This window comes from Oryctolagus cuniculus, chromosome 1, assembly GCF_051225735.1.
Source record: "Oryctolagus cuniculus isolate XC-2025 breed Fujian yellow rabbit chromosome 1, ASM5122573v1, whole genome shotgun sequence".
Taxonomy (NCBI): Eukaryota; Metazoa; Chordata; class Mammalia; order Lagomorpha; family Leporidae; genus Oryctolagus; species Oryctolagus cuniculus.
Genome location: NC_142867.1, coordinates 58,375,654 through 58,447,742, shown reverse-complemented (window position 1 = coordinate 58,447,742; position 72,089 = coordinate 58,375,654). Strand labels below are relative to the sequence as shown.

At 39.6% G+C, this 72,089-nt stretch overlaps 3 protein-coding genes and 3 pseudogenes across 3 annotated transcripts; 4 read left to right on the top strand and 2 right to left on the bottom strand.

Annotated features, from left to right (window-relative positions):
• The first annotated feature begins 20,054 nt into the window (after positions 1 to 20,054).
• On the top strand, positions 20,055 to 21,020 carry LOC100347460 (olfactory receptor 10T2-like). The gene has a single exon (XM_002708604.4). The coding sequence runs from the start codon at positions 20,055 to 20,057 to the stop codon at positions 21,018 to 21,020; it is 966 nt and encodes a 321-aa protein (XP_002708650.3).
• A 1,145-nt stretch (positions 21,021 to 22,165) lies between these two features.
• Positions 22,166 to 22,807, bottom strand: LOC100347714 (ubiquitin-conjugating enzyme E2 T pseudogene; annotated as a pseudogene).
• Positions 22,808 to 49,221: 26,414 nt separating this feature from the next.
• On the bottom strand, positions 49,222 to 50,176 carry LOC100341495 (olfactory receptor 5P76). Its single transcript, XM_008268350.5, has one exon. It carries the CDS (start codon positions 50,164 to 50,166, stop codon positions 49,222 to 49,224), a length of 945 nt encoding a protein of 314 aa, XP_008266572.5. The 5' UTR covers positions 50,167 to 50,176.
• Positions 50,177 to 53,882: 3,706 nt separating this feature from the next.
• Positions 53,883 to 54,611, top strand: LOC100347958 (large ribosomal subunit protein uL15m pseudogene; annotated as a pseudogene).
• A 1,305-nt stretch (positions 54,612 to 55,916) lies between these two features.
• On the top strand, positions 55,917 to 56,716 carry LOC138845970 (histone-binding protein RBBP4 pseudogene; annotated as a pseudogene).
• Positions 56,717 to 65,536: 8,820 nt separating this feature from the next.
• LOC100348206 (olfactory receptor 10T2-like) lies at positions 65,537 to 66,687 on the top strand. Its single transcript, XM_089305433.1, has 2 exons — positions 65,537 to 65,542; positions 65,980 to 66,687. Exons 1-2 carry the CDS (start codon positions 65,537 to 65,539, stop codon positions 66,685 to 66,687), a joined length of 714 nt encoding a protein of 237 aa, XP_089161559.1.
• The last annotated feature ends 5,402 nt before the right edge of the window (positions 66,688 to 72,089 follow it).

Sequence of the window (72,089 nt, the reverse complement as noted above, 5' to 3'; positions counted from 1 at the left end):
GGTCTCCCATGTGAGTGCAGGGCCCCAAGCACTTGGGGCATCCTCCACTGCCCTCCCGGGCCACAGCAGAGAGCTGGACTTGAAGAGGAGCAACCAGGACTAGAACCTGGCACCCAACAGGATACCGGCGCTGCAGGCAGAGGATCAACCAAGTTAGCCACGGCGCTGGCCCCTTAAGATATTATTTTTACCACCTACCTTTAGGAATTGTGGGGTACCATGGCAAATTTTTAAGCTGTAACCTTAGAAGTAAGTCCATAGAGATCCTGATTGATACTTCTGCATGTAAATCCAATTTTCCCAGCACCATTTGTTTAATAAGACATTGTCCTTGCTCCAGGGATTGGTTTTAGTTACTTTGTCAAATATAGGTTGGTTGTAGGTGCTTGGATTGATGTCTGTCTTTTCTATTCTGTTCCATTGGTTTATCCATCTGTTTTTGTACCAGTATCAGGCCATTTTTATTATAACTGCCCCATGGTATTTCTTGAAATCTGGTATTGTGATGTCTCTGCCTGTCTTTTGGATGAATAAGATTGCTTGGGGCTATTTGGGCATCATGTGTTTCCATATAAATTTCAGCACCATTTTTTCTGAGAAGAAAGTTCTTGGGATTTTGGTATTGCATTGAATTTGTAAATTGATTTTGGAAGTATGGACATTTTGATGACATTGATGCTTTCAGTCCTTAACATGGAAGAGTTTTCCATTTTTTGTATCTTTTATTTCTTCTTTAGTGTTTTGTAATTCTCATTGAAGAGATCTTTGACATCCTTGGTTAAATTCATTCCAAGTTATTTGATTTTGTTTGTAGCTATTACGAATGGGATTGGTCTTAGAAGTTCTCTCTCAGCCATGGATTTTTCTGTGTTTACAAAGGCTGTTGATTTTTGTGTGTTGATTTTATATCCTTCTACTTTACCAAGCTCTTCTTTGAGTACCAATAGTCTCTTAGTGCAGTCTTTTGGATCCCCTATATACAGAATTATGTCTTCTGCAAATAGGGATAGTTTGACTTCCTCCTTCCCAATTCGTATCCCTTTGATTTCTTCTTCTTGCCTAATGGCTCTGGCTAGAACTTCCAAGACTATGTTGAATAGCAATGGTGAGAGTGAGTATCCTTCTCTGGTTCCTGATCTAAGTGGGAAAGCATCCAACTTTTCCCATTTCAATAGGATGCTGGCCATGGGTTTGTTAGATGACCTTGATTGTGTTGAGGAATATTCATTCTCTACCCAATTTGCATAGAGTTTTCATCACCAAAGGATATTGTATTTTATCAAATGCTTCCTCTGCATCTGTTGAGATAATCATGTGGTTTTTGTTAATCAGTTGGTTAATGTGATGTATCACATTGATTTATTTGTTAATGTTGATTCATCCCTGCATAACAGTGATAAATCACACTTGGTTTGGGTAAATGATCTTTCTGGTTTATTGGATTTGATTTGCTAGAATTTTGGTGGGGAGTTTTGCATCTATGTTCATCAGGGAAATAGGTCTATAGCTCTCTCTCTCTCTCTCTAGAATCTCATTCAAAATTAGTAATTAAGGTGATACTGGCTTCATAGAAAGAATTTTGGAGGATTCTCTTTTTTAAAAAGATTTATTTATTTATTTGAAAGTAAGAGGTAAACAGAGAAGGAGAAGCAGAGCAAGAGAGAAGTCTTTCATCTGCTGGTTAACTCCTCAATTGTCTGCAAGGCTGGAGCTGCACCAATCCAAAACCAGGAAAAAGGAGCTTCTTCCAAGTCCCATGAAGGTGCAGGGGCCCAGTGACTTTGGCCATCTTCTACTGCTTTCCCAGGCCATAGCACAAAGCTGGATCAGAACTGGAGCAGCCAAGACTCAAACCGGTACCCATATGGGATGCTGGCATTGCAAGCAGCGGCTTTACCTGCAAACCACAGTGCTTGCCTTATCTCCCTTTCAAATGTTTTGAATAGCTTTAGGATATTGGAAGTATTTCTTCTTTAAATGTCTGGTAGAATTCAGCAGAGAAGCCATCTAGTTCTGGGCTTTTCAACTTTTGGATTATAGCGGTTATTCCCCCCATAAACACCCTCCCACCTGCAAACCATCCCATCTCCTACTCCCTCTCCCATCCCATTCATCATTAAGATTTGTTTTAAATTATCTTTATATAAAGAAGATCAACTTAGTATATACTAAGAAAAGATTTCAACAGTTTGCACCCACACAGACACACAAAGTATAAAGTACTGTTTGAATACTCATTTTACAATTAATTTGTTTAGTACAATACATTAAGGATAGAGATCCTACATGGGGAGTAAGTGCACAGTGACTCTCATTGTTTTTTTAACAATTGACACTCTTATTTATGACATCAGTAATTACTGGAGGTCTTGTCATGAGCTGCCAAGGCTATGTAGCCTCTTGAATTCACAAATCGACTTTATTTAGACAAGGCCATAATCAAAGTGGAAGTTCTCTGCTCCTTTCAGAGAAAGGTACCTTAGGAGGGTCTTTATTATTGATTCAATTTCTGTCTTGGTTAAGGGTATGTTTAGGTTTCCTTTGTCTTCTTGGCTCAATTTAGGTAGGTTGTATGTATACAGGAATATATCCATTCCTTTTAGGTTTCCCAGTTTGTTGGCTTACATCTTTTTGTAGTAATTTCTGATGATTCTTTTTTTTTCTTTTTTCTTAAAGATTTTATTTATTAATTTGAGAGGTAGATTTACGGAAAGTGAGATAGAGAGACAGAGAGAAAGGTCTTCCATCCAAAAATGGCCAAATGGCTGGAACAGCCAGAGATGTGCCGATCCATAGCCAGGAGCCAGGAGCTTCTTCCAGTTCTCCCAAGTGACTGCAGGGACCCAAGGACTCGGACCATCTTCTACTGCTTTCCCAGACCACAGCGGAGAACTGGATTGGAAGTAGAGCAGCCAGAACTAGTAATGGCACCGATATGGGATGCCAGCGCTGCAGGCAGAGGATTAACCTACTGTGCAATGGCGCTGGCCCCATGATTCATTTTATTTTTATGGTTCTGTTGTTACATTTCCGTTTTCATTTCTAATTTTATTGATTTGGCTCTTCTCTCTCCTTTTTTTGGTAATGTGGGCCAATGGTTTGTCAATTTTGTTTATTTTTTGAAAAAACTACCTCTTCAATTTGCTGATCTTTTATATTTTTTGTTTCTATTTTGTTTATTTCTTCTCTAATTTTAATTGTTTCTTTTTCTCCTAATATTTTTGCATTTGGTTTAATGTTGTTTTTCTACATCTTTGAAATGCATTGATAGCTCTTTTATTTGGTGCCTTTCCAATTTCTTGATGTAGGCATCAATATCTATAAACTTTCCTCTTAACACTGCTTTTGCTGTGTGTCATAAGTTTTGTTATGTTGTATTGTCATCTTCAATTTTTTCCAGAAATTTTTTGATTTCTCTTTTGATTTCTTCAGTGACCCACAGTTCATTCAGGAGCATGTTGTTCAGTCTCCATGTGCTTTCTTATGTTCTAGAGAATACTGAGTAGCTAATTTCTAGCTTCATTCCTTTGTGGTCTGAAAAGATGCATGGTGTGACTGCAATTTGTTTGAGTTTGCTGAGGCTTGCTTTACAGCCTAACGTGCGTCCAATCCTAATGCAAGTTCCATATACTGGTGAGTAAATGTGTATTCTGTAACTGTAGAATGAAAAATGATGTAGATATCTATTAGGTCTCTTTAGTCTGTAGTGTCATTTAACTCTGTTGTTTCCTTGCTAATTTTCTGTCTGATGGATATGTCCATTGCTGAAAGTGGGGTATTGGATCCCCCATTACTGTTGTATTTAATTCTATGTATCCCTTTAGATCCCTTAACATTTCTTTTAAATAGCCAGGTGCCCTATAATTAGGGCCATATACATTTATAATAGTTGCATCTTCCTGTTGAATTGATCACTTAATCTTACATAGTGCTCTTCTTTGTTTCTTTTGACAGTTTTTGTGTTAAAGTCCATTTTCTCTAATATTAGGATGAGAACATCTGCCTTTTTTTGCTTTCTGTTGACATGGAATATCGTTTTCTATTCCTTCACTTTCAGTCTGCTTGTATCTTTGTTGGTGAGTTGTGTTTCTTATAGGCAATAAATAAATGGAAAATTTTTTAAAATCCATTCAGCTAGGCTGGCGCCGCGGCTCGCTAGGCTAATCCTCCACCTTGCGGCGCCGGCACACCAGATTCTAGTCCTGGTCAGGGCACCGGATTCTGTCCCAGTTGCCCCTCTTCCAGGCCAGCTCTCTGCTGTGGCCAGGGAGTGCAGTGGAGGATGGCCCAAGTACTTGGGTCCTGCACCCCATGGGCGACCAGGAGAAGCACCTGGCTCCTGCCATCGGATCAGCGTGGTGCGCTGGCAGCAGCGCGCCAGCCGTGGTGGCCATTGGAGGGTGAACCAACGGCAAAGGAAGACCTTTTTCTCTGTCTCTCTCTCTCACTGTCCACTCTGCCTGTCAAAAAATAAAAAAAAATAAAAAAAAAAAAAATAAATTAAAAAAAATCCATTCAGCTGGTATCTGTCTTTTAACTGGAGAGTTGAGGCCATTTCCATTCTAGGTGACTATTGAAAGGTAATGATTTGGCCCTGCCATTTTTCCATAAATATTGCTGTTGAATAATTTGGATTTCTTTTGTAGTTTTAGTGAGAGATTGTCTTTCTTCATATTCCTTCATAATGATGGCTGTCTTTCCATGTTTCTGTGTGTAGCACATCTTTAAGCATCTTTTGTAAGGATGTATGAGTTGCAAGAAATTCTTTCAATTTCTGTTTGTATTGGAAGGTCTTTAATTCACATTGATATTCTAGATTACAGTTTTTTCTCGTAAAATTTGAAATGGGGGCCAGCGCTGTGGCATAGCGAATAAAGCCACCACCTGCAGTGCCAGCAGTTTGAGTCCTGGATGCTTCAATTCTGATCCAGCTCTTTGCTGTGGCCTGGGAAAGCAGTAGAAGATGGCCCAAGTCCTTGAGACCCTTCACACACATGGGAGACCCAGAAGAAGCTTCTGATTCCCAGCTGCTGATTGGCATAACTCCAGCCATTGCAGCCAATTGTGGAGTGAACCAGTAGATGGAAGACCCCCTCTCTCTCTCTGCCTCTCCTTGTCTCTCTGTGTAACTGGCTTTCAAGTAAATAAAGCTTAAAAATAAAAACTTGGAATGTATCTCACCATTCTCCCCTAGCTTGTCGGGTTTGTAATGAGAAGTCTGATGTGTGAGTCTAATTGGAGATTCTCTGAAAGTAATCTGGCATTTCTCCCATGTATATTTTAGAATCTTTTCTTAATGTTTTATTGAGCATTCAATTACAATGTGTTCTGCTGAAGATCTTTTCTGGTCATATCTATTAGGAGTCCTGTGTGCTTCTTGTCGTTTAATGCCCCTTTCTTACTCCTATATAAGGAAGTTTTCTGTTATTATTTCACTAAAAAGACCTTCTAATCCTTTGGCTTTCTCCATGATTTAGGAACCCCTAGCACCCATATGTTGAGTGGTTTAAGTATTCTGTAGATTCATGATGGTGTTTTTTAGCTTTCTAATTTCTTCTTCTTGTTTCTTAAATGTCTGTATAATTTCTTACGATTTGTCTTCTAAGTTGGATATTCTTGCTTCTGCTTCACTGATTCTATTGTTAAGGCTTTCCACTGCATTTTCTTTGTTCTATTGAATTCTTTTCTTCCAAGAAAATTTTGCTTTCTCTAAAATTTCAACATCCTCGGAGAAATTTTCTTTCATGTCATGTATGGATTTCATTATTTCATACGTTTGCTTCTGATTACTTCCAAGTAATCCTATGATCAATTTTTTTAATTCCATTTCTGGCATTTCCTCAATCTCTTCATGTTCACAATCTAGTACTGAAGTTTTATATTCTTTTTGGGGCATTGTATTGTGTTCCTTATTATATCTTGAATTGGTGTGTTTATTATTTGGCATTTGTGGATATATTCATTGCTTTATTCTGTTTTTTTGCTGTGGTGGCTTTTATCTTTGGACCATCTTTCTGTGGATTAGAGGAGTGTCTGCTTTTTCAGTGAATACCTAGAGGTGTATGTATGTTGGTTGTGGCCAGGGATCTCTGTTCAGTACTCCACAGTGATGGGAGTGTTAAGGTGACACAAAGGTTGGGCATGGTAAATCTCGTCTTTTTTTTTTTTTTTTTTGACAGGCAGATTTAGACAGAGAGACAGAGAGAAAAGTCTCCTTTTTCATTGGTTCACCCTCCAATTGGCCGCTATAGCTGGCATGCTGCGCCTATCCGAAGCCAGGAGCCAGGTGCTTCCTCCTGGTCTCTCACGTGGGTGCAGGGCCCAAGCACTTGGGCCATCCTCCACTGCACTCCCAGGCCACAGCAGAGAGCTGGCCTGGAAGAGGAGCAACCGGGACAGAATCCAGTGCCCCAACTGGGACTAGAACCCAGGGTGTCGGCACTGCAGGTGGAGGATTAGCCTAGTGAGCCGCTGCACCGGCTCCACATTTTTTTAATCATAGAGGATTTTTTTGCTCTGTTGTAGACTCAGCTTACTTCCTCTTGTCAAAGGACACCAGTGCCTGGATGCTAGCCCCAGTAGATATAATATTCATCTGAACTGCTATGAGGACCATACAAAGGATCTGTACAGTCCTCAGTTTAAGCACAGATCCCATAGCAATGTCCCTCACCAGGGAACTAGGGAGCCCTGAGCCTGTGGACCCTCCCACAGTGACTGCCCAAAGTCCCAGCCACATCCTGAGCCCTCACATGCAGCCTCAGTGATTTCAACACCCCAGCACTCAAGCCTCCTAAAGTCAGAAGCACTCAGGCCCCTTTCAGTTCTCCCCACCAGACTCAGGAGTCTCCACTCAGCTGGTTGCTGGGCGCCGACACGAGCTGGCACAGTTGTTACCTATGTCTAAAATGATTACTTCTCTCTATTGGCTTGTTACAGGACACAATTGCAGGTGATTGGGAGGGAGAAATGTGCCCCCCTTTTTTTCTCCTGTAGTTTGGCAGGCACACTATCCCCCACATGACTCCAAGCCAGATTCCCTCCATGTTCTTCCTGCAAGTTTATCACTAGTGGCTTAGGCTGCTGAGTCTGGTCTCACCTGACTCTGCAAAGGTGGTGTGGTGGCTCTTGCTTGCTGGCCTCTGATTTGTATGTGTCCACACCTTCCACATAGGTCTGCTGTGTCCCTCTAATTTGCCTGGAGGTTTCTCTTCCATTTTTTCCCTAACACTTCCCTGAGACTAAACTCTCTCCACTTTTTTAAAAAATTTATTTAATAAATATAAATTTTAAAAGTACAACTTTTGGATTGTAGTGGTTCTTCCCCCCATAACCACCCATCCACACACAAACCATCCCATCTCCTACTCCCTCGCTCATCCCATTCATCATTAAGATTCGTTTTAAATTATCTTTATATAAAGAAGATCAACTTAGTATATACTAAGAAAAGATTTCAACAGTTTGCACCCACACAGACACACAAAGTATAAAGTACTGTTTGAATACTTGTTTTACTGTTAATTTGCTTAGTACAACACAGTAAGGATAGAGATCCTACATGGGGAGTAAGTGCACAGTGACTCTCATTGTAGATTTAACAATTGACACACTTATTTATCACATCAGTAATCACTCGAGGCTCTTGTCATGAGCTGCCAAGGCTATGGCAGCCTCTTGAGTTCACAAACTCCAGCCTTCTTTAGACAAGGCCATAATCAAATGGAAGTTCTCTCCTCCCTTCAGAGAAAGTTACCTCCTTTTTTAATGGCCTGTTATTTCTGCTGGGATCATACTCACAGAGATCTTTCATTATGGTCATTTTTTTGCCACAGTGTCTTTACTTTCCATGCCTGAGAAACTCTCTTGGGCTTCATAACCATATCTTAATGCCTTAAGAGCTGATTCTGAGGCCAGAGTGCTGCTTAGGGCATTTGCCATTCTATGATTCTGCTGTATATCCCACTTCTCATGTTGGATCGTTCTCTCTTTTTTAATTCTATCACTTAATCCTATCTTTACAATCAATCATGAACTTAAACTGATCACTTTAACTAGTAAGGTGACATTGGTGCCTGCCAACTTAATGGGATTTGGAGTACCATGGCACATTTATAGCTTTACCATTAGGGGTAAGTCCTAGTGAGTGTGTGCCGAACTGTACATCTCCACCCTCTGTTATTCCCACTCTTTTTTAAGGATTTATTTATTTTACTTGAAAGAGTTATACAGAGAGAGGAGAGGCACAGAGAGAAGTCTTCCATCCACTAGTTCACTCCCCAATTGGCCGCAATGGCCAGAGCCAGTCCAAAGCCAGGAGCCAGGAGCTTCTTCTGGGTCTCCCACGAGGGTGCATTGGCCCAAGAGCTTGGGCCATCTCCTACTGCTTTCCCAGACCATAGCAGAGAGCTAGATAGGAAGCGGAGCAGCCGGGACATGAACCAGCACTACAGGCGGTGTCCTTACCCACAAAGACACAGTGCCCACCACTCCCACTTTTATTTTAAACATGGATCAATTTTCAGTTAAATTAAAACACCTAAGAATAACTGTTTGTTAATTAAAGAGTTCAACCAATGGTATTAAGTAGAACAAGAAAATACTAAAAAGAACAAAATAGTCATAGTTTCTCATAGTGTCAGTTTCACTTCTACAGATTTCTCTTTAGGTGCTCAGTTAGTTGTCACAGATCAGGGAGAACATATGATATTTGTCCCTTTGGGACTGGCTTATTTCACTCAGCATGATGTTTTCCAGGTTCCTCTATTTTGTTGCAAGTGACTGCTGTGTAGTATTCTATAGAGTACATATCCCATAATTTCTTTATCCAATCTTCTGTTGATGGGCATTTAGGTTGATTCCATGTCTTAGTTTTTGTGAATTGAACTGCAGTAAACATTGAGGTGCAGACAACTCTTTTGTTTGCCAATTTAATTTCCTTTGGGTAAATTCCGAGGAGTGATAGTTGGGTCGTGTTGTAGGGCTATATTCATGTTTCTGAGGAAATTCCAAACTGTCTTCCATAGTGGATTTACCAGTTTGCATTCCCACCAACAATGGATTAGTGTGCCATTTTCCCCACATCCTCACCAGCATCTGTTGTTAATTGATATCTGTATGTAAGCCATTCTAACCAGAGTCTCTCCACTATTTTAAAGTATCATCTCCTGGACTAGAGCAGTAAACTCCCTCCATACTCTGCCATCTTGATCCTCCCCCATTCATCAATGTTTGATAATTTTCATTGTACAAATATTTCACTTCTTTGGTTATATTTATTCCTAAGTATTTGATTTTTTTGTGGCTATTGTGAATGGGATTTCTTTCTTGATTTCTCTTTCAGTGAGTTCATTATTAGCATATAAAAAGCTATAGTTTTTGTATGTTTATTTTATAACCTGAAACTTTACTGAATTGGTTTATCAATATTTAACAGCTTTTTGATGGAGTATTTGGGTTTTTCCATGTAATTTGCAAACATGTATAACCTGAATTCTCTTTTTCAACATTCATACACTTTATTTCTTTCTGCTCCCTAATTACTCTTGCTAAAATTTCCAGTAGTGTATTGAATAAAAGTGGTGAAAATGAACATCCTTATCTTGTTCCATATCTGAGGGAAAATGCTTTCAGCTTTTACCCATTAAGTATGATATTGACTGTTGGTTTGCCATATACAGCCTTTATATTTTTGAGGAATGTTCTTTCTGTACCTGATTTGTTGTAAGTTTTGAATCACGATGGGTTGTTGAATATTTTCAAATGCTTTCTCTGCATCTATTGAGATGAGTAATTGTTTTTCATTCTATTGTGATGTGATTTATGATGTCATTGATTTGCGAATGTTAAAGCACATATGCATTTCTGGTATAAATCCCACTTTATTGTGATGTATGATGTTTTTGATATGGCTTCTGATTTGATTTGCTACTATTTTCTTGAGAATCTTTGTGTATATGTTCATTATAGATATAGGTCTGTAGATATAGATCTGTAATTTTCCTTTTGTGTTGTGTCTTTCTTTGGTTTGGGTATCAAAATAATGTTGGCCTCATAGAGTTTGGCAAAATTCCATCCTGTTCTATATTTTGGAATAGTTTGAAAAGTATTTGAGTCACTTCCTTTTTGAATGTTTTGTGGAAATCAGTAGTAAACAGAATCTGCCCTTAAGGCATTCTGGTCTGGCTGAAAAGCCTACCAGAGCATTCCAGCCATGGAAAGCCAAGACACTGGCAAGAAATATCCTACAAGAAGGATCTCTGTGGGTGAGACCCTAGTGGAAAGAAGTGGTCATCAGAAAAGGATGTACTTCAATTTCATTGCATTATGGGTCTGTTTAGATTTTGTCTATAACTTCTTTTTTTTTATTTTTTTTTTTATTTTTGACAGGCAGAGTGGACAGTGAGAGAGAGAGACAGAGAGAAAGGTCTTCCTTTGCCGTTGGTTCACCCTCCAATGGCCGCCGCGGCCGGCGCGCTGCGGCCGGCGCACCACGCTGATCCGATGGCAGGAGCCAGGAGCCAGGTGCTTATCCTGGTCTCCCATGGGGTGCAGGGCCCAAGCACCTGGGCCATCCTCCACTGCACTCCCTGGCCACAGCAGAGGGCTGGCCTGGAAGAGGGGCAACCGGGACAGAATCCGGCGCCCCGACCGGGACTAGAACCCGGTGTGCCGGCGCCGCTAGGCGGAGGATTAGCCTATTGAGCCACGGCGCCGGCCTGATTGTCTATATCTTCTTTATTTAAAAAAAGATTTATTTATTTACACAGAGAGAGAGGGTGAAAGAGTGGGAGGGAGAGGGGAGGAGAAGAGGGAGAGGGAGAGAAAGAGAGATAACCAAGTGAGCCACAGAACCACCACCCCCTTTTTTTAAATTTATTTGACATGTAGAGTTATAGACAGTGAGAGAGAGAGAGAGAAAGATCTTCCTTCTGTTGGTTGACTCCCCAAATGGCTTCTATGGTAGGCACTGCACCAATCCAAAGCCAGGAGCCAGGAATCTCCTCCTGGTCTCCCATGTGGGTGCAGGGGCCCAAGCAGTTGGGCCATCCTCCACTACCCTCCCGGGCCACAGCAGAGTGCTGAACTGGAAGAGGATCAACTGGGACTAGAACCCAGTGCCCATATGGGATGCTGGTGCTGCAGATGGAGGATTAACCAAGTGAGCCATGGCGCCTGCCCCTATATCTTCCTTTTTTTAAAAAAAAAATTTATTTATTTACACAAAGAGAGGAGAGGGTGAGGGAGAGGGAGGAGGAAGTGGATAGGGAGAGGGAGAGGGGGAGAGAGAGAAAGATAAAGGTCTTCTATTCCTAATTGGTCGCTACAGCCGGAGATGAGCCAAGCCGAAACCAGGAGCCTCTTCTGAGTCTCCAATGTGGGTTCTGGGGCCCAAAGACTTGGGCCACCTTCTACTGATTTCCCAGCCCATATCAGAGAGCTGGATGGGAAGTAGAACAGCCAGGTCTTGAACCAGGATGCTGGCACTGCAGGCAGTGGCTTTACCCACAATGCCAGACCATCTATATCTTATTGATGCAATCATGGTAGATTATGTTAGCCCATGAATTTATCCATTTCTTTGAGGTTTTCCAGTTTATTAGCATACAGTTCCTCTTAGTAGTTTATATGTTATTTTGTGTTTCAGAGTTGTTGGTTGTAATGTTTCCTTTTTCATCTCTGATGTTATTTTCTTGAGTATATTGTCCTATTTTTCTTGTTAGTCCGGCTAGAGGTTTACCTATTTTATTTATGCTCTCAACAAAAAAATCAACGTTTTATTTTGTTGATCTATCTTAAGAGTTTCAGTGGCATTTATTTCTGTTCTGATCCTTATTTCACTCCTGCTGGATTGGAGTTTGGTTTGTTCTTGTTTTTTTTTTTTTTTTTTTTTTTTTTTTTTTTTTTTTTGAAGTCTTTGAACTAAATCATTAGATCTTTAATTTGAGATATTTCTCTTTTTTAATATAAGCACTTAATGCTATAAACTTCCCTCTTAAAACTGCTTTTACTGTATCCCACAGGTTTTGATATGTTGTGTTTTCATTTTCAGTTACTTCAAGAATTTTTTAATTTCCTTTTTCATTTCTTCAGTGACCCACTGATGTTTCTGCAGCATGATGTTTAATTTATAAGTAGTTATGAGTGTTCTATTGTCCTTGTTGATTTCTAGTATTATTCCTTTATGGTTTGAAAAGAAACATGGTATAATTTCAATCCTTTTAAAGTTGCTGACACTTGATTTGTGGCTTATTATGTGGTCTATCCTAGAAAATGTTTCATGTGTTGATGAGAAGAATGTGTATTGTGTAGCTATTGGGTGAAATGTCCTGTGGATGTCTGTTAGGTCCATTTGCTGAATAATATATTTCAACTCCAGTGTATCTTTATTGATAACTTTTGCCTGGATGATTTGTCCATTGATCTGAGTGGGATGTTGAAGTCACCCACTGTCATTGTATTGGCGTCTCTCTCTCCCTTTTGATCTAATAGTATTTGCTGTATATATCTGGATGGTCTTGTGTTTGGGGTATATAATATGTATAATGTCCTTTATCTCTTTGTACAGCTTGCGATTTAAAATCTGTTTATGTGATATCAGAACAGCTACTGCTGATCATTTTTTGTTTCCATTTGCCTGGAATAACTTTTTCCAACCCTTCACTGTCAGTCTGTGTGTATGTTTGTGAAGTGAGTTTTTGTAGGCAGCATATAGCAGTATCTTGGTTTTTTTTTTTTTTTTTTTTTTTTTTGACAGGCAGAGTGGACAGTGAGAGAGAGAGACAGAGAGAAAGGTCTTCCTTTGCCGTTGGTTCACCCTCCAATGGCCGCCGCGGCCGGCGCGCTGCGGCCAGAGCACCGCGCTGATCCGATGGCAGGAGCCAGGAGCCAGGTGCTTTTCCTGGTCTCCCATGGGGTGCAGAGCCCAAGCACCTGGGCCATCCTCCACTGCACTCCCTGGCCACAGCAGAGGGCTGGCCTGGAAGAGGGGCAACCGGGACAGAATCCAGAGCCCCGAACGGGACTAGAACCCGGGGTGCCAGTGCCACAAGGCGGAGGATTAGCCTAGTGAGCCGCGGCGCCGGCCGTATCTTGGTTTTTTATCTATTCAACCAACCTAAGACTTTTGATTGGACAATTTAGTCTGTTCACATTCAAGGTTCGTATTGATAGTAAGAACCAAGATCTGTCAATTTGTTGATTGGATACTGATTCTACTGATTTTCTATTAGTGAATGTGGTGGTGTCATGTGTTTTCATGTTTACTTCTAATGCAGGATGCCCTTCAGAATTTCTTGTAAGGCTGGTCTGGTGGTCGTGAATTCTCTCAGATTTTACTCATCTGGAAAATACCTTATTTCTCCTTCACTATTAAAGGATAACTTCATTAGATATAATACTCTTGGTTGGAAGTTGTTTTAAGACCTTGAATATATCATTCCACTCTCTTGTGGCATGTAGGTTTTCTGCTGAGAAGTTTGAAGTTAACCTAATTATTTTCCTATATATGTATGTATCTTAACACTTTTTTGTCTCCTTGTCTTTAGTTTTTGACAAATTGACTACATATGCCTTGGGGAAGATCGTTTTTGGATGAGTCTGTTTGGTGTTCTTTGAGCTTCTTATATTGGGATATCCATGTCCTTTTCAAGTCCTGAGAAATTTTCAACTATTATTTCATTTAGCAGGTTCTCAATATACCTGCTATTGTTTCATTTAGAGAGATCTGGACTGGAAGAACAGCAGCAAATTAGACCATGGATAAACTTCCTGTTTCCCCTGACTTGTAAAAAATGAAATATTAGCTGTGTTAATGCAACATTGCTTATAACAAAAACATTGTTTTTAGAGATGTATTTATTTAAGAAAGAGAGGGAGAAGGTGAATCTTCCATTCACTGGTTCATTCCCCAAAATCTAGCAATAGCAAAGGCCAAGCTGAAGTCAGGAGCCAGAAAGTCCAATGGAGTCTGCCACATAGCTGGCAGGAACCCAGGTACATGAGCCATTATGGGCTGCCTCCCAGCACCATTAGCAGGAAGCTGGATCAGAGGCACAAAGGAGCCAGGACACAACCAGGCACTCTGATATGGGATGTTGGCAGCAGCTCAACCTGCTGCACCACGGTGCTGGCCCTGACAATACAGCATTTGAGGTACATTCTCTTGTAACCTATCCTGGATGCAGTGATTCCTAATTATGTAAACAAGGGCCAGCACAATGGCACAGTGGGGAAAGCCGCCACTTGCAGTGCCAGCATCCCATATGGACACAGATTTAAGCCCCATTGTTCCGCTTTCAGTCCAGCTCTCTGTTAACGCACGTGGGAAGGCAGCAGAAAATGGCCCAAGGCCTTGGCCTCTGTACCAACATGGGAGACCAGGATGAGGCTTCTGGCTCCTGGCTTTGGTCTGGCCCCGCCCCAGCCAATATGGCCATTTGAGGAGTGAATCAATGGATCGAAACACTCTCCTTTCTCTCTCTCTCTCTCTCTCTTTCACTCTCTTCTTTTCCTTATAACTCTACCTTTCAAATAAATAAATAAATCTTTAAGAAATAAATAAATGAAATGTGTAAACCACCCTTGCAGGGACCATCGCCATGAGACTGTACCTGACATAACTACAAGATATATTGGTTCTAGTTAGGGTGATAAGGCTGCCAAGCTAGGATGACTTCTCTGCCTGTGTGGTCACTTGAGATCCTATGTAAAAACCCATGGGGGAGGGGAGGCGGCATGGTGGCACACTAGGTTAATCCTCTGCCTACAGCGCCACCATCCCATATGGGTGCTGGGTTCTAGTCCCAGTTGCTCTTCTTCCAGTCCCACTCTCTGCTGTGGCCCAGGAAGGCAGTGGCCCAAGTGCTTGGGGTCCTGCACCCACATGGGAGACCAGGAAGAAGCACCTGGCCCCTGGCTTCGAATCGGCGTAGCTCCGGCCTTAGCGGCCATTTGGGGAGTGAACCAACCGAAGGAAAACCTACCTCTCTCTCTCTCTCTCTCTCTGTAACTCTACCTGTCAAATAAAAAAAAAAAAAAACATGAGGGCCATGCTCACCAAACAAAAATGCCTGGTATAACTGTACTAGCATGGTTAATTTTCCAGTTACTGAGTTCTATATGATTGTACTGCATGCTATTAGTCATTATTTTTTATTTTCTTTGTGTACATTTCAAGTAGTCTTTTTTATGGTTTTAATCAAAGAAATATAGTATGTGTAAATTAATTCCCATATTTTCAATCTTTTTTTTTAGTGTTTCTGTTGTCTCTAATAGCCCCCATTTTGGTGTCTTACTTGGGAATAATTGCTGCTTGTGTTATTTATTTATTTCTTCATTTCACTTTGAGATATTACTTCTTTTTATTGTAATTTATTTTTTTTTTGCATATTTGCAGAGGTTTTATTTTCTTATTTTCTTTAAGTTACACAAGCTTCAGATATTTCATATATACAGATTTAGGAACAAAGTGATATTTCCCACCTTACCCTTCCTGTCTCCCTTGCTCCAACAAGTATTCTTCTTCCCTCACCTATTCCCATTCTTAATTTTTACAAAGATCTACTTCCTTTTACTTAACACTCATAAGGTTAACTCTACACTAAGAAAAGAGTTTAACAAAGGCCGGTGATGCTCTGATCAAAAGCAGGAGCCAGGAGATTCCTCCACGGCTCCCAAGTGGGTACAGGGGCCCAAGGACTTGGGCCATCTTCTACTGCCTTCCCAGGCCATAGCAGAGAGCTGGATCGGAAGAGGAGCAGCCAGGACCAGAACCAGCGCCCATATGCAATGTGGGCATTTCAGGCCGGGCTTTAACCCGCTTCGCAACAGCACCAGCCCATTTATTTGTTTTTAAAGTTAAATTAATTGTTGATTTTTAAAAAAAGAATACCAGAAAGGAGGTCAAAACATACAGATTTCTGATTGCATTTTCTTAATGTATAATTCTCCATAAGTTGGGGCTGGCATTGTAATGCAGCAGGTTAAGGCACATGCGACACCATAGTCCTGTTTAGAGTGATTATCCAAGTCCCAGCTGCTCTGTTTCTGATGCAGCTTCATGCTAATGTGCCTGGGAAACCAGTAGAAGATGGTGCCCATACTTGGGACCCTGCCATGAAGACCCAAATGGAGTTCTGTGCTCCTAGCTTCGACCTGGCATAGCACTTCTGTTGTGGTCATCTTGGAAGGGAACAAATATATGGGATATCTTTGTCTCTCCTTCTCTCTCTTTTAGTCAGTGCCTTTCAAATAAATATGTGTTTTTATGGAGTCCAAATTCATCATTATAAACTACTACCTACTGCTGCACCACAACTGTGCTGATATTCTGGTACCTACTGGAAGTATTCAAAACAAATGCTCCCACAATCCCTCTCAATGACTGTACTTTCTGTCTTGGTTTCACATTTTAGGCAGGCAAGGGGCTGTTTCAGTGAGATTACATTAGTACTGAACTTTGAAATATGGACAAGATTTTGCATGGATTCAGTCAACAAAAGACCTTTTTGATAGAAAAAGAATCAATGTAGAATGTTGACGACTTTGCCATAGAAATTAAGATTATGAGGGCAAATATTGGAGGTGAATTTGGTAGTTCAGATAGTAAGGAACTTGGCAGGAAGATGAAGGGCAATTATGAACCATTTGTGTATATCAAGAATGTCAGTACAGTAACAGCATTTGGTTAAAAATGGCTATTTTTTCAGTAAGGTCCTATACAACAGAGTTTTCTCCCATGAGAAAGCAGTCACAGTGATCATACTGAGTATTTATTTTTTTCCTACCAAACTTATTTACTATCCCCAGGCTATTGCTTCTCATGACACCACAATTCCTTGTCCTGTAAACAGAGTAGAAGGGACCTGTGAGACTTGGAAATCTTTCAGAATTATAAAATAAGTTGTATGATGAAATAAAGGATGCCCAGGGGAATAATCTACATACCAACATAATACTATTAAAAAGTAGACTTTCATTCATTTCTACTGTTACGTGAAATAATATGGGCAAACATACCAGTAAGTCTCTGTCATGTGTCAAGATTTTAAAAGCATTTTTGTGGATATCACATTGAAGCAAAGATCTGAATGCAGAAGACTTCCAGTATCTAAAGCAGAGGTTTCAAGACAATTATCTTCTTGGCCCCAGGACTCCAATTAAAACCTTGATGGGTTTGAACTCTACCTTTAAGGAATGGAGAAGACAGGACCTGCTATGAGACTCTCATTTCAGAGGGAACTCCTCAGACATTAAAAAGGAGAACACTGTCTTAAAACTTAATCCTGGATTACAAGGAGGGGGAAATCACAAGACGAACTGCAAAAAGCCACTCCTGAGTTCTAGGACTGTAAATTCATCCTATAGTTTAATTACCCCATAATTTTAAGAGATTGAAAGGTGGTTCTCCTTCTCCTATTTATTTATGTGTCTGTCTATAATTTATTTATTTATTTTTATTTAGCAAAGTTAGAGGCAGACAGAAGGAGACAGTGCTCCCACCCACTAGCTCAGAGAGAAAAGATACTAATGGAGAGGCTTCACTCCCAAATGCCTGTAATGTCCAGAATTTGGCCAGAGCCAAAGCAGAACTTGGCAAGGTAATCAAGGTCCCCCACATGGGTGGTGGGAACCCAATACTTGACCCATCACAGCTGCCTGCCAGCATCTGCATTAGCAGAAGTTTGAGTGAGGATCCAGAGTCAGGAAACACTAATGGGAAAGCAAGTGTAAATGTCTGCCTTCCTCCTTGTTTTAAAGGTGGAAACATTCGAGGTTTTTTTCAACTTTAAAATGAACACTCTCTATCTTCTGATAATCAAGTACCTGTGAATTCTTATAGCTTGTTAGAAGTTACTGAAGAAACTGGACGTAGGTAAGCTGGAAATTAAGAATGTTGTCAATGTCTTATGGTTGGGAGGGAGGGAAGCCCAAGAACTACATGAGTAAGATCGGAGGGCAGAGATGAGGATGGCAAACTCAAAGAAGAAGCCAGGATTAAAAAGAGGATAAGGCTTGAGCCAAAAAATCAGATGGGTAGCCACAATGTTATAGGCATCTTGTTCTCTGGTAGCTGCCAGATTTGTTGGAAAGAATAGAAATAATGTTCTGATATTTTTTCTTTAGTTACTGTACTTGAATGACATAAGAAAGCAGAGTTTACTATCAACATGTATGAAAACATTATAAAAATCAAGTTCTTAAACAAAATCACTAATGAAGATTATGTAAACTCTACATATCAGGTATCCTGCAGATTTCTCTCCCTGGAGAGACTTGCCAGAGTTCGAGGTTTCTGTAGATGGATATAAATTGTTTAGGTTAACACTCTCCTGACAATTCTGATGTGCCCCTTAATAGAGACCATTTATATAGAGGAAGTATGATTTGATACTACAAAAAATATGGAGTGTCTAAATACAAAAGTGTTAGTTTTTATGCCCCCAGGCTGTAAGTTACCACTACTGGAGTTTTGATAACTTCTGTTACCTTTTTTGTTTATTTGTTTTCTATTTGTATATTTGATAAGCACAAATGAGGAAAGCACCTATGCCTTCATTCACATCGCTAAGCAACATCATTCTTAAAATCTATCTAGACAATAGCTAACCATCTTTGGTGCACGTGGAAGTAAAATAAAAGCAAAATAGATCAACGAACATTTTGGAGAGGAGTTAGTAAATGAACTTAGGTTATAATTGTAGAAGGCTTTCTTGAGAGCTTAAGATTCTTTTTTCCTATAACCATTTCACTAATCTAGTAAAAATCTATTTTTATTAGGTTAGGCCATAAGATCTTGAACAACATCTTAAAACAAGTCTTTGCCCTGTCTCGTATAGGATTCAAGCTTGTTTAAAACAGCAACAGTAGATTACTTTAAAATTTATTGTGCATAGATGTAAAGGTCATTTTGCATTCAGTTATTGCTTATAGCCATTATCCACCCATATTCCCACTAAATAGGGTCTTTGCTATTACTTATTAACTTCTTATTTGGTGAGATATTAAGCCTTTTTCTGTAATGTAAATTTAAATTATAGTATCTCAAAAACAAAAGAGAGGCCAGCGCCGCGGCTCAATAGGCTAATCCTCCACCTGCAGCGCCAGCACACGGGGTTCTAGTCCTGGTCAGGGCGCCGGATTCTGTCCCACTTGCTCCTCTTCCAGTCCAGCTCTCTGCTGTGGCCCAGCAGTGCAGTGGAGGATGGCTCAAGTCCTTGGGCCCTGTGCCCGCATGGGAGACCAGGAGAAGCACCTGGCTCCTGGCTTCTGATCAGCGCTGTGCGCTGGCTACAGTGCACTGGCCGCAGCGGCCACTGGGGGGTGAACCAACAGTGAAGGAAGACCTTTCTCTCTGTCTCTCTCTCACTGTTCACTCTGGCTCTCAAAAAAAAAAAAAAAAAAAAAAAGAGAGAGAGAAAGAAAAAGAAAGAAGAAAAGAAAGGAGGGACGGGGGATGGAAAAAGAGGAAAGGAGGGAGAGAAGGGTAGAAATGGAGGAAGGAGGGAATATCATTATATTCTTAGAATTATATCTACGAACTATATAGATGGTCAAAATTAGTCAAAAATATAAAAATCTGTTAAAATAAAACAGAAACAATGAAAAACTGATGTGAATCTGGGAGAAGAAATAGCTCACACAACCAGGAGGCTTCTTGTCTTGTTTCTCTCTCTCTCTCTCTCTCTCTCTCATTCTGACTTTCAAATAAATTTATAATCTTTAAAGAAAAAACCATAGATAAGAGGGAGAATGACAATTTTATTAATATTTTCGCTCTTCCTTGCAGATCCTGATCGGAGTAGATTCAAGGATTCACCCTATTGCATTTCTACAGAATCTCACAGAATCATTCTGCTCCTCATTCAGGCTCCTGACCTTGACTTCTGCCAGGTGCATTTTCTCCCTTTCCTGAGGCTCCTTCACTAAGAATTGCCCTACACTTGTCCTGGGACCCTGTCCAGGTGACATCAAAGCAGGCTTTTTACAGTTATTTCAGTCTTGCCCTTAAGCACCTGTGCACCTGTGGGAACAGGCCCATGGGCACTGGGAGGATGCACAATCACAGCACAGTGAGCACATTCATTCTGTGGGGATTTTCCAGTTTCCCAGACCTGCAGAGGCTACTTTTTGTGGTGATTTTCTTCTCCCATGTGACCATCCTGGCTGCAAATGTGTCCATCATGTTGGCCATCAAGCTCAGTCACAGCCTTCACACCCCCATGTACTTTTTCCTCTTTGGCCTCTCTCTCTCAGAAACTTGCACTACTATGGTGATCATCCCCCGCGTGTTAGTAGATCTGCTATCAGAGAGCAAGACCATATCTCTTCCTGAGTGTGCCACACAGATGTTTTTCTTCTTTACCTTGGCGGGCAATAACTGCTTCATCTTGGCTGCTATGTCCTATGACCGTTACACAGCCATCCACAGTCCACTGTATTATCCCATCCTGATGACTCATAAGGTGTGTTTTCTACTCATGATGGCCTCTTGTATTGTTGGGATCCTAATTTCTGTGAGCTTCACCACCATTGTATTCAGCTTGTCCTACTGTGATTCCAACATTGTCCAGCATTTCTTCTGTGACATTGCACCTGTGGTTCACCTTGCTTGTGATTACACTTCCTATCATGAAATAGCTATATTTGTGCTCTCTGCCTTTGTATTGTTAGGCAGTTTTGTTTTAATTATGGTTTCCTATGTCTTCATAATTACTGTAATTATGAAGATGCCCTCTACAGAAGGAAGGTATAAGGCCTTCTCGACCTATTCCTCCCACTTCACTGTGGTGTCCATACACTATGGATTTGCTTGCTTTGGCTATCTGAAGCACAAAGGCAGTGACACATTCCGTGAAGACATGCTGATGGCTGTGACATACACGATGCTAACACCACTGCTTAATCCTGTTGTTTATACCCTTAGAAACAAAGAAATGCGAACAGCCCTAAGGAAAGTTCTAGCCAATGGCAATAGATTTTTCCTTCAGGTGGCAAATAAAAGAGATCAGAATATTTAAAAATGTCTAGTTTGATAGATAAAGTAGTAAAGTAGAATACTTCTAGTAAAAAAAATTACCTTTTCTACAAAACATTTAAAGTATTATCTAAATTACCTGATATATTGCCATTTTTCTACTAGATATAATTTTTTTTTTTTTTTGACAGGCAGAGTGGACAGTGAGAGAGAGAGACAGAGAGAAAAGTCTTCCTTTGCCGTTGGTTCACCCTCCAATGGCCGCCGCGGCCAGCGCGCTGTGGCCGGCGCACCGCGCTGATCCGATGGCAGGAGCCAGGAGCCAGGTGCTTTTCCTGGTCTCCCATGGGGTGCAGGGCCCAAGCACTTGGGCCATCCTCCACTGCACTCCCTGGCCACAGCAGAGGGCTGGCCTGGAAGAGGGGCAACCAGGACAGAATCTGGCGCCCCGACCGGGACTAGAACCCGGTGTGCCGGCGCCGCTAGGCGGAGGATTAGCCTAGTGAGCCGCGGCGCCGGCCTACTAGATATAATTTTAAGTATTTTTGTTAAATAAACATACATATACTTTCCAAATGCATCAAACATATTTTGAAATAATAATTGCATAAATGTAGCGGCCTGTAGAGAAGGAAGAGAATTATGCTAACAAGATAAAGAGAGAGGCAAGATGAGCAGGTAGATGGGGAAAAGGAAGTTAGGTAAAGAAAGAAAATTAGTTTACTTTATCAAAAGTTAGGCTGAAAGTTAGAATTAAGAACAAGGAGGTGAACACAATACAAAGAAAATTGAAAGCAATTTAAGAAGCTACTTTGTTCATTGTTTATTTAAACAAACGTAGAAATTAGGCAAAAGGGATGGTTTGGGGGAAAAAACAAACAAATTTGTTTATCCTGACTTGAACATTACACCATGTATATATGTATCAATATATCATGTAGTATACCAGATGTATAATTTTTTCAACATTAAATGATTATTTTTTATGTTTAAAAAGTTTCAAAATATGTATATACAAGAGAAAAAATTCAGAGAATCACTGTAGAGCAGAATACATAAACATACAGGGTCTTTTATAGGATATAAAAACTATGTCACTAAATTAAAAAAAAATCGAGATGTAGGCAAACTAGAACTTGTCAACAAAGAATATATTAACTATAACTAAGATGGACTAGGACAAACCTGCTAAACCACAAAGTGAAATGTCTTTTCTGTGTTTCCTACAAGCATGGTTTCCCTTTTCTGTGTTGAATTGTGTACATCAGAATCATCAACCTCTGGTAGATTATCGAGCACCTCTTCAGTTTTCTGTTTTTGTCCACATGCTGGCTTTCTAAAGGAATATTGGCTTATTTAAATTTTGAGGAAATGTCAGCCTTTAGCAAGTCATCAGGGTTAGGTTCTGACATGAGCAGCTGAATAGAGGTCAATACAGTTGCAATGTTAAGGGATGGTTTCCAGACACATTTTGGTGGCAATTTGAAAACATCTAAACAAATTCTGGGAGCAGAATCAATGTTTGGATGATAGATTGGAGTAAGAAATTAGATCTGAGGAGGATTAAATGGGTACCTCTCAGGAATAATGACTTCCTGCTTGAAAACACACTTCTCATAAGGTGTGTTAGATCCACTTAGTATTCCTAGGAGCAAACAGAGCTCACACATCATCTTTTTCTTGCCAGCACATGATGCCTGGGGGTGGTTCTGTGGCTAACGTGTGCAACTCTCTGTTCAGATATGAAGTTCTCTGTGTGATCCCCAAACAAAAGTAAAACCACACACTAAGAGCTGACTGTAGTGCACTCAGTGTGTCAGCACACAACATGTGCACAACACACTTCATTTGTATAATTTTTATATCAGGTAAAATAATTTTCATAAACATTTAAAATAATTTCAAAAATTGTTTAGATCTATAGAATATAGCATATTGTCTTGTAATACATACACATTGTGGAATGACTAGGTAGAGATATTTAACATGCCACATTTTCTGCTGTACTTATTTTTGTGATGAGAAATCTTAATGTCTACTATCTGAACAGTTTTTGAGGAATGCTACACATCATTAGCTATCATCATCATGTTGTACAATAGACCACTTTAAGCATTTTTTCTATATATTGAATTTTTTTTTTGAGAGGCAGAGTGGATAGTGAGAGAGAGAAAGACAGAGAGAAAGGTCTTCCTTTTTGCCGTTGGTTCACCCTCAAATGGCCGCCACAGCTGGCGAGCTGCGGCCAGCGCATTGCGCTGATCGGAAGGCAGGAGCCAGGTGCTTTCTCCTGGTCTCCCATAGGGTGCAGGGCCCAAGCACTTGGGCCATCCTCCTGAACTCCCTGGTCACAGCAGAGAGCTGGCCTGGAAGAGGAGCAACCGGGACAGAATCTGGCACCCTGACTGGGACTAGAACCTGGTGTGCCAGTGCCGCAAGGCAGAGGATTAGCCTATTGAGCCGCGGTGCCGGCTTATATATTGAATTTTTTTAAGTTTTCTTTTGTTCTTTCTGTAACTTAGAATTAAATATACCTTTGAAGTAAAATTTTTTTGATTAACAGTAATTTATGTGTGTGTAGTAGTACAGTGTGACATTTCAATTTATTAGATAGTATATACTGATCAAATCAAGTTAATTAACATTTCCGCCACTTTGTTACTACTTTATGATTGGTGCTGTGGAAATCATCTCTGCCTTTGCTCAGAAAATATGTAATAGATTATTCTAAACTACAGACACTGCACTATGCTATGTAACACTAGGTTCTTACCTGTCTGATTTTGCTATATTACCTGTTGTCCAACTTCCAAGTTTCCCCTATGCCTCCCAGCCTCCAGCAATTACTATTCTATGTTTAGAATCATATTGTTTTTAGCTTCCACATACAAGGGAGAACATGTAGTATTTGTCTTTCTGTGTCCGGCTTATTTAACTTAACATAATGTCCCATCCATTTTGTCATGTGTCTGTTGCTCATTTATTTGTATGTATTTGTATTTTCACCATTTTAAAACTGCCTGTTCATATCATTTTCCCATTTCTTAAATGGATTGTATTTGTTGAGTTTCATGAGCTTGTTACATATTCTGGATGTTAATTTTTTATTGGGAAAATAATTTGCAACTATTTGCTCCCACTCTGTTGATTCCTCTTCACATGGTTAATGGTTCCCTTTGCTGTGCAAAAGCTTCTTTGCTTGTTGTAATCCCATTTGTCTACTTTATTTTTACTGACTTTGTATTGGCAAGATCTTCCATCTGCTTGTTCGCTTCGCAGTTGGACACAATTCCCAGAGCTGGGCTGATCCCAAGCCAAGAGCCAGGAGTGTCTTCCAGGTCTCCCACGTGGGCACAGGCCCCGAACATTTGGATGATCTTCTACTGCACTCCCAGACCATAAGCAGAGAGCTGGATTGGAAGAGAGAGGAGCAGCCAGGATACAAACCAGTGCCCATTTTGGATCTGGCACCACAGGTGGAGGCTCAACCTACATCACCATAGCACTGGCCCCATAGTAGCCTCTATTGTTTTTAAGATTTATTTATTGGTTTGAAAGGCAGAGTTACAGAGAGGCAGAGGCAGAGGTAGAGAGAGAGAGAGAAGAGAGAGAAAGAGAAAGAGAAATGAAGAGAAGATCTTCCATCCATTGGTTCATCCCCAGAATGGCCACAGTGGCCTGAGCTTCCCCAATCCAAATAAGTAGCCAGGAGCTTATTCTGGGTCTCCCACATGGGTGCAGGGGCCCAAGCATTTGGGCCATCTTCTACTGCTTTCCCAAGCCATGAAGTGAAGCAGCCGGGTCTTCAACCTGCGCCCATATGGGATGACAGCACTGCAGATGACAGCTTTACCCACTATGCCACAGTGCCAGCCACACCATAATAGTCTAATGGAGTCTTTTGATTCCCCTAAATAACGAATCATGTCAGGTCCAGCATTGTGCCATAACAGGTAAAGTCACTAACTGCAATGCCACCATCCCATATGCGTGCTGGTTCACATCCTGGCTTCTCCATTTCTGATCCAGCTCCTTGTTAATTGCCTGGTAAAACCAGTGGAAGATTGTATTTGGACCCCTTCCATCCACGTGGGAGACCTGGATGAAGTTCCTAGCTCCTGATTTAGGCCTGGTTCAGTCCTTGCAGTTGCAACCATTCTGAGTAAACCAGCAGATGCAAGATTTCTCCCTGACTCTCTGTCCCTCAACTTTGATTTTCAAATATATAAATAACACTTTTAAGTTGTTTTTAATGTTTATTTGGTTTTTAACAGATTCAGTATGGTTTGAAGACACAATTCTAAGAACATAGTGATATTTCCTTCCTCCTTCCCTTCCTCCCTCCCCCTTCTTTCTCCCACCCTCATTTTTTCTACCTTTCTGAATTTTCTTAGTTTTTGAGACAACATATTTTCAATACACATTACAGTAAAAAGGTTTAATGCTTCACCAAGTAAGAAGTTTAGCAAGTAGAATTGGAAAAATATCCTAGTTTTGTGGGAATATAGACAATAGCTATAAACAATAATTGAGTGGAAGATGACAGCTTCACCCATATACAGTAAATTTTAAAGTAGTCACAGATCATGAAAACTATAGTAGTGTAACATTCTTAACTGTTGATTTAACAAAAGTATAAAGCAAAGTTTCACAGAACTATATTTTTAGCAATACTGATATACACAGGCATTATTTTCCTTTTTTTCACTTTTTTTTAAATTTTAGCTCCCACATATAAGGGAGAATATGAGGTATTTGTTTTTCTATGTCCAGCTTATGTCATTCAACATGATGTCCTCCAGTTTCATCCATTTTACTGCAAATGGTAGAAATTCATTGTTATTATAGCTAAATGATATTCCATTGTGTAAATATACCACATTTTCTTTAGCACTTTGTCAGGTTTTTTTAGAAAACTTTTATTTAATAAATATAAATTTCAAAAGTACAACTTTTGGATTATTGCAGTTCTTCCCCCCATAACCACCCTCCCACCCACAAACCATCCCATCTCCTACTCCCTCTCCTATCCCATTCTTCATTAAGATTCATTTTTAATTACCTTTATATACAGAAGATAGACTTAGTATATACTAAAGAAAGATTTCAACAGTTTGCACCCACACAGACACACAAAGTATAAAGTACTGTTTGAGTACTAGTTACAGCATTAATTCACATAGTACAACCCATTAAGGACAGAGATCCTGCATGGGGAGTAAGTGTACAGTGACTCCTGTTGTTGATTTAACAATTGACACTCTTGTTTATGGTGTCAGTAATCACGTGAGGTTCTTGTCATGAGTTGCCAAGGCTATGGAAGCCTCTTGAGTTCTGCAACCCCGACCTTATTTAGACAAGGCCATAATCAAAGTGGAAGTGCTCTGCTCCCCTCAGAGAAAGGCACCTCCTTCTTTAATAGCCCGTTCTTTCCACTGGAATCTCACTCACAAAGATCTTTCATTTAGGTCATTTTTTATCACACTGTCTTTAGTCATTCATCTGATGATGAACACCATCATTCATGCCAAATTTTGGCTATTGTGAACAGTGCTACTGTAAACATGGTGGTGCAGGCATCTTTTTGATACAATGTGTGCATATCCTTTGGTTATACACCCAGTAGCCGATTGCTCGATTATATGGCAAGTCTATTTCTAGTTTTTTAAACAAATCTTCACTGTTTTCCACAGTGGCTATACTTATTTATATTACATGAAGTGTATGTTCCCCTTTTTTCATATTCTTGCCAGCATTTGATATTCTCTGTTTTGGGTTTTAGCCATTTTAATGGATGAGGTGATATTTCATTGTGGTTTTGATTTGCATTTCCTTGATGAATAGTGACAGCATTTTTCCTTACATTTGTTGGCATTTGTATTTCTTCTTTTGAGAATTTTCTATTGAAGTCTTTTGCCTATTTCTTAACTGGATTGGTTGTTTTTGTTATTATGTTTTTTGAGTATTTTAAGTTGCTGATATATTCAGGATATTAATCTTTTGACAGATAGGTAGTGGGCAAATAGTTTACTCATTCTGTTGGATGTCTCTTCATTTTATTGATCATTTCCTTTGGTCTGCAAAAGCTTCTGAGTTTGACATAGTCCAGTTTGTTTAGTTTTGTTTTTGTTGCCTATGATCTGAGGGTGTTGTCCAAGAACTCTTCCCCTGTGCCAATGTCTTAGAATGTTTCCCTTACATTTTCTTCCTGCAGATTCATAGTCTCAGATCTTAAATTTAGGTCTGGGCCGGCGCCATGGCTCACTAGGCTAATCCTCAGCCTTGCGGCGCTGGCACACTGGGTTCTAGTCCCAGTCGGGGTGCCGGATTCTGTCCCGGTTGCCCCTGTTCCAGGCCAGCTCTCTGCTGTGGCCAGGGAGTGCAGTGGAGGATGGCCCAAGTGCTTGGGCCCTGCACCCCATGGGAGACCAGGAGAAGCACCTGGCTCCTGCCATCGGATCAACATGGTACGCTGGTCACAGCGCGCCGGCTGCGGCAGCCATTGGAGGGTGAACCAATGGCAAAGGAAGACCTTTCTCTCTGTCTCTCTCTCTCTCTCTCACTGTCCACTCTGCCTGTCAAAAAAAAAATTTAGGTCTGTAATCCATCTTATATTTATTTTGTATATAGTGAGCAGAATGTACCTAATTTCATTCAGTTTTGTCAGGACCATTTGTTGAATAGATAGTCCTTTCTCCACTGCAGGTTTCTGAGGACTTTTGTGAAAAATCAGTTTGCTATTTATATATGGATTAATTTCTGGGCTCTCTCCCCTCTTAATTGATCTATGCATCCATTTTTATGCCAATGCTGAGCTTTTTAAAATATGATAGTTTTGTATCACTTCTGGCTAATATCAAGTGTAAAATACAAGAGTTTTGTAGTATACTTTGAAGTCATGTTATTGTGATACTTCCAGCTTGATTTTTCTTGCTCAGGATTGTTGAGTCTTTTTTATCTCAGAGTCTTTTGTAATTTCATATGGATTTTGGCTTTTTTTCTAATTTTGTAAAGAATGTCATTGGTATTTTGATAGGGATTGCTTGAATCTGTAAATTAGTGTTAGGTGGTATAGACATTTTAATGATATTTATTATTGCAATCAATGAGCCAGGAATACTTCCATTTTTTCTATGTATGTGTCCTTGATGATTTCATTCATCAATTTTTTTTTGCATTTTGAAGTTAATTTTCTAATTCTTTTTTTTTGGAAACCTAATTAACTTTAAAGAAGCACCTAATAATGATAGACCTTTTGTGAGCACTTAGACATAATTATAATACAACTGTTTGAAGACAGAGGTCCTTCATGGGAAGTCAGTGCACAGTGACTCCTGTTGTTAATTTAATAATTAACATTCTTATATATAATGTCAGTGATCACTCAAGGCACTTGATATGAGCTGCCTAGGCTATAGAAGCCTTTTCAGTCCACAAACTTCATCAGTATTTAGAAAAGGCCATAAGCAAAGTGGAAGTTCTCTCCTTCCTTCAGAGAGAGAACATCCTTCTTTGATGACAATTTCTTTCCACTGAGGTTTCACCCACAGAGATCCATCGTGTAGGACATTTTTTTTGCCATAGTGTCTTGGCTTTTCATGCCTGAAATGCTCTCGTGGGCTTTTCAGCCAGACTAGAATGCCTTAAGGGCTGATTCTGAGGTCAGAGTGCTACTAAAGTGATTGTTGTTCTATGAGTCTTTTGTGTGGATTGCTTCCCATGTTGGAGCATTCACTCCTGTTTAATTTTATCTATTATTATTACCAGACACTGAATCCTATCCATATGACCACTTTAACACTTAAAATGGTACATTTACCACCCAGCTTAAGGAGTTTTAGGGCCCCATGGCAAGTTTTTAAACTGTACCCTTAGAAGTAAGTCCATAGGAATGTATGCAGAACTACAAAGCTTTACAGTTACAAACTTCATACTTACAGCTTAAGGAACATGGTGATTCTTCTCACCATGCCTGCCCTCCCACACATGCTCCAAACCCTCCTCCTCCTTCTTCTCTTATACCCACTCTTATTATTTACTGAGATCCATTTTCAATTGACTTTATACACATATGTTTAACTATGTTAAATAAAGAATTCAACATGAAAAAAACTGTTCAAGTAAAGACAAGGGCTGTTCAAGGTATTGCTTCTCAAAGTGTCAATTTCAATTTTAAAGATTGCCTTTTAGGTGCTCTATTAGTTATCACAGGTCAGGGAGAATATATGTTATTTGTCCCTTTGGAACTGGCTTATTTTGTTGTAAATGACCAAATTTCATTTTATCACTGTGTAGCATTCCTTGGTGTACCTATACCATAATTTCTTTATCCAGTCTTCAGTTGATGAGCATTTGGGAGGATTCCATATCTTACTATTGTGAATTGAGCTGCAGTAAACATGAGGGTGCAGATAAATTTCATATGCTAATTTTGTTTCCCCTGATTACATTCTCAGTAGAGGGATTGCTGAGTATTATGGCAAGTCTATATTCAGATTTCTGAGGTATCTCCAAACTGTCTTCCATAGTGGCTTTACAGGTTTACATTCCCACCAACAGTGGATTAGGGTACCTTTTTTCCCACATCCTCGCCAGCATTTGTTGTTTGTTGAAATGTAGGAAAGACATTCTAACAGGGATGAGGTGAAACCTCATTATTGTTTTGATTTTCATTTCCCTGAAGGCTAGTGATCTTGAGCGTATTTCATGTATCTGTGGGCCATTTAATATCCTCTTTTAAATAATGTTAATGTCCTTTGCCCACTTTGTAACTGGGTTTCTTTGTTATTGTTGGGTTTCAGGATCTCTTTATATATTCTGGTTATTAATACATTATCAGTTGCATAGTTTGCAAATAATGTCTCTCATTCTGTCAGTTGCCTCTTCACCTTCCTGTTTCTTTTGCGCTACAAAAGAATCTCAATTTGATGTAATCCCATATGTTAATTTTGGATTTGATTGCTTGTGCCTCTGAGGCATTTTCCAAGAACTCTTTGCCTGTGGCAATGTCTGCAGGAATTTCCAATGTGCTCTTGTAATTGATGGTATCAGGTCATAGATTTAGATCTTTAATCAATTTTGAGTAGATTTTTGAGTAAAGTGTAAGGTAGGGAGTGGTCCTGATTCATATTTCTGCATGTGGAAATCCAGTTTTCCCAGCACCCTTTGTCCTTGTTCCAGGGTTTGGTTTTAGCTACTTTGTCAAATATAAGTTGGTTTTAGATGCTTAGATTGATGTCCGGCATTTCTATTCTGCTCCTTTGGTCTATTCATCTGTTTTTTTTTTTTTTATCAGTATCAGGCTGTTTTGATTATAATTGCCCTGTGGTATATCTTATAATCTGGTATTGTGATGTTTCTGCCTTTCTTTTTGTTGTATAAGATTGCTTTAGCTATTTGGGGTATCCTGTGTTTCCATATGAATTTCAGCACCATTTTTTCTCTGAGAAGAATGTTCTTCATATTTTTTTGGTATTGCACGAATATGTAAATTGCTTTTGGAAGAATGCATATTTTGATGATCCTGATGCTTCCAAATCATGAACATGGAAGATTTTTTCCATTTTTTATATCTTCTTCTATTACTTTCTTTAATCTTTTATAATCTCATCATAAAGATCTTTGACCCCTTGGTTAAATTTATTCCCAGTGATTTGATTTTGTTTGTAGCTATTATGAATGGAATTGATCTTAGAAGTTTTTTCTCAGCCATGGCATTGTCTGTGTGTGCAAAGGCTGTTGATTTTTGTGTGTTGATTTTATATCCTGCTGCATTACTAAACTCTTCTATGAGTTCCAATAGTCTCTTAGTGCAGTCTTTTGGATCCCCTATATATAGAATCATGTCATCTGCATATAGGAATAGTTTGATTTCCTCCTTCCCAATCTGTATCCCTTTAATTTCTTTTCCTTGCCTAATGGCTCTGGCTAAAACTTCCAGGAATATGTTGAATAGCAATGGTGAGAGTGGGCATCCTTGTCTAAATAGGAAAGCCTCCAACTTTTCCCCATTCAATAGGATTCTGGCCATGGTTTTGTCATAGATGGCCTTGATGGTGTTGAGGAATAGTCATTCTCTACTCAATTTGCTTAGAGTTTTCATCATGAAAGGGTGCTGTATTATATCAAATGCTCCCTCTGCATCTGTTGAGATAATCATATGGTTTTTGTTAATCAGTTGGTTCATGTGACCTATCAATCTAACTGATTTGTGAATGGTGAACTATACTTGCATAACAGAAATAAATCCAACTTTTTCCAGATGAATGATCTTTCTGATGTGTTGGATTCGATTAGGTATAACTTTGGTGAGGATTTTTGCACCTGTGTTTATCAGGGAAATTGGTCTGTAGTTCTCTCTTTCTGTAGCATATTTTTCAAGTTTAGGAATTAAGGCGAATGGCTTCATAGAAAGAATTTGTGAGAGTTCTCTCCCTTTCTTTTTTTTAAAAAGATTTATTTATTTATTTATTTGCAAATCAGAGTTACACAGAGAGAAAAGGAGAGGCAGAGAGAGAGACTGGTCTTCCACCTGCTGGTTCACTCCCCATTTGGCCATAAGGGCCAGAGCTTCATTGATCTGAAGCCAGGAACCAGGAGCTTCTTCTGGGTCTCCCACATGGGTGCAGGGGCCCAAGGACGTGGGCCATCTTCTACTGCTTTCCCAGGCCATAGCAGAGAGCTAGATCGGAAGTGGAGCAGCTGGGATTGGACTAGCGCCCAATGGGATGTCAGCACTGCGGGCGGCAGCTTTACCCACTATACCACAGCACAGGCCCCATCTTCCTTTCAATTGTTTTGAATAGCTTGAGAAGAATTGGAATTAGGTCTTCTTTAAATATCCGTTATAATTCAGCAGTGAAGCCATTGGGTCCTGGGCTTTTCTTTGTTACGAGGGTCTTTATTACTGATTCAGTTTCCATCTGGGTACAAGTCTGTTTAGATTTTCTGTGTCTGCATAGCTCAACTTAGGTAGGTTGTATGTGTCCAGGAATCTATCCATTTCTTCTAGGTTTCCTGGTATGTTGGCTTACATCTCTTTGTAGTAATTCCTGATGATTCTTTTTATTTCTATGGTGTCTGTCGTTACATTTCCACTTTCATCTCTAATTTTATTAATTTGAGTCTTCTTTTCTTCGTTAGTTGGGCCAATGGTTTGTCAATTTTGTCTTTTTTTTTTTTTCAAAAAAACCACTTCTTCAATTTCCTGATCTTTTTTTTACTTTCCTTTTTTTAACTTTTATTTAATAAATATAAATTTCCAAAGTACAGCTTATGGATTACAGTGGCTTTTTCCCCCCATAACCTCCCTCCCACCCACAACCATCCCATCTCCCACTCCCTCTCCCATCCCATTCACATCAAGATTCATTTTCAATTATCTTTATATACAGAAGATAGACTTAGTATATACTAAAGAAAGATTTCAACAGTTTGCACCCACACAGACACACAAAGTATAAAGTACTGTTTGAGTACTAGTTACAGCATTAATTCACATAGTACAACCCATTAAGGATAGAGATCCTACATGGGGAGTAAGTGCACAGTGACTCCTGTTGTTGATTTAACAATTGACACTCTTGTTTGTGGTGTCAGCAATCACCTGAGCTCTTGTCATGAGTTGCCAAGGCTATGGAAGCCTTTTGAGTTTGTGGACATTGATCTTATTTAGACAAGGTCATAATCAAAGTGGAAGTTCTCTGCTCCCTTCAGAGAAAGGTGCGTCCTTCTTTGATGGCCCATTCTTTCCACTGGGATCTCACAGAGATCTTTCATTTAGGTTTTTTTTTCTGCAGTGTCTTGGCTTTACATGCCTAAAATACTCTCATGGGCTCTTCAGTGATATCCGAATGCCTTAAGGGCTGATTCTGAGGCCAGAGTGCTGTTTAGGATATCTGCCATTCTATGAGTCTGCTGTGTATCCCACTTCTCATGTTGGATTGTTCTCTCCTTTTTAATTCTATCAGTTAGTATTAGCAGACACTAGTCTTGTTTCTGTGATCCCTTTGGTTCTTAGTCCTATCATTATGATCAATTATGAAGTTAAACTGATTTGCTGATCTTTTATTTTTTTTTGTTTCAATTTTGTTTATTCTCTATTTCTTTTTCTCCTACTATTTTTGGGTTTGGTTTATTGCTGTTTTTCTACATCCTTGAGTTGCATTGATAGCTCATTTGTTTGGTGCCTTACCAATTTCTTGATGTAGGCACCAAATACTATAAACTTTCCACTTAACACTACTTTTGTTGTTTCCCATAAGTTTTGATTAATGTATTGTCATCTTCATTTTTTTCCAGAAATTTTTTTCTTCTCTTTTGATTTTTTCAATGACCCAGGAGCATGTTATTCAGTCTCCACGTGTTTGCATATGTTCTATAGAATACTGAGTTGCTAATTTCCAGCGTCATTCCTTTGTGATCCAGAAAGATGCAGAGTATGATTGTAATTTGTTTGAGTGTGTTGAGATTTGCTTTATGGCCTAACATGTTCAATACTAATGAAAGTTCCATGCAGTGGTGAGAATATGTATTCTGCAACTGTGAGATGAAAAGTTCTGTAGAAAACTGTTAGGTCCCTTTGGTCTGTAGTGCCATTTAACTTTGTTGTTTCCTTACTGATTTTCTCTCTGGTTCATATGTCCATTGCTGAAAGTGGGATATTGAGTCCCCCATTACTATTGTATTGAAGTCTAAGTCTCCCTTTATACCTTACCATTTCTTTTAAATAGCCAGGTGCTCTATAATTAGGTGCATATACATTTATAATAGTTACATCTTTCTGTTGAATAGATCACTTAATCATTACATAGTTCCCTTTTTGTCTTTCGTAACAGTTTTTATCTTAAAGTCTATTTTGTCTGGTATTAGGATAATAACTGCCTTTTTTGCTTTCTGCTAACATGGAATATCATTTTCCACCCCTTTACTTTCAGTAGCATGCATCTTTGTCGGTGAGTTGTGTTTCTCGTAGGCAGTAAATAGATGGGTTTTGTTTTAAAATCCATTCAGCCACTCTATATTTTTTAACTGGAGAGTTGAGGCCATTTACATTCTAGGTGACTATTGATAAGTAATGGTTTGGCCTTGCCATTTTTCCATAAATATTACTTTTGTTTCTTTGGATTTCTTTTGTACTTTTATTGAGAGATTTTCTTTCTTCATATTCTTTCATATTGATGGCTTTGTTTCTGTATGTAGCACATCCTTAAGCATCTTTGGTAAGGCTGGATGAGTGGCAACAAATTCTTTGAATTTCTGTTTGTTATAAAATGTCTTTACTTAACATTCATATTCTGGGTTGACAGGTTTTTTCTTTCTTTCTTTCTTTTTTTACAGGCAGACTGGACAGTGGACAGTGAGAGAGAGAGACAGAGAGAAGGTCTTCCTTTTCCATTGGTTCACCCCCCAATGGCTACTGCAGCCAGCATGCTGCAGCCGGCGCACCATGCTGATCCGAAGCCAGGAGCCAGGTGATTCTCCTGGTCTCCCATACGGGTGCAGGGCCCAAGCACTTGGGCCATCCTCCACTGCACTCCTGGGCCATAGCAGAGAGCAGGCCTGGAAGAGGAGCAACCGGGACAGAATCCAGCACCACGAGTAGGACTAGAACCCGGTGTGCCGGCACCACAAGGCAGAGGATTAGCCTAGTGAGCTGCAGCACCGGCCAGTTTTTTTTTTTCTTAAAACTTGTAATGTATCTCACCATTCTTCCCTAGCCTGTCGTGTTTCTGATGAGAAGTCTGGTGTTTAAGTCTAATTGGAGATCCTCTGAAGGTATCTGGCATTTGTCTCATGTACATTTTAGTATCTTTTCTTTATGTTTTACTATGGAGATCAATTACAATGTGTTGTGGTGAAGACCTTTTCTAGTCATGTCTATCATGAGTTCTGTGATTTTCTTGTACTTCAATGTCCCTTTATTTCTCCAAATTAGAGACGTTTTCTGTTATTATTTCAATAAAAAGGCCTTCTAATACTTTCTCTTTCGCCATGCATTCAGGAACTCCTAGAACCTATATTTTGGGGAGTTTAATAGTATCTAATTTCTTCTTCTTGTGTTTTGAAATTCTGTATAATTTCTTGTGATTTGTCTTCTAAGTCAGATATTCTTTCTTCTGCCTCATTGATTATGTTGTTAAGGCTTTCACAACATTTTTTATTTGTTTTATTGAATTCTTTTTTTCCAAGATCATTTTGTTTTCTCCTTATGATCTCAGTGTCATGGCAGAAATTTTCTTTCACATTAAGTGTGGATTTCTGATATGTTATCCCTCTTAGTATTTTTTTTGTATGTTCTACTTAATACTTTTGGTTGAATACTGTAATCAATACACAATTCTTCTTAAGTGCTGAAAATTAACTGAAAAGTGATCACAGTTAAATATAAGAGTGGGAATAAGAGAGGGAAGAGATGTGCAATTCGGGACATGATCAAGCTGACTTACCTCAAATGGTAGAGTTAGAAACATACCAGGGGATTCTAATTCAATCCCATCGAGGTGGCATGTACCAATGCCATCTCACTAGTCCCAGTGATCAATTTCTGTTCACAATTGATCATAATGATAGGACTAAGAACCAAAGGGATCACAGAAACAATAGTGTCTGCAAATACTAGCTGATAGAATCAAAAAGGGAGAGAATGATCCAACATGGGAAGTGAGATACACAGCACACCCATAGAATGGCAGATGTCCTAAACAGCACTCTGGCCTCAGAATCAGCCCTTAAGGCATGCGGATCTGGCTGAAAAGCCCATGAGAGTATTTCAGGCATGGAAAGCCAAGACACTCTGGGAAAAAAAAAAAAAAAACCTAAATGAAAGATCTCCGTGAGTGAGATTCCAGTGGAAAGAATGGGTCATCAAAAAAGGAGGTACCTTTCTCTGAAGGGAGGAGAGAAGTTCCACTTTGACCATGGCCTTGTCTAAAAATTATCATAGTCAGTGAACTCAGGGGACTTCCATAGCCTTGGCAGCTCATGACAAGAGCCTAGGGTGATTACTGAGGCCATAAACAAGAGTGTCAATTTGTTAAGTCAACAACAGGAGTCACTGTGCACTTACTCCTCATGTAGGATCTTTGTCCTTAGGGTGCTATACATTGAGATTTAATGCTATAACTAGTACTCAAACAGTATTTTTCACTTTATGTTTCTGTGTGGGAACAAACTGTTGAAATCTTTACTTAATGTATGCTAAACTGATCTTCTGTATATAAAGAGAAACGAAAATGAATCTTGATGTGAATGGAAGGGGAGAGGGAGTGGGAAAGGGGAGGGTTGCGGGTGGGAGGGAAGTTATGGGGGGGAAGCCATTGTAATCCATAAGCTGTACTTTGGAAATTTATATTCATTAAATAAAAGTTTAGGGGCCAGTGCCGTGGCTCACTTGGCTAATCCTCCGCCTGCGGTGCCAGAATCCCATATGGGCACCGGGTTCTAGTCCCGGCTGCCCCTCTTCCAGTCCAGCTCTCTGCTGTGGCCTGGGAGTGCAGTGGAGGATGGCCCAAGTGCTTGGGCCCTGCACCTGCATGAGAGACCAGGGGGAGGCACCTGGCTCCTGGCTTCGGATTGGCATAGCTGTAGCAGCCATTTGGGGGTGAACCAACAGATGGAAGACCTTTCTCTCTGTCTCTCCCTCTCACTGTCTGTAACTCTACCTGTCAAATAAATAAATAATCTTTAAAAAAAATAAAAGTTTAAAAAAAAGGATTTCATTATTTCATACATTTGCTTCTGATTACTTCCAAGAATTCCTATAATCAATTCCATTTCTGGCATTTCCTAATTCTCTTCATGTTCATAATCTAGTACTGAAGTATTGTATTCTGAGGGCATTGTGTTGCATTCCTTATTCTTATATCTTGAATTGGTGTGTTTATTATTTGTCATTAGTGGAGATACTCATTGCTTTGTGCTGATTTTTTGCTGTGGTGGCTTTTATCTTTGGACCAAGTTTCTGTGGATTAGTGGAGTGTCTCCTTTTTCAGTGAATACCTAGAAGTGTGTGGTGGGTATATAGAGGGAGCTCTGTTCAGTGCTCCACAGTGATGGGAGTGTTAAGGTGACACAAAGGTTGGGTATGGTAACTCTCCTCATTTTTTTATCAGAGAGGAGGATTGTTTTGCTTTGTTGGAGACTCAGCATACTTCCTCTCGTCAAAGAACACCAGTGCCTGGGTGCTAGCCCCAGTGGGTATAATATTCGTCTGAACTGCTACAAGGACCACACCATGGATCTGTGCAGAACTCAATGTAAGCACAGAACCCACAGCAATGTCTCTCACCAGGGAACTAGGGATCCCTGAGCCTGTGGACCCTCCCACAGTGACTGCCCAAAGTCCCAGCCACATCCTGAGCCCTCACATGCAGCCTCTGTGTTTTCAACACCCCAGCACTCAAGCTTCTTATAGTCAGAAGTACCCAGGATCCCTTAAGTTCTCCCCACCAGACTCAGGAGTCTCCACTCAGCTGGTTGCTGGGCACCAACACAAGCTGGCACAGTTGTTACCTATGTCTAAAATGGCGACTTCTCTCTGTTGGCTTGTTACATGACACAATTGCAGGTGATTGAGAGGGAGAAATGTCCCCCCCCTTTTTTTCTCCTGTAGTTTGGCAGGCTAAATTATCCCCTACATGACTCCAAGCCAGATTCCCTCCAGGCTGTTCCTGTAGTCTTATCAGCATTGCTTAGTCTGCTGAGTCTGGTCTCACTTGACTCTTCAGAGCTTTTGTGGAGGCTCTTGCCTGCTGGATCCTGAGTTATACACATCCACATGCTCCACATATATCCACTGTATCTCTCTAATTTGTGTGGAGATTCCTCTTCCATTTTTTCCCTAACACTTCCCTGAGACTGTACTCTCTCCACTTATTTGAAACTATCTTCTGAACTAGAGCAGTAAGCTCCCTCCACTGCTCCATCTTAATCCTCTCCATTCATCAGTGTTTGATAATTTTCATTGTACAAATATTTCACTTCCTTGGTTAAATTCATTATTAGTATTTGATTTTTTGTGGCTATTGTGAATGGGATTTCTTCCTTGATTTCTCTTTCAGTGAGTTCATTATTAGCATATTAAAAGCTATGGTTTTTGTATGTTTATTTTATAACCTGAAACTTTACTGAATTGGTTTACCAATTTTAACAGCTTTTTGGTGCAGTGTTTGGGTTTTTCCATGTACAACATTATGTCATCCGCAGACATGTATAACTTGAATTCTTTTTCAAAATTCATGCACTTTATTACTTTCTGCACCCTAATTACTTTTGCCTAAATTTCCAGTACTGTATTGAATAAGAGTGGTGAAAATGGATACCCTTGTCTTGTTCCATATCTGAGGGAAAATGCTTTCAGCTTTTACCCATTCAGTATGATATTGGCTGTTGGTTTTCCATATACAGCCTTTATAATTTTGAGGAATGTTCTTTCTGTACCTGATTTGTTACAAGTTTTTAATCACAATGGATTGTTGAATCTCTTCAAATGCTTTTTTCTGCATCAATTGATATGATTGGTTTTCATTCTATTGTGATGTGATTTATGATGTCATTGATTTGCGAATGTTAAAGCACACATGCATTTCTGATATAAATCCCACTTTATTGTGATGTATGATGTTTTTGATATGGCTTCTGATTTGATTTGCTACTATTTTCTTGAGAATCTTTGTGTATAAGTTCATTATAGATATAGATCTGTAGTTTTCCTTTTGTGTTGTGTCTTTCTTTGGTTTGGGTATCAAAATAATGTTGGCATCATAGAGTTTGGCAAAATTCCATCCTGTTCAATATTTTGGAATAGTTTGAAAAGTATTTGAGTCATTTCTCTTTGAATGTTTTGTGGAATTAAGTGGAAAACAGAATCTGCCCTTAAGGAATTCTGGTCTGGCTGAAAAGCCTACCAGAGCATTCCCGGCATGGAAAGCCAAGACATTGGCAAGAAATGTCCTACGAGAAGGATCTCTGTGGGTGAGACCCTATTGAAAAGAAGTGGTCATCAGAAAGGGCTGTACTTCAATTTCATTGAATTATAGGTCTGTTTAGATTGTCTATGTCTTCTTGATGTAATCTTGGAAGATTATGTTAGTCCATGAATTTATCCATTTCTTTGAGATTTTCCAGTTTATTAGCATATAGTGCCTCTTGGTAGTTTCTTTTGATATTTTTTATTTCAGAGGTATTGGTTGTAATGTCTTCTTTTTCATCTCTGATTTTATTTATTTGAGTATTTTGTCTTTTTTTTCTGGTTAGTCTGGCTAGAGGCTTACATATTTTATTTATGCTCTCAACAAAAAAAATCAACGTTTTATTTTGTTGATCTATCTTAAGAGTTTCAGTGGCATTTATTTCTGTTCTGATCCTTATTTCTCTCCTGCTGGTTTGGAGTTTGGTTTGTTCTTACTTTGTTTTGAAGTCTTGAGCTACATCATTGGATATTTAATTTGAGATATTTGCCTTATTTAATATAAGCAATTAGTGCTATAAACTTCTCTCTTAAAAATGCTTTTACTCTATCCCACAGGTTTTGATATGTTGTGTTTTCATTTTCAGTTACTTCAAGAATTTTCTAATTTCCTTTTTCATTTCTTCAGTGACCCACTGATGTTTCTGCAGCATGTTGTTTAAGTAGTTATGAGTGTTCTATTGTCCTTGTTGATTTCTAGTATTATTCCTTTATGGTTTGAGAATAAACATGGTATAATTTCAATCCTTTTAAAGTTGCTGACACTTGATTTGTGGCTTATTATGTGGTCTATCCTAGAAAATGTTTCATGTGTTGATGAGAAGAATGTGTATTGTGTAGCTATTGGGTGAAATGTCCTGTGGATGTCTGTTAGGTCCATTTGCTGAATAATATATTTCAACTCCAGTGTATCTTGATTGATAACTTTTGCCTGGATGATTTGTCCATTGATCTGAGTGGGATGTTGAAGTCACCCACTGTCATTGTATTGGCGTCTCTCTCTCCCTTTTGATCTAATAGTATTTGCTGTATATATCTGGATGGTCTTGTGTTTGGGGTATATAATATGTATGATGTCCTTTATCTCTTTGTACAGCTTGCAATTTAAAATCTGTTTATGTGATATCAGAACAGCTACTGCTGATCATTTTTTGTTTCCATTTGCCTGGAATAACTTTTTCCAGCCCTTCACTGTCAGTCTGTGTGTATGTTTGTGAAGTGAGTTTTTGTAGGCAGCATATAGCAGTATCTTGGTTTTTTATCTATTCAACCAACCTAAGACTTTTGATTGGACAATTTAGTCTGTTCACATTCAAGGTTCGTATTGATAGTAAGAACCAAGATCTGTCAATTTGTTGATTGGATACTGATTCTACTGATTTTCTATTAGTGAATGTGGTGGTGTCATGTGTTTTCATGTTTACTTCTAATGCAGGATGCCCTTCAGAATTTCTTGTAAGGCTGGTCTGGTGGTCGTGAATTCTCTCAGATTTTACTCATCTGGAAAATACCTTATTTCTCCTTCACTATTAAAGGATAACTTCATTAGATATAATGCTCTTGGTTGGAAGTTGTTTTAAGACCTTGAATATATCATTCCACTCTCTTGTGGCATGTAGGTTTTCTGCTGAGAAGTTTGATGTTAACCTAATTATTTTCCTATATATGTATGTATCTTAACACTTTTTTGTCTCCTTGTCTTTAGTTTTTGACAAATTGACTACATATGCCTTGGGGAAGATCGTTTTTGGATGAGTCTGTTTGGTGTTCTTTGAGCTTCTTATATTTGGATGTCTATGTGCTTTTCATCCCTGGGAAATTTCAACTATTATTTCATTTAGCAGGTTCTCAATTACTTTTTTTTCATCTCCTTCAGTAATACCTATAATACAAATAATTGATTGTATGGTGGTATCTCATTTTTCACTAGACTTTATTCATTCATTTTAATCCTTTTCTATTTTTGTCTCATTGGTTATTTCAAAATTCTTGTACTCTACATCAGAAATTCTTTCCTCCACCTGATCTAATCTGCTGCTAAAGCTCTCAATCATATTTTTTGGATTTATTTTATTTGTTTGCAAGAGTTACAGAGAGAGTTAGACACACACACACACACAGAGAGAGAGAGAGAGAGGTCTTCCATCTGCTGGTTCACTCCCTAAATGGCCACAATGGTCAGAGCAGAGCTGATCTGAAGACAAGAGTCAGGAGTTTCTGGGTTCCCCAGGTCAGTGCAGGGGCCCAAGGACTTGGGCCATGCCCTGCTGCTTTCCCAGGTGCATTAGCAGGGAGATGGACTAGAAGTAGAGCAGCTGGGACTTGAACCAGCGCTCATATGGTATGGTGGTACTGCAGGGAGGGCTTTAACCCACTGTGCCACAGTGCTGGGCCCTCAATCATATTTTTAAAAAGATTCTTTATTTACTTGAAAGGCATAGTTGCACTGAGACGAGGAGAGACAACGAGAGACAGAGAGATCTTCCATCTGCTGGTTCACTTCCCAAATGGCTCGGGGCTCGGCAAGGTCTAAGCCAGGAGCCCAGAGTCTCTTCTGCGTCTCCCACGTGAGTGTACTTGGACCATTTCCTGCTGCTTTCCCAAGTGCGTTAACAAGGAGCTGGTCAGAAGTGGAACAGCTAGGTCTCGACCCAGCACCCATATGGGATGCCAGCATCACAGATGGAGGCTTATCTTTCTGTGCCACACCACCAGCCCCTCAGTAGTATTTTTTCATTGGTTGAAGATTTTGTCTACAACATTTATATTTGGTTCTTCTTTATGAGTTTTATCTTCTGAATAGTATTTCTGCCTTTTCATTCTTTCATGATACTGTTTGCCTTTCTCTGTTTATATATGTAGCTCATCCATAAATATCATTTCTAAGACTGGCTAGGGGGCAACAAATTCTTTTGCTTTTTGCTTGCCTTGGAAGGTCTTTATTTCTTTGTCATTTATGAATGAGAGCTTTGCTGAGTAAAGTATGCTGGTTTAGCAGACTTTCTCTTTTAGAACTTGGACTGTATCTCCATTCTCTCCTGGCCAGTAGCATTTCTGTTGAGAAATTTGCTGTCAATCTGATTGGATATCTTCAAAAGGAACCTGATAGTTCACTCTAGCAAATTTTAGGATATTCTATTATGTTTTACATTTTAAAGTTTGACTAGAATGTGTTGTAGTGAGGATCTTCTCTAACCATGCATATTTGGGGTTCTATGTGATTCTTATATTTAGATGTGCATATCTGATTCCAAATTGGGGTAATTTTCTGCTATTATTTCATTTGATAGATTCCTTCAGGAATTCCTAAGACTTGTGTATTCAGTTTTTGATGGTATCCCATAAATCCTGAACACTGTTTTCAGCCTAATTTCTCTTCAATTGTGCTGACTCTGCAATCTATTATGTTCTTCTGAAGATGGTTGGTTTTATGTTGTAGTAGACGTGATGTAAATGTTCTGCATTTAAACTGGAAGTGTGTTTCCTCCTTGTATATAGCAGATGAGAGCTGTTCTTTCATTCTCCAGATGCTGACCTTTAAATCAGGCTCAGAAGGACTCTGTGATTGTGAACATGTCAGCTAATAATTTGGGAAGTTTATTCTCAGTTTGGGGACAGTGGGGTTCATACTCTGCAGTTTCCTTACATTTAGATACCCACTGGATTTCCAGCTGTTTCTCTGTTCCCAAGCTCTGTCCTCTGACTGTTCAAGTCATTTAATATTTATTCTTTCTGCACTTGATACCTGGATTTCAGTATTCATTAAGTCAAAAGAGCAGTAAACTCATAAAATTTATCCGATATAGTCTGACCATTCATAGGTAGATTCTTCTTTGCTGCCTTTCCTCCAAAGCTCTTAATATAGGTCATACTAAAAATAATTTTATTGTAAGCCTGAAGTTTGTAAAACAGAGTTTATAGTGTCTTCAGAGGTTAGATGTCCAGCCTTTTGCCTCTCTGTCTTCTTTCCTGGATGTCCCTCTAATTTCCAAACAAGTTGCCAGACCTGAACACTGTCTTGCTGCCTCTGGCTTATAAACCTGGATTTTTCATTTTATTTTTACTTTCCACTGGAGCCGCGGAATTTTAGGAGTGTCCTTAGAAACAAACATTACAAACAAAGTTCTTACCCATTGCTATTGGCATCTTTAAGTAAAAACATTATGAGGCTTCTGCTTGTTTGCATTTATTATACAGTTTCATCTAAATGTGTTTTCAAAATGCTGTGTTTTTTATCATTTTTACCTGAAGAGGGTTTGTCCAACCAATTGACAATATTCCACCTAAAATCCAGAGCGTATTATTGAGTTCTCAATTTGAACTCTATATTTTTATGTTTGTTTATTGGTTAAACTAATTTAATCTGAGTTGAAATCCTTTGCTTAAATTTCTTTTTAATCTGCCTTCCTTCTTATTGATATATATGAATATTACTTACAATTAATATGAGCCATTTTGTAATTATATATGTTGCCAATATTTTCTTTCCATGATCTGTTTTTTGATTTCCCTAATAATTTTAATTAAATCTTAATTGAACTTATTCAAATATATCCATTTTTCAGAGGTAGTATATTTTATTTTTGGTAATATGTGTTTATCTTTGAAATCTCATAAATATTTTCTCATATTTTTTGAAAGATATTGTCTTTCATTATCCTTTAGGACTACAATTCACTTAGAAATAATTTCTACAATGTAGTATAAGGTTAGAATCAGTATGTTTTCTTTTAAAAAGTTACAGCATGGTTTAGGACAAATTGAAAATTCAGAACCATCCCTATTACAAAATGACTTATAAGTATGTATTGAAGCTGGCGCTGTGACTCAATAGGCTAATTCTCTGCCTTGCGGCGCCGGCACACCAGGTTCTAGTCCTAGTCGGGGTGCCGTATTCTGTCCCGGTTGCTCCTATTCCAGGCCTGCTCTCTGCTGTGACCCGTGAGTGCGGTGGAAGATGGCCCAGGTTCTTGGGCCCTGCACCCACGTGGGAGACCAGGATAGGCACCTGGCTCCTGGCTTTGGATCAGCACGGTGCCTCGGCCACAGCATGCTGTCTGCGGCAGCCATTGGAGGGTGAACCAATGGCAAAAGGAAGACCTTTCTCTCTCTATCTCTCTCTCTCACTGTCCACTCTGCCTGTCAAAAAATATAAATAAATAAGTATGTATTGATTGCATTTTAACTAGTAGATTCTGAGAGTACTTATTTTAATGGCAATTCTGGATTCTTCATTATTATTCCTTTCTTAAAAGTTTAGATACCTAATAGATACTTGAGAGAACAGGTGCTTTCTTGCATCCCATCATCACCAGGCTCATTGCTCAAATAACCCCATCCTGGATCCCTATGTTTTGTCTATGATCCAGTAAAGAATCTTAAATAATACATTTTTTCAGATATCTACTTTAAATTACATAATACAGAAGATCCCTGAGGACATGTAGCATACATTTTAGCATAGAGTTAACAAAATATTTTAACTTTTCTGAGGAAAAATTAGACCATGGATAAACTTCCTGTTTCCCCTAACTTGTAAAAAATGAAATATTAGCTGTGTTAATGCAACATTGCTTATAACAAAAACATTGTTTTTAGAGATGTATTTATTTAAGAAAGAGAGGGAGAAGGTGAATCTTCCATTCACTGGTTCATTCCCCAAAAGCTAGCAATAGCAAAGGCCAAGCTGAAGTCAGGAGCCAGGAACTCCAATGGGGTCTGCCACATAGCTGGCAGGAACCCAGGTACATGAGCCATTATGGGCTGCCTCCCAGCACCATTAGCAGGAAGCTGGATCAGAGGCACAAAGGAGCCAGGACACAACCAGGCACTCTGATATAGGATGTTGGCAGCAGCTCAACCTGCTACACCACAGTGCTGGCCCTGACAATACAACATTTGGGGTACATTCTCTTGTAACCTATCCTGGATGCAGTGATTCCTGATTATGTAAACAAGGGCCAGCACAATGGCACAGTGGGGAAAGCCGCCACTTGCAGTGCCAGCATCCCATATGGACACAGATTTAAGCCTCATTGTTCCGCTTTCAGTCCACGTCTCTGCTAACGCACGTGGGAAGGCAGCAGAAAATGGCCCAAGGCCTTGGCCTCTGTACCAACATGGGAGACCAGGATGAGGCTTCTGGCTCCTGGCTTTGGTCTGGCCCCGCCCCAGCCAATATGGCCATTTGAGGAGTGAATCAGTGGATCGAAACACAATCCTCCCTCCCTCCCTCCCTCTCTCCCTCCCTCCCTCCCTCTCTCTCTCTCTCCCTCTCTCCCTTTTCCTCATAACTCTACCTTTCAAATGAATAAATAAATCTTTAAAAAATAAATAAATAAAATGTGTAAACCACCCTTGCAGGGACCATCGCCATAGGACTATACCTGACATAACTATAAGATATATTGGTTCCAATTAGGGTGATGAGGCTGCCAAAATAGGATGACTTCTCTGCCTGTGTGGTCACTTGCAGTCCTATGTAAAAACCCATGAGGGTTATGCTACCATATTTAATTTTCCAGTTACTAAGTTCTATATGATTGTACTGCATGCTATTAGTCATATTTTTATTTTGTGTGGTTGTGTACATTTTAAGTAGTCTTTTTATTGTTTTAACAAAGAAATATAGTATGTGTCAATTAATTCCCATATTATAAATCTTGGTCTTTTAGTGTTTCTGTTATCTCTACTAGCCCTCATTTTGGTGTCTTGTTTAGGGATAATTGCTGCTTATGTTATTTATTTATTTCTTCACTTCACTTTCAGATATTATTTCTTTTTATTTTCATTTATTTTATTTTCTCCCATATTAACAAAGGTTTTATTTTCTTATTTTCTTTTTTTTTCTTTTTTTAAATTTTATTTAATGAATATAAATTTCCAAAGTACAGAATATTGATTACAATGGCTTCCCCCCATAACGTCCCTCCAACCCACAACCCTCCTCTTATCCACTCCCTCTCCCCTTCCGTTCACATCAAGATTCATTTTCGATTCTTTTTATATACAGAAGATCAGTTTAGCATACATTAAGTAAAGATTTCAACAGTTTGCTCCCACACAGAAACATAAAGTGAAAAATACTGTTTGAGTACTAGTTATAGCATTAAATCTCAATGTACAGCACCCTAAGGACAAAGATCCTACATGAGGAGTAAGTGCACAGTGACTCCTGTTGTTGACTTAACAAATTGACACTCTTGTTTATGGCCTCAGTAATCACCCTAGGCTCTTGTCATGAGCTGCCAAGGCTATGGAAGTCCCCTGAGTTCACTGACTATGATAATTTTTAGACAAGGCCATGGTCAAAGTGGAACTTCTCTCCTCCCTTCAGAGAAAGGTACCTCCTTTTTTGATGACCCATTCTTTCCACTGGAATCTCACTCACGGAGATCTTTCATTTAGGTTTTTTTTTTTTTTTCCCAGAGTGTCTTGGCTTTCCATGCCTGAAATACTCTCATGGGCATTTCAGCCAGATCCGCATGCCTTAAGGGCTGATTCTGAGGCCAGAGTGCTGTTAGGACATTTGCCATTCTATGGGTGTGCTGTGTATCTCACTTCCCATGTTGGATCATTCTCTCCCTTTTTGATTCTATCAGCTAGTATTTGCAGACACTATTGTTTCTGTGATCCCTTTGGTTCTTAGTCCTATCATTATGATCAATTGTGAACAGAAATTGATCACTGGGACTAGTGAGATGGCATTGGTACATGCCACCTCGATGGGATTGAATTCAAATCCCCTGGCATGTTTCTAACTCTACTGTTTGAGGTAAGTCAGCTTGATCATGTCCCGAATTGCACATCTCTTCCCTCTCTTATTCCCACTCTTATATTTAACTGTGATCACTTTTCAGTTAAGTTTCAGCACTTAAGAAGAATTGTGTATTGATTACAGTATTCAACCAAAAGTATTAAGTAGAACATACAAAAAAAACACTAAGAGGGATAACATATTAAGCTGCTCATCAACAGTCAGGGTGAGGGCTGATCAAGTCACCGTTTCTCATAGTGTTCATTTCACTTTAACAGGTTTCCTTTTTGGTGCTCAGTTAGTTGTCACCTATCAAGGAGAACAAGTGGTATTTGTCCCTTTGGGATTGGCTTATTTCACTCAACATAATGTTTTTACTTAACATTCATAAAGTTAACTCTACGCTAAGAAAAGAGTTTAACAAATAGTATGAAGAAAAAAAAAAACACAGTTCCTCAACAGAAGAGACTACTTCTTCTTGACCAAGCTTTGAGACTTTGATGACTTCCATGGCTACAAATCTTTGCAATGACTGCTTACTTCACATTTCTCTTATTCCTTGTGATATTTGTCAGGCATATCAATCCAGTTTCTCAGCAGATCATGTTTTGGTTTTGTTTTGTTTTTAGATAAGCCACATAGATCAAATGTAGTAACACTTTATTCTGACTTGGCAAATTCTCTCTTGGCAAAATAATGTTTAAGTGTTAAGTGTAGTTCCCTGGGTCTTCAACCTTTCCCCATGAAGCTTCCATTTAATGCCATAAGATCTATTTGATATTTAGGGTATGTGTGTTCTTATTATTTGTTTTAGATGTGCTCACCATGGGACTGATTAAAATGACAAACCCTGCCATTGTTGGAATAAAACCTCAAAAAAATTACATGTATATGAATGAAATATTAGACTCACATAATTCACAGGCAACAACAAATTCAGTATGAGCTGTTGTCACTTCCTGAGATCCTTCCACAACTATTATATTCCTGTTGAGATATGCACCAGCCACTTCCTCCTTCTTGCACATCACTCTGTACTTAGCTAAATTTTTCCTTTCTCTGTAGTACTCAACCTTTTCTATTAGTCTATGTTACTTGTTAGTTTTATTGTCTGAGTTCTGGACAAGAAGATAAATTCCATGAGGCGAGACATTTTGACTGTCACTCATATCCTCAATAGCCTAGGACAGGATGTGGAATATAATTATTACTCAATATAATTTTTAAGTGTTGTTTACTCTGTTAGGGGAAAGAATGGATTTTCTGTCTGAAACAATTAAGAGGGACAAGAAATAGGAATAAATGTGGTTGTTTTCAGCACATGGATGTTGAATAATTCTCTCCTGGGGGCATTCACAGTTTCAGGAGAAAGACAAAGTACCTTTGGGTTTTCTGAGCAAGATATGGGTCTGGCCATAAACAAGGCGTTCCAAAAGTCTGTTTCTTTCAAGCTCAGTGTCATGCTACCAGCTATATTCTCTTTTTGGAAATTAGCTTGTTTATTTTTAAGTAAGTCTTCAGGCGTTCAGGAACCTTGCTCATTCCAGCAGAGGAAGTCACCTGTTCTTGACCTAACAGAAAAATCCACAGATTTTAGGGGCATCTCATCCTGTTCTTCTTGATAACTAACCCAGAACTAGAAAATAGCAACACATACTAGAATTTTATGAGCCCACAAAACTCATCCCCAGCAGATCACCTTTCTACAAGAATGTTTCCAGCAAGTTTCCTATCTGGCTCCACTTTGTCATTTGTTCTCAAAATGTACTCAATCATAACTGTAGTTATCAGGCTTATCTCGGAATTAGCAAATGTTGAAGTGGACACAGTCTAAAAGATCAAAGTGTAATAACCTTAAATTAGATAAGAGAACAACTTTTAAAAAGTGACTATAATTTAAAAAGTATTTGTAGCAGATTTTTTCCTGTAAATAATTTATATTCTCAATTCTAAATTTAACTTAGTTTTATCAAGGTTTTATTCCACTAAGGGTCTCTGATTTACTTTTTTTGTCTAAAACTCGAATCCTACATGATCAAGATGTTCAATACCGGCCTGCGCCACGGCTCACTAGGCTAATCCTCCGCCTTGCGGAGCCAGCACACCAGGTTCTAGTCCCTGTCAGGGTGCCAGTTCTGTCCCGGTTGTCCCTCTTCCAGGCCAGCTCTCTGCTGTGGCCAGGGAGTGCAGTGGAGGATGGCCCAAGTGCTTGGGCCCTGCACCCCATGGGAGACCAGGAGAAGTACCTGGCTGATGCCTTCGTATCAGCGCGGTGCGCCGGCCGTGGCGGCCATTGGAGGGTGAACCAACGGCAAAAAGGAAGACCTTTCTCTCTGTCTCTCTCTCTCTCACTGTCCACTCTGCCTGTCCAAAAAAAAAAAAAAAAAAGAAGAAGTTCAATACCTACTAATGATATAGGAACAGATATATTTTAACTGCAATTACTCAGTTACTGGGTTTCCTGTTACTGTACTTATAGGATATTTTTATATCAAAAACTACAAAAAATATCAAAGGTCACTAAGAAACTTTTCTACTACCAATCTCTCTCTTTAGAGCCCCTTTTATCTCATTATTCCTGAGACTGTAGATGAGGGGGTTCAACATGGGGATCACCACCATGTAGAACACAGACACTACTTTGTTCTGGTCAGTTGAGTAGCTGGACTTGGGCATCACATAAATGAATGTAATGGTCCCATAGAACAGAGTGACTGCTGTGAGGTGGGAGGTGCAGGTGGAGAAGGCCTTGTGGCGCCCCTCAGTGGAGTGCATCTTCATAATGGTGATGAGGATGTAGATGTAGGAGACAGCTATGACAAACACTGTGACCACAATGATGGAGCCAGCAGTAAACGATGGAACAACTGCAGGGACATGGACATCAGAACAGGAGAGTTCAAGTAAAGGAGCAAAATCACAGAAAAAATGGTTGACTCTGGTTGGTCCACAGAAGAGTAAAGAAAAGAAAGTGAATGTAAAAGTAGAAGCATTAAGAAAACCACCTACATAAGCCACTACAAATAACTGGATACAGACTTGTGTAGACATTTTGGTTGAATAAAGCAGTGGATTGCAAATTGCCACAAAGCGGTCATATGCCATAGAAGCCAGAAGGAAGCATTCAGCTGTCCCAAAGAAAACTGCTGAACCAAGCTGAATGCCACATCCAAGGTAGGAGATTGTGTTTCTCTCCACCAGGAAGTTTACGAGCATGTTAGGTGTGACGGAAGATGAATAGCCTATGTCAGCAAAAGCTAGGTGGCTCAGAAAAAAGTACATGGGATGATGGAGCTGAGAAGAGATTCTGATAAGAACGATTGTGCTGAGATTGCCAGATATGGTCACCAGGTAGATGCATAGGATGATCACGAAGAGGACGACTCGTAGCCCTGGATCATCTGTTAATCCCAGGAGAATGAACTCTGACACTGCAGTGTGGTTTCCACCCACCAGGGAATCCATAGGACGACATAGGTACTGACAAAATGAATCTGTGATGAAAACAGTACATTTTAGAAATTAACCAATATGGGGGCTGGTGCTGTGGCACAGCAAGTTAAAGGCCTGGCCTAAAGCACCAGCATCCCATATGGGTGCCAGTTCTAGTCCAGGCTGCTCCTCTTCAGATCCGGCTCTTTGCTATGGCCTGGGAAAGCAGTGGAAGATGGCACAAGTCCTTGGGCCCCTGCACCCGTGTTGGAGACATGGAAGAAGCTCCTGGCTCCTGACTCCTGGCTCCTGGATCCTGGCTCCTGGATCCTGGCTTTGGATCAGCTCAGCTCTGGCCATTTTAGCCAGCTGGGGAGTGAACCAGCAAATGGAAGACTCTCTCTCTCTACCTCTACCTCTACCTCTACCTCTACCTCTACCTCTACCTCTCTAACTCTATCTTTCGATTAAATCAAAGAAATATTTAACAAAAAAAAAAAAAAAGAATGGGAGACAGACAAGTAATAAAATTTTAAAAAAGTTAACTAATATGATGGTTTTCTTTTCATTATCATATATAGCTTTTTATTATAAAGATATCCAAGCAACAATACATATCATAATAAGTCTATCTGAAATTTTAAAAGTTTGGCAGAAACCCGAGAAATACCTTAATATAATATATCCTTTTCTTTTTCTATTACATTGATTCAAAAAAATATATGAAAATGTCTTTAAAACAAAAGAATAAAACTATAAGACTAAATAAAATAAAAAGAATGGTTGCTGAGTATAATGAAAAATAAAAAAATACATAGAATTTTGTGGTAAAGAATTCAGTAATAGCTAACATTTTACATGCTGCCTAAAAGATAAGCATATAGATAAGAATTATGTACATATTAGATAATTACATAAATTATATATGCATACATATAATTATATATCATTCCTTTTCATAGTGATTTCATTCCTATTTCAAAGTACTTGGTAAAATAATATTTTCCATTACAAATGTGTTAAAAGTACCCAGTAAATTTATAGTAGATGACCTAATTCATAATCATATTTTATCTCATATGATTATACATACATATGTACAGTACATTAATGTTTCTGTAAAATACTATTACCGGCCGGCGCCGCAGCTCAACAGGCTGATCCTCCACCTAGCGGCGCCGGCACACCGGGTTCTAGTCCCGGTCGGGGTGCCAGATTCTGTCCCGGTTGCCACTCTTCCAGGCCAGCTCTCTGCTGTGGCCCGGGAAGGCAGTGGAGGATGGCCCAAGTGCTTGGGCTCTGCACCCCATGGGAGAACAGGAAAAGCACCTGGCTCCTGCCTTCGGATCAGCACAGTGCGCCAGCCGCAGAGTGCCATTCGTGGCGGCCATTGGAGGGTGAACCAACGGCAAAGGAAGACCTTTCTCTCTGTCTCTCTCTCTCACTGTCCACTCTGCCTGTCAAAAAAACAAAATACTAGCACCTTAATTATTATCTTATACATTAGTAAACAAAGTCAGAAACTGTAGAGCTGGCCCAAGTTGATACAGCAAATGGTGGAGTCAGAATATGGGCCCTGAAGAATCTGACTGCCCATGCCTTAGTAACCATGCCATAAATGAAGTTAAATAACAGTAACAATAAAGCCCTGAAAACGAGTGAACACACCTGAAAACGAGTAAACAGCAGACCCTTTAAGCCTTCTGACAGCAAATGTATGAGTCACCTAAGTTGTTACATGTTTCACAATGTCTATCAGTTGAATACAATTGATAATATAATTGGGATTATGAAAGAGGTCACCTACTATGAATTTATTGTGCATCGTAAAATATTTAAAATCATATTATTTTACCATATAGTCTAAAATATCAGTATAATCTCTCTGAAAACAGGCATGATTAATAACAACACATAATTTAAATAGGTTCTTCAAACAAATTAATTCATTTTACTGAAAAGCATTTTCTTTTGGGGTTTTAGAGAATGAAATAATAGCATGCCCAGTATAATAAGTGGTTAAATAAAGTATTGCATAAAAAGGTATGAGAAATCACTGAGCTTGTGAACAGATTGACTTTATCTCCAGATTTTCCAGGCATATATAATCAAGCTTTTTCTAACTCATAATTGCCTTGATTATAATTCATTCAGACCTGTTAGACCCATAAACAGAGTGAATCTTTCTGCAAATATATTTACAACATATTTTTAAATCTTCAATGTAAACCTTTAAGCATCAAAAATGCATATTTTTGGCATTCCCACCAAGTGCCAGTTTTGGGTGCTGTTTAAAGACCAGGAGTTCTGTCTTATGGGTGGATTAACAGGGAATGCTAATAACTTATATTAAGTTTATTTATTCACATAGAACTGATGATGGACACCAAATAATTCAGCCCAAGATGCTCACTACTGATTGCTTGATTCCATCTGCCCGGTGTCCTCAGTATGGCTTGTGAGTGCAGATAACTAACTTAGACAGTAAAGTGTCTTCAAATGCTGAATGAAAACCAATACCTCTGGGAATGTCTTGGCAAGCCTTACCTCTTGGAATGAGAACTGATTCACCTTTTAGTAACAAATCAAGGTGCTAGTGGTTATATAACTATCTTTTAGTTTTGTTTTCCTTTGAGGATAAACCTCAGATGACACTGGGGAATCTGATTTGAAGTCAAAAGCATCATGGAGTATCATATTTTCCGGAGTAAATGTTTAACAGTTCAATTCATATGCAAAACAGCTAATTTTTCAAGAGACTCAATTCTCAAGTGGTCAATTATTCTTTTGTTTCTATCTGGTTATTCATTCCTAGTTCCATGACCTTTGTTTAGTCACTTTAGAGATTATGATATAACAAAGCATATTATCAATATTGACTCCAAGTTTGCTTTGATATTCTGATTAAAAATTACCTGGCAATAAATTCCAGATATCAAACATTAATCTTAGCTTTATGCATACATTATGTGTTTATTTTTTTTTTACTGAAAAGTATTTTGTCTCAATATCTGTAACACATGTGATTAAGTAACTTAGGGGTACCACAGAAGCAAGTAAAACATGGCCTGTCAATAAAAATTCAGTCTGTATGATTCTGTGACTGACTATGACGGTTAAAGGTTACAAATATTTCCTCATGCAGATTGTAGGCCAGCATTCAGAACTTGATGCTTATTTTAAGTTTTAAATGTGATGGGGCAGGCGTCAGCATCCCATATGTGTGCCGGTTCTAGTACCGGTTGCTCCTCTTCCAGTCCAGCTCTCTGCTGTGCCCCGGAAGGGCAGTGGCAAATGGGCCAAGTACTTGGGCCCCTGCACCCACATGGGAGACCCGGAAGAAGCACCTGACTCCTGGCTTCAGATCAGCACAGTGCCGGCCGTAACGGCCATTTGGGGAGTGAGCAATGGAAGGAAGACCTTTCTCTCTCTCTCTCTCTCTCTCTCTCTCTCTCTTTCTCTCACTGTTTATAACTCTACCTGTCAAAAAAAAAAAAATGTGCACTATAAAGTATACGGAGTCCTCATTCTGTGTCTTCATTGAGACTTTGTATATGACAAGTTCTCCAAAATCACAACCTTAGAAACTCCTGTAGAAGTGATTTATAGTGAAGGACTGATCTCAGGGAAAACAGTTCAATATGAGAGAGAATTCAGGACAAAACTTTGTAAACATCAGATAAAGATGTACAATTAGTAGCCTCTGGGGTAGCTCAGGATGCCCTTGGAAGTTCTTGGCACACTGAGTCATGGCCAGTCCTATGGAGCACTGTGGGGTCAGCTCTCTGAACCTGCTCCAGTCTTTGCCGCCTCTGAACTTGACCAATTTAAATCCCAATCCATACTCCAGGACCGCACTTCAGATACCAGTGTCAGCCTTTGAGTTTCAATAGATTGCAGTCTCTTACTGATTTGAGAAGAGTTGATCCTACACAGCTTATTGACTTAACTCAGCTTGTCAGTGGGAGAGGTGTGACCATCCAGCCACTAAAAGGGGTTATGCTGTCCCACTGGAAGTGGAGGGTGCTGACACCTTTAAGGTGAAATTTAATATTGAAGAATAGCTGGCTTCAGAACTAGCATTGCTGCAACTGAGAAAAATGGTAATGTTGTCACTGTAGATTCTGTGACCCAAGAAGTCTGGAGATTCTGTGAAAACCTGTTGCATTCTTTCTGTGTGGACAATCCGTGCCAAAGTGAATGCCTCCACCTGAAGCACTGGTGCCTTGTTACACCAGTGCTAAGTATGTGGTGACCTGGGGGAAAACCTGCCAGATTTCCTAAAGCAAAACTTGAACTGTCCAGAAAGTGTGGTTATCTTTTACCCACCCACTGCCGATAAAAAGGAAGTCTTCAAAATGCCCAGATCTCAAGAGGATACAGAGCAGAGGAAGCAGAGTTTCTTTGGTCTTATTCCAGGATGGGTGGTGAAAATGGCAGGTGAGACAATCTTAAAATGTACCGATGAATCTGGCTGAAAAGCCCATGAGAGTATTTCAGGCATGGAAAGCCAAGACACTCTGGCAAAAGATCTCTGTGAGTGAGATCCCAGTGGAAAGAACAGGTCTTCAAAGAGGGAGGTGCCTTTCTCTGAAGGGAGGAGAGAACCTCCGCTTTGACTATGACCGTGTCTAAACAAGATAAGAGTCGGAGAACTCAAGGGGCTTCCATAGCCTTGGAAACTCATGACTGGTGCATAGGGAGATTACTGATGCCATAAACAGGAGTGTCAATTTGTAAAGTCAACAACAGGAGTCACTGTGCACTTACTCCTCATGTAGGATCTCTGTCCTTAACGTGCTGTACACTGAGGCTTAATGCTATAACGAGTACTCAAACAGTATATTTCACTTTGTGTTTCTATGGGGGTGCAAACGATTGAAATCTTTACTTAATGTACACTAAACTGAACTTCTGTAAAAAAAAAAAAAAAAAGAAATTATCAATTCCCAACTTGACTCTCACTGGGATTAAACATGACAATAGGTCTGATCTGATTTCATCATCATTTAAAAAAATCATCTATTATTTTTCACTTTATGTTTCTGTGTGGGAGCAAACTGTTGAAATACTTACTTAAGGTATACTAAGCTGATCTTCTGTATATTAAGATAATCAAAAATGAATCTTGATGTGAATGGAAGGGGAGAGGGAGTGGGAAAGGGGAGGGTTGTGGGTGGGAGGGACGGTATGGGGGGGGAAGCCATTGTAACACATGAGTCGTACTTTGGAAATTTATATTCATTAAATAAAAGATTAAAAAAAATGTACCGATGAGATCTCCTCAGGTATTACAGCTTGTAGGGCCAGCATTATGGTGCAGCAGGTTGGGCTGCCAGCTGAAATGCTGGCTTCCCAGCTGAGCATTGGTTGGAGTCCCAGCAGCTCCACTTCTGATCTGGCTCCCTGCTAATACACCTTGGAAAGCAGCAGCAGATGACCCAAGTGCTTGGGCTCCTGCCATCCACGTGGGAGACCCAGGTGGAATTCCAGGATCCTGGCTTCAGCTTGGCCCAGCCCTAGCTGTTGTGGCCATAGAGGGAATGAACCAGGAGATGGAAGATCTCTCTGTGTCTCTACATGTAACTTGGCCTTTTAAATACGTAAACCTTTGCAATTAAACAAGTACGCTAAGCATCTTTTTCCTGAAAAAAATATTATGGCTCATGAATTCCCTTCTGCAAAAGAGGAGTATTGAAAGAATACCGGAAAACTGGTAATAGCGGCCACAGCATCATGTGAGTGCCTGCAGCCTCCCCACAATACCCCCTTGCCTGCCCACCATGGCTGGAAAGGAAGAAGCCATTGATGATGCATGAAAGAAGGTGTGATCTGTGAGGATCACAAAATATGGAAAAAGAACACCTTTTCCTTTATGATTTGATGATGACCTATACACTGGAGTGGTCCAGCCTAACAGCATGTGGCTTCACGATGTAACCAGACCAGAAGGAAGAGATTTCAGCATCCATCATCTTGTCCTGGGGACATATGCATCAGCTGAACAAAAGCCACCTATTGAAATAGCAGCTCCCTGATGATGACGCTCACTTTGATAATTCATACTACAACAGTGAGAAAGATTTTGGTTCGATTAGTGGAAAAATTCAAATAGAAATCAAGATCAGCCATGGAGGAGAAGTAAACAGGGGTCATTATATGCCCCAGCACCTTTGTGTCAATGCATCGTTCTTGTTTCTGACTATACAAAATATCCTTCTAAACCAGACCTTTCTGGAGAGTGCCACCCAGACTTACATCCCTGTGGACATCAGAAAGAGGTATGTGGGCTTTCTTGGACATCAGTGCTATTCCAAAGGAAGGAAAAGTAGTGGATGTGAAGATTATCATTACAGGGCTTACAGCAGTAGTAGAAGATATTTCTTGGCATCTGACCCATGAATCTTTCGATCAGTTACTGATGACCAAAATCTTAGATTTTGTGTACTTGTTCAAACAATGCCTCCAAACCAAGCCACTCATTTGATGCTTACACTGTGAAGTGAACTGTATCTCTTTCAATCTGTATAATGAGTTGTTTAGTCATGATGTTTACACTGCTAAGATACCTGGTTACTTTTGAAATCTCAATTAAATCTGGGTGATTTACTCTGAGTCAGAAGACAATATCATACAAGTGTGGCAAATGGCAGAGAACATTTGCAATGAGAGTTCCCTGAAGAAAGTGTGGATTTAAGGATCCTAGATATGTCTGCACTTCTTGTGATTTTATAATCCCCTACTTCCCATCTCAACAATGAGATTGACTTAATGCTAGTTTTTTATTATTATTATATTTAGTAAATATAAATTTCCAAAGTACAGTTTATGGATTACATTGGCTTCCCCCCCCCATAATTTCCCTCCCACTCGCACCCCTCCAATCTCCCGCTCCCTCTCCCATTCCATTCACATCAAGATTCATTTTCAATTCTCTTTTATACAGAAGATCGATTCAGTATATGTTAAGTAAAGATTTAATCATTTTGCACCCACACAGAAACACAAAGTGTAAAAATACTGTTTTAGTACTAGTTATAGCATTACTTCACAGTGGATAACACATTAAGGAAAGATCCCACATGAGAAGTAAGTACACAGAGACTCCTGTTGTTGACTTAACAATTTGGCACTCTGTTTATGGCATCAGTAATCTCCCTAGGCTCTACTATGGAAGTCAGTCTGGAGATTCCTCAGAAACCTGAATATAACCCTACCATACAACCCAGCCATCCCACTCCTTGGGATTTACCCAAAGGAAATGAAATTGGCAAACAAAATGCTGTCTGCACATTAATGTTTATTGCAGATCAATTCACAATAGCTAAGACCTGGAACCAACCCAAATGCCCATCAACAGTAGACTGGATATAGAAATTATGGAACATGTACTCTATAGAATACTATACAGCACTCAAAAACAATGAAACCCCGTCATTTGCAACAAGATGGAGGAGTCTGGAAAACATTATGCTGAGTGAATTAAGCCAGTCTCAAAGTGACAAATATCATATGTTCTCCCTGATTGGCGACAACTAACTGAGCACCAAAGGGGAAACCTGTTGAAGTGAAATGGACACTATGAGAAACAGTGACTTGATCAGCTCTTGTCCTGACTGTTGAGGTACAATGTAACACTTTATCCATTTTAGTATCTTTTTGTTCTAGTACTATTGGTTGAACTCTGTAATTAACACACAATTATTCTTAGGTGTTTAAATTTTGACTTAACTAGTGTTAAGTCAAGTTTAAGGCCCACAGACTTCCCTCTGCTATACTCTGCAATAGGTAATCACCAATAGTGCTATTAGCACAAGCAGTAGATGTTTTCTAAGCATTAACTGGGGAATTGAGTCAGCAAAGCCACGGACTTTACATGTAAATTTCAAGGATATTTTTTTGGTACCAAACCCAGGTCTAATACAGCCACAGAAATGGGAATATTATGTGTGATTATTTTTCTTTTATCCCAAGTTTTTCAGATGCTTTTAAGGTTACAGTGAGCAAGGAATAGAGCCAGCTGAGGCAGGTGTCTGCACTATGAAGTTTAAATATTATATCATTTTTATTCAGGAAATAGTAGAGATTTAAGTCCTAGATTCCTACTCTCAAATCTTCACACCTGACTATCCTATCAGGATGTACATTTCCCTACATAGAACAATCTTCTCTTCGTTTTACAGTTAAGTCAAAATTAGATGTTCTTCTTTGGACAGATATTTCTGCTCAATTGTGTATTTCTTCAGCTGTTTTCATATTCCTTTCTGTGAATTTTTTTTGGCTTGGAACTACCAATTTATAAAGATATGTTTTTAACTGGTAGTTATACTACAGGTAATCTGTCAAGATGAAAAGGGTAAATCAATATCCTGTATTTTTTAAGTTTTATTTTATTTATTTGAAAAACAGAGTTATAGATGAAGTAGAGAGAGGTCTTCCAACCACTGGTTCACTCCCCAGATGCCACAATTGGCCAGTGCTATGCTGATCAGAAACAATGTGCCAGGAGCTTCTTCCAGGTCTCCCATGTAGGTGCAGAGCCTAAGGACTTGGGCCATCTTCAACTGCTTTCCCAGAGTATATCAGAGAGTTGGATCGGAAGAGGAGCAGCCAAAACCAGAACCAGCACACATATGGGATGCCGATACTTCAGGCCAGGACTTTAACACCCTGCACCATATCACCAACCCCCATATTTGTTTTTAAAATTCATTGTTGGTTTTAAAAAAAGAAAGAGTACCAGAAAGGAGGACAAAACATACAGATTTCTGATTGCATTTTCTTAAGGTATCATTCTCCATATGTTGGGGCTGGCATTGTAGTGCAGCAGGTGAGGGCACATGCAACACCATAGTCCCGTGTGAGAGTGATTGTCCAAGTCCCAGGTGCTCTGCTTCTGATCCAACTTCCTGCTAATGTGCCTGGGAACCCAGCAGAAGATGGTTCGCATACTTGGGACCCTACCATGGAGACCCAAATGGAGTTCTGTGTTCCTAGCTTTGGCCTGGCGCAGCTCTAGCTGTTGTGGTCCTTTGGGAGTGAACAAGCATATGGGAGATCTTTGTCTCTCCCTCCATCTCATATAGTCACTGCTTTTCAAATAAATATATGTTTTTATGAATTCCAAATTTATCATTATAGACAACTACCTAGACTGCTGTACTACATCTATGTTGATATTCTGATACCTACTGGAAGTATTCAAAATAAAGGCTCCCACTCGTCCAGCCCTGCAAAAGATACTTAAAGATGTGCTACACTCAGAAACACAGAAACACGGCCATCAATATGAAAGAAGGGAAAGGAAGAACACCTACCAGTAAAAGAGCATGGGAAGCTCAAAGCATATACTAGAAAATATCTCTGGGAAAATGGCAGGGCAAAGTCACTACGTATCAATAGTCACATTAAATGTGAATGGCCTGAACTGTCCAGTTAAAAGACACAGACTGGCTGACTGGCTTACGGAACAACACCCAACTATTTGTTGCCTACAAGAAACACATCTCTCTAACAAAGATGCATGCAGACTGAAAGTGAAAGGTTGGAAAAAGATATTTCATGCCAACAAAAACACAAAAAAAGCAGGTGTAGCCATATTAATATCAGACAAAATAAACTTTAATACAAAAACTGTTAAGAGAGACAAAGAGGGGCACTATATAATGATTAAGGGTTCAATTCAACAGGAAGATATAACGATTATCAATGTATATGCACCTAATTACAGGGCACTGGTCTATTTAAAAGATATGTTAAGGGACTTAAAGGGAGACTTAGATTCCAAAACAATAGTACTGGGGGACTTCAATACTCCACTCTCAGAAATAGATAGATCATCCAGACAGAAGATCAACAAGGAAACAGCAGATTTAATCGACACTATAGCCCAAATGGATCTAACACATATCTACAGAACTTTCAATCCTACATCTAAAGACTTCACATTCTTCTCAGCAGTGCAAGGAACCTTCTCTAGGATTGATCACATACTAGGTCATAAAGCAAGTCTCAGCAAATTTAAAAGAATTAGAATCATACCATGCAGCTTCTCAGACCACAGTGGAATGAAGCTGGAAATGAGCAACTCAGGAAACCCCAGAAAGTATGCAAACACATGGAGACTGAACAACATGCTCCTGAATGAACACTGGGTCATTCAAGAAATCAAAAGAGAAACCAGAAACTTTCTGGAAGTAAACGAGAATAACAACACAACATATCAAAACTTATGGGATATGGCAAAAGGAATATTCAGAGGCAAGTTTATAGCAATAGGGGCCTATATCAAGAAATTGGAAAGGCACCAAATAAATGAGCTTTCAGCGCATCTCAAGGACCTAGAAAATTTGCATCAAACCAGACCCAAATCTAGTAGGAGAAGAGAAATAATTAAAATCAGAGAAGAAATCAACAGGATTGAATCCAAAACAACATTACAAAAAATCAGCCAATCGAGAAGCTGGTTTTTTGAAAAAATAAACAAAATTGACACCCCATTGGCCCAACTAACTAAAAAAAGAAGAGAAAAGACCCAAATCAATAAAATCAGAGATGAAAAAGGAAACGTAACAACAGACACCACAGAAATAAAAAGAATCATCAGAAATTACTACAAGGACTTGTATGCCAGCAAACAAGAAAATCTATCAGAAACGGATAGATTCCTGGACACATGCAACCTACCTAAATTGAACCATGAAGACATAGAAAACCTAAATAGACCCATAACTGAAACAGAAATTGAAACAGTAATAAAGGCCCTCCCAACAAAGAAAAGCCCATGACCAGATGGATTCACTGCTGAATTCTACCAGACATTTAAAGAACTGATTCCATTTCTTCTCAAACTATTCAGAACAATCGAAAAAGATGGAATCCTCCCAAATTCTTTCTATGAAGCCAGCATCACCTTAATCCCTAAGCCAGAGAAAGATGCAGCACTGAAAGAAAATCATAGACCAATATCCCTGATGAACATAGACGCAAAAATCCTCAATAAAATTCTCGCCAATAGAATACAACAACACATCAGGAAAATCATCTAACCAGACCAAGTGGGATTTATCCCTGGTATGCAGGGATGGTTCAACATTCGCAAATCAATCAATGTGATTCACCACATTAACAGACTGCAGAAGAAAAACCATATGATTATCTCAATAGATGCAGAGAAAGCATTCGATAAGATTCAACACCCTTTCATGATGAAAACTCTAAGCAAACTGGGTATAGAAGGAACATTCCTCAATACAATCAAAGCAATTTATGAAAAACCCACAGCCTGCATCCTATTGAATGGGGAAAAGTTGGAAGCATTTCCACTGAGATTTGGCACCAGACAGGGATGTCCACTCTCACCACTTCTATTTAACATAGTTCTGGAAGTTTAGCCAGAGCCATCAGACAAGAAAAAGAAATTAAAGGAATACAAAATGAGAAGGAAGAAGTCAAACTATCCCTCTTTGCAGACGATATGATTCTTTACTTAGGGGATCCAAAGAACTCTACTAAGAGACTATTGGAACTCATAGAGGAGTTTGGCAAAGTGGCAGGATATAAAATCAATGCACAAAAATCAACAGCCTTTGTATACACAGGCAATGCCATGGCTGAGAAAGAACTGCTAAGATCAATCCCATTCACAATAGCTACAAAAACAATCAAATACCTTGGAATAAACTTAAATCTTAAAGAAAGAAATAGAAGAGGATACCAAAAGATGGAAAAATCTTCCATGCTCATGGATTGGAAGAATCAACATCATCAAAATGTCCATTCTCCCAAAAGCAATTTATAGATTCAATGCAATACCAATCAAGATACCAAAGACATTCTTCTCAGATCTAGAAAAAATGATGCTGAAATTCATATGGAGGCACAAGGGAACTCGAATAGCTAAAGCAATCTTGTACAACAAAAACAAAGCTGGAGGCATCACAATACCAGATTTCAGGACATACTACAGGGCAGTTGTAATCAAAACAGCATGGTACTGGTACAGAAACAGATGGATAGACCAATGGAACAGAATTGAAACACCAGAAATCAACCCAAACATCTACAGGCAACTTATATTTGATCAAGGATCTAAAACCAATTCCTGGAGCAAGGACAGTCTATTCAATAAATGGTTCTGAGAAAATTGGATTTCCACGTGCAGAAGCATGAAGCAAGACCCCTACCTTACACCTTACACAAAAATCCACTCAATGTGGATTAAAACCTAAATCTACGACCTGACACCATCAAGTTATTAGAGAACATTGGAGAAACCCTTCAAGATATTGGCACAGGCAAAGAGTTTCTGGAAAAGACCCGGGAGGCACAGGCAGTCAAAGCCAAAATCAACTATTGGGATTGCATCAGATTGAGAAGTTTCTGTACTGCAAAAGAAACAGTCAGGAGAGTGAAGAGACAACCGACAGAATGGGAAAAAATATTTGCAAACTATGCAACAAATAAAGGGTTAATAACCAGAATCTACAAAGAGATCAAGAAACTCCACAACAACAAAACCAACAACCCACTTAAGAGATGGGCCAAGGACCTCAATAGACATTTTTCAAAAGAGGAAATCCAAATGGCCAACAGGCACATGAAAAAATGTTCAAGATCACTAGCAATCAGGGAAATGCAAATCAAAACCACAATGAGGTTTCACCTCACCCGGTTAGAATGGCTCACATTCAGAAATCTACCAACAACAGATGCTGGCGAGGATGTGGGGGAAAAGGGACACTAACCCACTGTTGGTGGGAATGCAAACTGGTCAAGCCACTATGGAAGTCAGTCTGGAGATTCCTCAGAAACCTGAAGATAACCCTACCATACAACCCAGCCATCCCACTCCTTGGAATTTACCCAAAGGAATTTAAATTGGCAAACAAAAAAGCGGTCTGCACCCTAATGTTTATTGCAGCTCAATTCACAATAGCCAAGACCTGGAACCAACCTAAATGCCCATCAACGGTAGACTGGATAAAGAAATGAAATTATGGGATATAAACTCTTTAGAATACTATACCGCAGTAAGAAACAATGAAATCCAGTCATTTGCAACAAAATGGAGGAATCTGGAACACATCATGCTGAGTGAAATAAGCCAGTCCCAAAGGGACAAATACCATATGTTCTCCCTGATTGGTGACAACTGACTGAACACCAAGAAGGAAACCTGTTGAAGTGAAATGGACACTGTGAGAAACGGTGACTTGATCAGCATAGCCCTGACTGTTAATGAACAACTTAATACATTATCCCTCTTAGTAGTTTTTTTTGTCTGCTCTACTTAATATGACTGGTTTAATTCTGTAATTAATACACAGTTATTCTTAAGTGTTGAAATTTAACTGAAATGTTTTCCCTGTTAGACATAAGAGTGGGAATAAGAGAGGGAAGAGATGTACAATTTGGGACATGCTCAGGCTGACTTGCCCCAAATGGTAGAGTTAGAAACATACCAGGAGACTCCAATTCAATTCAATCCATTCAAGGTGGCATGTACCAATGCCATCTCACTAGTCCCAGTGATCAATTTCAGTTCACAATTGATCATAATGAAAGGACTAAGAGTCAAAGGAAGCACATAAAAAAGTCTAGTACCTGCTAACACTAACCGATAGAATAAATAAAGGGGAGAGTGATCCAACATGGGAAGCGAGATACTCAGCAGACTCATAGAATGGCGGATGTCCTAAACAGCACTCTGGCCTCAGAAGCAGCCCTAAAGGCATTCTGATCTGGCTGAAAAGCCCATGAGAGTATTTCAGGCATGGAAAGCCAAGACACTCTGGGGAAAAAAAAAAAAAAACCTAAATGAAAGATCTCTGTGAGAGAGATCCCAGTGGAAAGAACAGGTCTTCAAAGAAGGAGGTACCTTTCTCTGAAGGGAGGAGAGAACCTCCACTTTGACTATGACCTTGTCTAAACAAGATAAGAGTCGGAGAACTCAAGGGGCTTCCATAGCCTTGGAAACTCATGACTGGAGCATGGGGAGATTACTGAGGCCATAAACAAGAGTGTCAATTTGTAAAGTCAACAACAGGAGTCACTGTGCACGTACTCCTCATGTAGGATCTCTGTCCTTAGCGTGCTGTACATTGAGACTTAATGCTATAACAAGTACTCAAACAGTATATTTCACTTTGTGTTTCTATGGGGGTGCAAACTGTTGAAAGCTTTACTTAATGTATACTAAACTGATCTTCTGTAAAAAAAAAAAAAAAAAAAAAAAAAAGAAGAAGAAGAAGAAATTATCAATTCCCAACTTGACTCTCACTGGGATTAACCATGACAATAGGTCTGATCTGATTTCATCATCATTTAAAAAATCATCTATTATTTTTCAATTTATGTTTCTGTGTGGGAGCAAACTGTTGAAATCTTTACTTAATGTATGCTAAACTGATCTTCTATAGATAAAGAGAATCGAAAATGAATCTTGTTGTGAATGGAAGGGGAGAGGAAGGGGGAGAGGGGAGGGTTGTGGGTGGGAGGGACGTTATGGGGGGGAAGCCATTGTAATCCATAAGCTGTACTTTGAAAATTTATATTCATTAAATAAAAGTTAAAAAAAATAAAAAAATAAAGGCTCCCATAGAAAGCCAAGGCACTCTGGCAAAAAAAAAAAAAAATGACCTAAATGAAAGATCTCCACAAGTGAGATCCCAGTGGAAAGAACAGGTCTTCAAAGAAGGAGGTACCTTTCTCTGAAGGGAGGAGAGAACTTCTACTTTGACTATGACCTTGTCTAAATATGATAAGAGTCGGTGAACTCAAAAGGCTTCCATAGCCTTGGCGACTCATGACTGGAGCCTAGGGAGATTACTGATGCCATAAACAAGAGTGTCAAATTGTTAAGTCAACAACAGGAGTCACAGTGCACTTACTCCTCATATAGGATCTCAGCCCTTAATGTGCTGTACATTGGGTTTAATGCTATAACTAGTACTCAAACAGTATTTTTCACTTTGTGTTTCTATGTGGGTGCAAACTGTTGAAATCTTTACTTAATATATACTAAACTGATTTTCTGTATATAAGGGAAATGAAAATGAATCTCGATGTGAATGGAAGGGGAGAAGGAGCGAGAAAGGGGAGGGTTGCGGGTGGGAGGAAAGTTATGGGGGGAAAGCCATTGTAATCCATCAGCTGTACTTTGGAAATTTATATTCATTAAATAAAAGTAAAAAAAAATGCTCCCACAATCCTTCTCAATGACTGTACTTTCTGTCTTGGTTTCATATTGATTCAGGCAAGGGGCTGCTTCGGTGAGATTGCATTTGTACTGAACTTTGAAATATGGACAAGATTGGGAATGGATTAAGTCAACAAATGAGATTTTAGAAAGAAAAAGAAACATGACTGGTTTGCCATAGAAAGTAAGATTATGAGGGCAAACATGGAGGTGAATTTGGTAGTTCAGATGGAAAGGAATTTGGCAGGAAGATGAAAGGGCAATTACAAACCGTTTGTGTGTATCAAGAATTTGAGTGCAGGCCGATGCCTCAGCTCAGTAGGCTAATCCTCCACCTGCGGCGCCAGCACACTGGGTTCTAGTCCTGGTCGGGGCGCCGCTTCTGTTCCGGTTGCCCCTCTTCCAGCCCAGCTCTCTGCTGTGGCCCGGGAGTGCAGTGGAGGATGGCCCAAGTGCTTGGGCCCTGCACCCCATGGGAGACCAGGAGAAGCACCTGGCTCCTGCCTTCATATCAGCGCAGTGCGCCAGTCGCAGCGCACCGGCCGCGGCGGCCATTGGAGGGTGAACCAACGGCAAAAAAGGAAGACCTTTCTCTCTGTCTCTCTCTATATCTCACTGTCCACTCTGCCTTTCAAAAAAAAAAAAAGAACAAGACCATATCTTTTCCTGAGTGTGCCACACAGATGTTTTTCTTCTTTGGCTTGGGGGGCAATAACTGCTTCATCTTGGCTGCTATGTCCTATGACCGTTACACAGCCATCCACAACCCACTGCATTATCCCATCCTGATGACCCGTAAGGTCTGGTTTCTACTCATGATGGCCTCTTGTATTGTTGGGATCCTAATTTCTCTGTGCATCATCACCATTGTATTCAACTTGTCCTATTGTGATTCCAACATGGTCCAGCATTTCTTCTGTGACATTGCACCTGTGGTTCACCTTGCTTGTGATTACACTTCCTATCATGAAATGGCTATATATATGCTCTCTGCCTTTGTATTGTTAGGCAGTTTTGTTTTAATTATGGTTTCCTATGTCTTCATAATTACCGTAATTATGAAGATGCCCTCTACAGAAGGAAGGTATAAGGCCTTCTCAATCTGTTCCTCCCACTTCACTGCGGTGTCCATACACTATGGATTTGCTTGCTTTGGCTATCTGAGGCCCAAAGACAGTGACACATTCCGTGAAGACATGCTGATGGCTGTGACATACATGGTTCTAACACCACTGCTTAATCCCATCATTTATAGCCTTAGAAACAAAAAAATGCGAACAGCTCTAAAGAAAGTTCTAGACAATGGCAATCAATTTGTCCTCCATCTGGCAAATAAAAGAGAACAGAGCATTTAAAAATTTCTGGTTTGAGGGGCCAGCGCTGTGGTGCAGGGTGTTAAAGCCCTGCCCTGAAGCGCAGCCATCCCATGTGAGCGCCAGTTCATGTCCTGGATGCTCCTCTTCCAATGCAGCTCTCTGCAATGCTTGTTAAAGCAGTAGAAGATGGCCCAAGTCCTTGGGCCCCATCACCCACATGTGAGACCTGGAAGAAGCTCCTGGTTCCTGGCTTCAAATCGGCACAGCTCAAGCTCTTCTGGCCACTTGGGGAGTGAACTAGTGAATTGAAGACCTCTCTCTCTCTCTTTACCTCTCCTCCTCTCTCTGTATAAATCTGACTTTCAATAAATAAATAAGTAAATCTTTAAAAAAAAAAATTGGAATGTATCTCACAATTCTTCCCTAGTGTCGGGTTTCTGTTGAGAAATCTGATGTATGAGTCTGAGATCCTCTGAAAATAATCTGGCATTTCTCTCACGTATATTTTAGAATATTTTATTAATATTTTACTGTGGAGAGTTCAATTACAATGTGGCAAGGTGAAGATCTTACCTGGTCATGCCTATAAGGAGTTCTGTGTGCTTCTTGTAATTGTATATCCCTTTCTTTCTCAAAAATAGGGAAGTTTTCTGTTATTATTTCACAAAAAGGCCTTCTAATTCTTTTTCTTTTTCCACACCTTCAGGAGCTCCTAAACCTGTATTTTGGGTAGTTTAATAGTATCTTGTAAATTCATGATAGTGTTTTTTAGTTTTCTAATTTCTTCTTCTTGTTTTTTTGAATGTCTGTATAATTTCTTGTGATTTGTCTTCTAAGTCAGATATTCTTTCTTCTGCTTCACTGATTCTGCATTTTTATTTGTTCTATTGAGTTCTTTTTTTCCAAGATCATTTGCTTTCTCTTTAAGATCTCAACGTCATGGGAGAAATTTTCTTTCGTGTCATGTATGGATTTCATTATTTCATACATTTGTTTCTGATTACTTCCAATTAATCCAATGATCAATTTGTTTAATTCCATTTCTGGCATTTCCTCAGTCTCTTCATGTTCACCATCTATTACTGAAGTTTTATGTTCTTTTAGTGCATTGAGTTGTGTTCCTTATTTTTATATCGTGAATTGGTACATTTGTTGTTTGGCATTTGTGGAGATACTCATTGCTTTATTCTGTTTTTGTTTTTTTTTTGTTTTGTTTTGTTTTGTTTTGTTTTGTTTTGCTATGGTGGCTTTTATTATGGACTATTCCTCTGTGGATTTGTTGAGTGTCTGCTTTTACAGTGAATACCTAGAGGTGTGTGTTGGGTGTGTACAGGGAATTCTGTTCAGTGCTCCACAGTGATGGGAGTGTTAAGGTGACACCAAGATTGGGCGTGGTAAATCTCCTTATATTTTTTTTATTCAGAGAGAAAGATTGTTTTGCTCTATTTTAGACTCAGCTTACTTCCTTTCCTCAAAGGATACCAGTTCCTGGGTGCTAGCCTCAGTGGGTACAACATTCATCCACACTGATACAAGGACCATACACAGGATCTGTGCAGTTCTCAATGTAAGCACACATCCCACAGCAATGTTCCTTACCAGGGAACCAGGGAGCCAGGGAGCCCTGAGCCTGTGGAGCCTTCCACAATGGCTGCCCAAAGTCCCAGCCACACCCTGAGCCCCCCCATGCAGCCTCAGTGTTTTCAGCATCCCAGCAAACAAGCCTCCTATAGTCACAAGCAGCCAGCCCTCTTTCAGTTCTCCCCACCAGACTCAGGAGTCTTCTCTCAACTCATTGCTGGATACCAACATGAGCTGGCACAGCTGTTACCTATGTCCAAAATGGTGCCTTCTCTCTATTGGCTTGTTACAGGATTCAATTGCAGGTGATTTGGGAGGGAGAAATGTTCCCCCCTTTTTTTCTTCTCTAGTTTGGCAGGCACAGGGCTCTAAGCTGGATTCTTTCCAGGCTCTTCCTGCAGCCTTATCACCAGTGGCTTAGGCTGCTGAGTCTGGTCTCACCTGACTCTCCAAAGCTGGTGTGGAGGCTCTTGTCGCTGGGGTCCTGAGTTTTGCATGTCCACGCACTCCACATAGATCCACTGTGTCCTTCTAAATTGCATGTAGTTTCTTCTGCCATTTTCTCCCTAACTCTTCCCTGAGACTGCACTCTCTCCACTTGTTTTAAACTATCTTCTCCTAGACTAGAGAGGTAAGCTCACTCCCTACTCCGCCATCTTGATCCTCCCCATTCATGTTTGCAAATTTTTGTGATACAAATATTTCACTTTTTTGGTTAAATTTATTCCTGAGTATTTGATTTTTTTGTGGCTATTGTGAATGGGATTTCTTTCTTGATTTCTCTTTCAGTGAGTTCATTATTAGCATATTAAAAGCTGTGGGTTTTTTATATGTTTATTTTGTAACATGGATCGTTACTGAATTGGTTTATCAATTTTAACAGCTTTTTCGTGGAGTGTTTGGGTTTTTCCATGTCATCTGCATTATGTCAGCATTATGTCATCTGCAAACATGTAGACCTTGAATTCTCTTTTTCAATATTCATGTACTTTATTTCTTTCTGCTCCCTAATTACTCTTGCTAAAATTTCCAGTAGTGTATTGAATAAGAGTGGTGAAAACGAACATCCTTGTCTTGTTCCATATCTGAGGGAAAATGCTTTCAGCTTTCCCCCATTCAGTATGATATTGGCTATTGGTTTTCCATATACAGCCTTTATAATCTTGACTAATGCTCTTTCTGTACCGAATATGTTATAAGTTTTTATTCATGATGCATTCTTGAATCTTTTCAAATGCTTTCTCTCCATCTATTGAGATGATTTATTGTTTTTCATTCTGTTGTGATGTGATTTATGATGTCATTGATTTGCAAATGCTAAAGCACACATGCGTTTCTGGTATCAATCCCACATTATTATGATGTATGATGTTTTTGATATGGTTTCTGATTTGATTTGCTACTGTTTTCTTGAGAATCTTTGTGTATATGTTCATTATAGATATAGGTCTGTAGTTTTCCTTTTGTGTTGTGTCTTTCTTTGGTTTGGGTATCAAAGTAATGTTGGCAAAATTTCATCCTGTTCTATATTTTAGAATAGTTTGAAGAGTATTTGAGTCATTTCCTCTTCGAATGTTTTGTGTAATTCAGTAGTAAACAAAATCAGCCCTTAAGGCATTCTGGTGTGGCTGAAAAGCCCACCAGAGCATTTCAGGCATAGAAAGCCAAGACACTGTGGCAAGAAATGTCCTACATGAAGGATCTCTGTGGGTGAGACCCTAGTGGAAAGAAGTGGTCATCAAAAAAAAGATGTACTTCAATTTCATTTCATTTTGAGTCTGTATAGATTGTCTATATCTTCTTGATGTAACCTTGGTAGATTACGTGAGTCCAGAAAATTATCCATTTCTTTGAGTTTTTCCAGTTTATTAGCATATAGTTCTTCATGGTAGTTTCTTATAATATTTTATATTTTAGAGGTGTTGGGGTTTTTTTAGATTTATTTATTTATTTATTTGAAAGTCAGAGTTACACAGAGAGCAAAGGAGAGGCAGAGAGAGAAAGGTCTTCCATCTGCTGGTTCACTCCCCAATTTTCTGCAACAGCCAGAGCTGCACCTATCCGAAGTCAGGAGCCAGGAGTTTCTTCCAGGTCTCCCACATGGATGCAAGGGCCCAAGGACTTGGGCCCATCTTCTATTGCTTTCCCAGGCCATATCAGAGAGCTGAATCCAAACTGGAACAGCCTGGTCTTGAACCGGTGCCCATATGGGATGCCGGCACTGCAGGCAGTGGCTTAACCCACTTTGCCACAGTGCCGGCCCCCAGAGGTATTGTAATGTCTCCTTTTTCATCTCTGACTTTCTTTATTTGAATATTTTCTCTTTTTTTCTTTGTTTTTCTGGCTAGAGCCTTACCTATTTTATTTATATTCTCAAAAAAAGTCAACTTTCTGTTTTGTTGATTTTTTTTAGTTTCAATAACATTTATTTATGTTCTGATCCTTATTTCTCTCACTTATTTGTGTTAGATAAAGAGGCCCAGAATAGAGAGGAGGCAGTGTACAAATTTACAGCCAAACTGAATTTATTCAAAGAAAATAAATCTGTAGAGGTGGGTGACCAACTGCCAGCATGCATATTGATGGAATACGTGGCAGAAGGCCCTGACCCCCAGTTTCATGCCTTTTTAAAGAGGGCTAGGGATGCGGTGGGTATAGGAAGCAGCAGGCAGAGGGGAATTCCTGGAACTGGGAGGGGCCTTGGTAACCTTGAAAAGAATGCAGGGTGGGGTACAAAGGCAATAGGATGTGAGACCCAATTGTAATTCAAGGGCAAGGAATACATTCCAATGTTTATCTGTCTTTGGAGCAATTAGAAAAGATGGATAAGGCTTATGTCCTTCTTCCATCAATTCTGACTCTGAATATAAATAAGGAGAAGGGTGTCGATTTCTCTCTGGCTACTACCTGCTGATATTGGGCATAGACTTGACTTGAGCCTGGACTTGAGCAGGGGTCCATACTCGAGATCGGATTGATTGAAGAAAAGCAGTCTTGTGTTGCTCCTGTGAGATGGCTTGAGATATAGCAGTTATTCGTTCCTGCAAGAACCTTTGGAATAAGTTAATTATACATGGCAAAAATAGGAGCACTATGATTATGAGGGCAAAAGGAGATTCTAGAGCCATTTCCCATGGTGGAAACAAGGGCCAAAATGAGGCAGAGTTACTTTGTAAATACATCTTGTTAGTGCATCAGCCTGAGAACGGTGGGTCCGGTGGGGTAGACTTACATGAGGGAGATGCTACTAGTTTTACTGAAGTAAAATGTACCCAAGGGGGTGCCCTTTGACTTTGGCTGCAGTAGGGGTAGTCAATATCACCTGATAGGGCCCGCTATACTTCAGCTTTAGAGTAGCCTCATTGTGTTTTAAATAAACCCAGTCACCAGCTTGAAAGGTAGGAATATAGTCAGGAGGCAGAGTGTGGTTTGGGTATGTGTGTGTCTGTGAAATCGGAGATGACCCCCTAAAATCTATATAAAAATATGGCCACTTAATGTTCCCCAAAAGTGCTATCTGGGGTGCCACATATGCTACCGGAATTTGGGGTGCCATACAATTTCACCATATGCTTATTAATAAATCCCCAATATTAAAAGCCCGAGAGGGTTCTTGCCTAATATTTAGAGAATTTTAAATACCAGCACAGATAAACGTGGCAGCATGGTACATTTTAAGCCTTTATTTAGTGAGAAAGATGCATAGGAGATGAGAGCTTTATTTAAGAGAGAGAGATAAATATGGGTTCATACCAAGCACCAGGAACCAGCCACTTGGGGAGCATCTAGGCCAGGAAGCCTAGGGTGGGTGGCCCAAGGCCACATGCCCTGGAGGCACAGGGCTACAGCAAGGCTCCTCC

Excerpts from the sequence above, each read along its gene's own strand:
- LOC100341495 (XM_008268350.5), bottom strand. The coding sequence starts at position 50,166 with ATGGATTCCCTGGTGGGTGGAAACCACACTGCAGTGTCAGAGTTCATT.
- LOC100347460 (XM_002708604.4), top strand. The coding sequence starts at position 20,055 with ATGCACAATCACAGCACAGTGAGCACATTCATTCTGTGGGGATTTTCC.